General features: G+C 32.7%; 5 protein-coding genes and 2 pseudogenes across 7 annotated transcripts in view; 3 read left to right on the top strand and 4 right to left on the bottom strand.

Moving 5' to 3' along the window:
* Positions 1-4,886: 4,886 nt before the first annotated feature.
* On the top strand, positions 4,887-6,692 carry LOC129885566 (U-box domain-containing protein 26-like). Its single transcript, XM_055959889.1, has one exon. It carries the CDS (start codon positions 5,136-5,138, stop codon positions 6,381-6,383), a length of 1,248 nt encoding a protein of 415 aa, XP_055815864.1. The 5' UTR covers positions 4,887-5,135; the 3' UTR covers positions 6,384-6,692.
* A 4,925-nt stretch (positions 6,693-11,617) lies between these two features.
* On the bottom strand, positions 11,618-15,686 carry LOC129887983 (transcription factor bHLH95). Its single transcript, XM_055963248.1, is given in 6 exon segments — positions 11,618-11,725; positions 12,811-13,308; positions 14,592-14,959; positions 14,962-15,081; positions 15,084-15,233; positions 15,683-15,686. Coding segments are annotated over 6 exon segments (1,248 nt in total).
* An 8,986-nt stretch (positions 15,687-24,672) lies between these two features.
* Positions 24,673-33,052, bottom strand: LOC129885567 (E3 ubiquitin-protein ligase MBR2-like). Of its 3 annotated transcripts, XM_055959891.1 has the most exons (7): positions 32,871-33,052; positions 30,428-30,604; positions 27,879-29,710; positions 26,820-26,870; positions 25,690-25,785; positions 25,321-25,464; positions 24,673-25,223 (listed from the first exon to the last, which is right to left on the bottom strand). In XM_055959891.1, the coding sequence occupies exons 3-7, from the start codon at positions 29,658-29,660 to the stop codon at positions 25,092-25,094; spliced, it is 2,205 nt and encodes a 734-aa protein (XP_055815866.1). In that variant the 5' UTR covers positions 29,661-29,710; positions 30,428-30,604; positions 32,871-33,052; the 3' UTR covers positions 24,673-25,091. The 3 variants fall into 3 exon arrangements, with proteins under 3 accessions (XP_055815866.1, XP_055815865.1, XP_055815867.1); XM_055959890.1 differs by lacking the exon at positions 30,428-30,604; XM_055959892.1 differs by lacking the exons at positions 30,428-30,604; positions 32,871-33,052 and adding an exon at positions 31,068-31,256.
* A 7,167-nt stretch (positions 33,053-40,219) lies between these two features.
* LOC129885568 (E3 ubiquitin-protein ligase MBR2-like) lies at positions 40,220-47,537 on the bottom strand (annotated as a pseudogene).
* Positions 47,538-52,471: 4,934 nt separating this feature from the next.
* Positions 52,472-54,083, top strand: LOC129884522 (protein ALP1-like). Its single transcript, XM_055958817.1, has one exon. The coding sequence runs from the start codon at positions 52,574-52,576 to the stop codon at positions 53,834-53,836; it is 1,263 nt and encodes a 420-aa protein (XP_055814792.1). The 5' UTR covers positions 52,472-52,573; the 3' UTR covers positions 53,837-54,083.
* Positions 54,084-58,116: 4,033 nt separating this feature from the next.
* LOC129887984 (uncharacterized) lies at positions 58,117-61,028 on the bottom strand (annotated as a pseudogene).
* Positions 61,029-71,388: 10,360 nt separating this feature from the next.
* The window catches only part of LOC129885569 (caffeoyl-CoA O-methyltransferase 6), a 1,993-nt gene continuing 1,292 nt past the window's right edge, over positions 71,389-72,089 (top strand). The window contains exons 1-3 of the mRNA XM_055959893.1: positions 71,389-71,564; positions 71,784-71,863; positions 72,000-72,089. The exon at positions 72,000-72,089 is cut by the window's right edge and continues 55 nt beyond it. Of these exons, the coding sequence (XP_055815868.1) occupies positions 71,472-71,564; positions 71,784-71,863; positions 72,000-72,089 (263 nt within the window). The 5' untranslated portion in view covers positions 71,389-71,471. The remainder of the gene's footprint in view (positions 71,565-71,783; positions 71,864-71,999) is intronic.

Raw genomic sequence — 72,089 nt, forward strand, 5'->3', positions numbered from 1 at the left:
TCTTGCTCAACTAATATGGATAAGGATTTTTATTTGTTTACTGTACGACTGGATTCCTTAAGATTAAAAAGTTAAAAGGGATTTTTCTTAGCCATTGTTTCAAATTTCTTCCCATTTTTTCTAAATTAAAATAAAGAATTCTAAAAGTGAAGAAAGTTGATACCTTCACCTGCTTAGGAACTAGGTTCTCAAATTGGATATTTGCAAAACACAAATAAAGTTAACAACATAAGATTTTCTAGTGGAAAACCTCTTCTCACTCAAGGAGTAACAACCACACTTTCAATTAACTTCAAAATTTAAATTTTATGATTACAACTGTGAATCAAAGGAACTAATTCTAGTACCTAAAACACACGCAAACAATTCACTAGAACTGTTTTAACTATTCTCACTCTAAAAAAAAATCAAACTCGCTTCTTGCAACAAGACTCTCAAACAAAACTCAACTACGCTAACTCTACTTGCGTGACAAAGATTGCCTTTGACTGAATTGCTCCTATGCCTTTCACACGCACATAAGACAAAAAATGTCCATAGGATGACATATCACAAAAAGGATTTAAAAAATTGTGTTTCAATGAGTTTAAATATTTCGTTGACAAAGTAGTAAGTAGAAAGGTCTAACTTACTAACGGAGTCCAGTACAAGAATCTTCCCGATCATTCTTTAATAAATGTGGAAAAATCCAGGTATTTCCAATTTGTACTTCAGGTAACAAGAGTAAAGGAATTGAAACTTTTGGAAGCAATGAGCTATTACAATTTCATTTTACTACTAATATGTCAGAAATAAGTACAATATTTTTAGGTATAGCAGATAGGCAGCGTTTTTGACTGGCACAGTTTTTATTGGCACCATTGTTTTTTCTTCTGTTTCATAAATTACATGTGGTTGTTGCATGGACTAAAGCATTGAACATTGACCCAGGGGATGAATGTTGAGGCCCCCTTCTAGGAAACTTCAAGCTTTATTTGTACTTTTAATCAATAAATTGGCAGTAGGTTCCTTGCTATATCCCCTCTTCTTACACTCACGTGTGGACGTACCTTGTATTCGTATAATTTATGTTTATCCATAACTATAGTTATTAAAAAACAATGAAGATTTAATAATACCCTTCACTTCTGTAAGAACATATCATAAATTGACTAGTAGAGTATTATATAAGCAAAATTCACTTAGTTTTCAAGAAATATTCAATTCTATATTCACTAAGCACTTCAAACTTGAATTGTGGATCCTATCTTTTCATTTTATTAGGACTTGAGATCGACAACGTGAACAAATTCAGATGCAGGAATGGGTATTACTCTTAACCTATTAACTTAAAAATTTATAAAGGTAACAATATTGTGTGTTTAACTACAAAATTGAGGGGATAAGAAAAGTGGGGTATCAGATGTGTGCACTTAGCTGTGTGACACGTGCTCGGGAGAAGAAGCACGTGCATTGGGGAAGCAAAGGGGTGTAGCTGTTACCGGCAAGGTTGCCTGGTTGACCACAGACAAAATTTGGTCCTACTGTTGCCCTGACTCCGTGGACCGCACTGTCTGTCTCCACACGCGTGCCCCTCTTCACTGTCACTGCCGGAATATTTTATCCGACCCGGACAATGACCCAAATCCAATAATCTTACTAACATAATTAATCCCCTTTTTTCTTCTCTAATTTTAAAAATCCCCCAAATTAAAAGCGCATATATATATGATGGATAGTAAAGAAAAGATTCTCCTGTTCATCAACCTAGACTATGGTTGAGACTGTTTTATTTTTAATTCAAGATTTTGAATTTGAATTTTAAAAAAAAATAAAAAATTGTTAGAAGCTTTATTTTCAAATGGACTTTGCAATACACAGGACTTTGAATACCAGGTGAGAAATTAAAAAATAAATTAAAAAAATTCTTCTGTTCACCAATCACTTCTTACAGAGAGAATCTCAATTGGGTTTTTCCCCTAAGGACGTATAGTTGTCTGTCCTCAGTCCCCACTTGATCAACATCGTTTTGTTGATTTCTTGAAAGGTCCCACTTCTAAAATGGGGACCACGTTTAATGGAGCATCCCACAAAATTTTTTAGGACCAAAAAAAATAAAATTAGGAGAGAGAAAAAAGTGTTTTTTTATTTTTATTTTTTATATTGAAGTTGGACTATATATTTGTATCCTTTAGGACTTTGTTCGAAAAAAAGAACTCTCTATTTAAAACTTGAAGCCGAACTCTTTAATTAAGAAAGAAACAGTATGAACCATATTCGTCGGTGTAAAGTTAGTGCCCTTAAGAGTGTGGTGTCATCCAACAATCCAAGAGAGGAAATATATCTGGGTGTTTATGGAGCTTCTATATCTATGTACTCGAATAAAGAGCTGGTAAAGACAACCTGGCCTCCGCACATTCCTCTGTTCATCTTTGACCTTTGACCACGTAAAATACAAATCCAATGAACAGTACACCACCCCTGCCCCTTAGTCACCTTTTTAATTATTGATCTTCTGCAAAAGTTCTGAGTTTTATTCACTCTAATTTGACCCATTGCTCAACTCTTCATTTACCAACTCATGTTCAATGTTTAACACATTGGATTGTTTAAATATTTTTATCCTCATAGTTTTTTATAAAATTTTAGTTTAATAGAAATGCAATAACTAGTTTCAATTCAAGGTAAGTCGAGACCGTTCGTTAGAGGCTGATCCACGGAAGCTTATTATTCACTCAATCTACTTTTACTTATTCAATATTCAGTTGACACACAATAAATACGAACGAGAGAGTTACTATTTGAGTTTCTTGATTCTAAATTTAATATTTGAACTAATTCAATTATTTCTTTGAAACAAACATACAAAATTTTAGTCAAAACTAATGAACTCGATCAAATTCGTACTATTTTTCGCTGCTTAAATATTTAATTGGCAAATTACTAGCTAAAACTAAGATAATACTAACAAATTTCTCAGCAATGGCTTTGGATTGCTAGATATTACTAGTTCTTTGGTCTTGCCTCGAAACATCCTTTAGCTTATCCTTTCATTACTAAATTTAAAATCTCTCCGCCTTCAATGCTTTATTTGAAAACAATACTTGGAAATCTGCACCGGTGTCATGAATGTTCACAAATTCAAAATTCATTGGTATTAATGAGGACTTTCACCCAAGTAGATAAATCCTCCTCCCCCAATTCTACTCAATTTTGCACATTCAGTATCCAATTTCTCTAATATTTCTTTTGACTGCCCCAAGAAACTAGGAAATGACATATTTGAGATGCTATTTTACTAAATGACAGTCCTAGCAATTGGAATATGCTCCCAAAAAAATTCAAGGATAATCAATTGCTTTCATAATAACTGTCTACTTTGATGCCAATTTTTGGAAAGAGCTTTCAGAGGAAGCAAAAGGGTAATAATCCTTCCTATCATAATTATTCTTTTAAGCAACATATGGATAAATTTACTATTTTATGGCTCATCATGGAACAAGTAAAAAAAATTGAAAACTTAGAAATTCACAAATTCAAGTGACGCAACCACGATAATGGAAAGTAGTAGTAATTCGAAGTTTTTAGATTGAGAGGATTTGCATTTACTCCAATACATACCGAAAGTCACTTTAATCTCCATATCATAAGGGATTGACTAGTCAAACTTGAATTTGATTTTGAGTGAAAAAAAAGATTTGAATTTCTTACATGTCTTAAACCTAAATTCAAATGATTTTGTCTGGTTATTTAAGACATGTATTCAAATTGAATTTTAAGAGGATTCAATTATTATTTTTAACCTAAAGAAAAAGTAATGAATACGAAAAAAAAAGGATTTTTATACTACTACATCTTTCGAAAACAGCCGTCCTACCTTGGTAGGAGTCAGGTCTGCGTAGACTTTACCCTATCCAGACCTCACGCTATGGGGTTTCATTGGGTCGTTGTTGTCGTTGTTATACTACTACATATTATATACCAGCTATAGCTTTAATTTAATTATTGAACCTTACATTTTAGAACATGCAAGCTGCTTCGATTAGCTCTCGCCTCCAATTCTTTCAGAAATAAAAATTTATAAACATGTCATTTACACCGATTCCCTATACTTTAAACTGGCAATTTCTGATAATTCCCTATATTTTTTCTTAAATTTTATATATTACATACATAAATCTATAAATCTCTGATAAGTAGTAACTTTGCCATTTGGAGAATTATTCACTTTTTTGAAATCAAACTTTTATTTTCCAACTCCTAATAAAGTACTCTGTTCTCTCTTAATATATATAACAAACACATATCCAATTTTATAAATTTTAAATAAAGTAGAAAATATGTGCAAAATCTATAACCAAACACTCACTTATTTTAGTTCATCAAATTTTATGAAGGTACTCCTAGAAAAAAAGAGATTGAATATCTACCTATAACTAAAATTAATTTGTACAAATTTCATATAGACAACACAACCTAAAAGTAGAGGGAAAAATGCAATGACATAATTAGTAACAGAGCTAAAAAATTTATTAAAGAACTCAAATATAAAAACTCAAACATAAGAAGAACTTAAAAAATTTCATCATCTAATATATAATAAATAAAAATAATTTAAATAGTATAACCTCCTTTAACCCTTACCTGGCCCATAAGTTCAATAATAGATGAATGCATGATGTATTGTATTTGTGCTGAATCAAATTGGACCATTCAAATTTCATCAATAATGCCAATTGACGTAAACATAAGTTAGATTTGAGCATGAATGTGGGTCCCACTTATTTCCGTGGAGTCGCACAGTAGGTTTGACCAGAGACCAACGTAACCATGGTTAAATGAACAAAGTTTAAGATCAGCTGCGTAGTAAATAAATGAAAACCACACGTGTGGGAGTTGCGTGAGAAGGGGGTGGGGTGGATGGCAAATTTCGTCAGAATAAGAAGAGAGCAAAACAGAGAGAAGAGCCCTACAGCCTGTTGGGTATGTCCCTCTGTTTGCTCTCTCCGTATAAAACCCAGTAAATTCCCAAACAAACGTGAGAGAATTTGCAGACTCTCTTTCAGTTTTAGCTCTTTCTATATATATAAACATTTACTCAAAGACTCAATTCACTGCTACCCGATAAAGAAGAAAAAAAACAGAGTCAAGGAAACATGCCTGCAAGTTTAGACCCTTTGGATGTGGGTGTTCAGATTCCATACCATTTTCGTTGTCCAATCTCCTTAGAGCTTATGCGGGATCCAGTCACCGTCTGTACCGGTCAAACTTACGACCGCCAAAGCATTGAGTCTTGGGTAGCCACCGGCAATACTACTTGTCCGGTAACAAGGGCGCCGCTCAGTGATTTCACTCTAATTCCCAATCATACTCTTCGCCGACTTATACAGGAGTGGTGTGTTGCGAACCGGGCTTTCGGTGTTGAGCGGATTCCGACACCGAAACAACCGGCTGATCCGTCGTTGGTCCGGTCGTTGCTGAACCAGGCAGCGGCTCAGTCGAATCATATGAATTCTAGGGTTTCGGCGTTGAGGAGACTCAGAGGACTCGCTCGTGACTCGGATAAGAACCGGTCTGTAATTTCGGCGAACAACGCACGTGAAATTCTTCTGGCTATTGTATTCTCCCGTATGGATTCTGACTCGTCCGAATTGAATCACGAGTCTCTTGCGATTCTCTCCATGTTTCCGCTCTCTGAACCAGAATGCGTTTTTGTCGCTTCTGATGCGGAACGAGTTAGTTACCTGGTTGCTCTGCTTTTTCATCCTTCCATTGATGTACGAGTCAATTCAGCTGCTTTGATTGAGATTGTAGTTGCCGGAATGAGATCCCCGGAGCTCCGTGCTCAAATCAGCAATGCGGATGACGTCTTCGAAGGAGTCGTCGGAATTTTGAATTATCCGTTGGCGTATCCGAGAGCGTTGAAAGTCGGAATCAAGGCGTTGTTTGCTTTATGCCTAGTGAAGCAACACCGTCAAAGGGCGGTGAGCGCCGGAGCGGTGGAAGCGCTAATCAACAGGTTACAGGATTTCGAAAAATGCGATGCGGAAAGAGCACTCGCCACAATCGAACTCCTCTCCAGGATTCCATCAGGATGCGCAGCTTTAGCGTCTCACGCGCTAACGGTGCCTCTGTTGGTGAAAATTATCCTGAAGATATCGGAGCGTGCGACGGAATACGCCGCCGGAGCACTGCTATCGCTTTGCTCGGCGTCGGAACAAGCTCAGAAGGAGGCGGTTGCGGCCGGCGTGTTGATTCAGCTGCTGCTTTTAGTCCAAAGCGATTGTACAGAACGTGCGAAGCGAAAAGCACAAATTCTTTTGAAGCAGCTTCGCGATTGTTGGCCGGAGGACTCCATCGCCAATTCGGATGATTTCGCTTGCAGCGACGTCGTTCCATTTTGACAATTCACCATTCTTACCTTTCGTTTTCCAATCTCCCCCAATTTTTGTAATTCGAGGTAAAAAAAAGAAGAAAAAAAACAATTGTCTAGATTTGGTAAATAGGCCATTATTCCATGTATGTAAGTTTTGTACGTAAGATAAGAATTTTTTTGGGCTAGAAAGTTGTTTCTTTTTTTCCTTTTCTAATTAAAAAAAGGGAAATTTTTTCATATCGCCGCTAAAAAATATCTTAATTATGTTTTATAGTTATAATTTATTAATTACAATTTGTAGCTATAATTATAACAACGTTTGTATAATTCGCATTTATATACGTTTGTATAATTCACAGTTTTTGTATAACTTTTGTATATTTTACTATTCAATTCATGCACATCATTTGTATAATTCACTCACAATATCTGTATGAATTACACGAATTATATAAAATTAAACTGTATAATCGTGCGAATTATACAAAATTCAAACTATAATTACAGTCAGATATTTGCCGCGAGTCATAATTAATTCAAACTGTAGCTATGTTAACTAATTAAATAGTATATGTTTGCTTATCCCCATAATTTTCCCTTAAAAAAAATATACTCCTTAAGACTAATTAATCCATAATATGAACTCTTAATCTATAGTTTTCTCTTATTCTTTTTCTTTTAAACTACTAAAATTCAACAACAATAATATTGATAATCTTGCCCTTAAATAGAGATGGTAAAATTATTTTCAATTTTTGAATTGATAAAATTCAAACATTATTTTATTTTTCTTGTAATTTTTGATGAGTTGTAATGTGAGGTGGTGCTAGCATGTGTCATCACTAATTGGAAAGGGATAGTTCAGCTTTCTTTTGACCGGAGACTAACTTCATTAAACCAGATATGCGTGCATGCAAATAATTAAGGATCAATTAAAGGTGTCGCTAGTTTTGTTAACCAAAATAAATTTTTTTTCTTCCTATAAAACCCCTAGGTACGAGGAGTTATTGGGCTGGATCGGACCTTCTTTATTGCCTTGCCAAGCCCACTTGTCACTATACTTGAGTCAACAACTTTGGTCTACTAACAATAATTGAAGATATTAATTGTTTTGCGTATAGTGATGGCAATGGAGTGGAACCGGGGGGGGGGGGGGGGTTGTTGGAGCAAACTCACATAAATTTGCAAAGACATTAATTCGCTCTACCTTGCTTCGAATAGCAAATGCTTTTATTTTTAACTGTCTAGTCTTGCCCAATCCTATGTAGATCCGCCTCTGCCTTATTAACATCTCTATTTGCGTAAGAGAGCCTATTAATGTGTTTCTTATATGTATCTACATGGAATATAATACATGTATATTGTATTGAACTTAATTATTTTTTTAATAAAATATAATGATAATAATATATTCAATCTAATTTCACTATGTGAAAAAAGTGGCGTACTCTTAAAATATTTTTGATAAATTTTCGGCTCAAGTAACTCCTCGAATGAAATGTAAGGAAATATTGTTTAGTAAGTAGCATGGTAAAGTATGGAGGTAATGGAATGGAATGTGGCAGATGAATTGGAATCACATGGGATTTTGGACTTTTCTTGTTCAAGTGACAAATTAGTGGTCACATGCCAAACAATTTTCTCTTCTACTTTCCTTCTTCTTTTTCCCAATCGTATAGACATGGACAACATACAAATCTAGATCGTCTTTAGATGTGCACCACACTTCATGCTCTCACTACAACGCAAAGTATATTTTGGTGTACCACTCAAAATTGTGTGATACCAGTAGAATTCATTCGTTCTTAGTTAGAGGATTCAAGTTAGATTTGAGAAAAAAAAAGATTTATCATCGAGACTCTAAATCGTGCATCAAAAATTGGGTGGGTAAGTAAAAAAAGTGATGAGTGCGAGAAGATATCACTCCTATGCATGTGAATCATTTCTCCGCTTTCTTTAAAAATATTGTCATTATATAAGGAGTTGAATAACTTTTTGATTTACTACAATTTTATCAAACCTTTTACAAAGTTTTAACTATATATAGTTATAAGTTAGAGATAAATATTTAAATTTTGATTCGATGACATTAATCTGAAACAAACTCATTACCCCCAAAGTCCAAAGATAAGAGATAACATTGGGTACGTATGGAGTAGTTGTTGTTCTACATTTCATTAGACATGGAACGAAAAGGATTGCCGTTCTAATACTTTTGCAGCCCATATGTGATATTGCTGAGATTGACAATTCTAATCGTTGGGCCATGGCCCTATCTGAATCAATACTTAAAAAGTTGGAGGAATTACGCGAATAAACAAACATATATTAGTTAATTAGTTAATAGAGCTATAGTTTAGCTAATTTACAATTCGTCACTAGCATTTAGCGTTAATTATGATTTGAGTTTGTATAATTCACACATTTCTATAATTCAAAATTTGTATAACTTTTATATAATGTAATTTTTTATAATATAATTTGTATAACCGTTTAAAGTTCAGATGTTTGTGTTTGTATAAATTCGTTATTTCAAATTTATACAAAAATAGCTCAATTATCAGTGAATTACACAAACCCGCAAATTATACAAATGAGGCAACTTAAGCTATAGCTACAACCCGTAAATATGTAAACTATAGCTAAAGAGCCTAATTAAATTTATTATACTGGTTATTTGCGAAATTCCCTTTAATAAGTTTAGATAAAATTTAAGAATTTGCTGGGCAATGTGTGAAAACTTGGGAAGAATGTAAGCGAAGTGTAATTTTTATTTATTCGATGTCTTTCATCCCTTGACAACTTAGTAAAAGGGGAAAAAGAAAGAGTATAAACACAAGTCTTATAATGAAAAAAGAAAAAAAAAAGAATATAAATTTTAGAATGTAAATTAACCATTTGTCACCATCAATCGTACATTGGCTAAATAATTATCTTTTTCCTTTTAGTAAAGATTATTTAACCCTGAATATACATTTATAAGGAATATCACCATAGAATCAATGTATTATAATTTTAAAAAATAGGCCCCTAAAAATGACTTTACCATTGAATCGGAATTGGCAGGAGTGGGTAGTCATGGGGTTGGGGGCGGGGAGGAGACAATTATAAGCTTAAGCTTTCACTAGGAAACCATTTTTTTCCATTTGTAAGGAGTTTGTTTTCATAAATACAATATTTTAAAATAAAGTATGAAAAAATTGAAAATTATTTCCATCCCTACCAAACACACCCTTAGAGCAAATACATAAACATTTGCCAAAAACCAGGGATTTTGCTATTTATAAATATCATGGAAGAAAATTAAATGGACCAAATTCCACAGTTTTCATTCCTCCGATCTGGTCTGTAATGAAGTTTAAAAAGTAAATATGATGGCAAAGGGTGACAGACGTTCTCTACTGGATGAACTGCAAAAATAAATCTAATGACTTTTACGGTGACAGACGTCTATTTTCTATCGGATGAATTTTAAAAATAAATATGATGATTTTTACAACAACAGACGTCCATCCTCTACCGGATGAATTTTAAAAGTAAATATATTGGCCTTTACAATGATAGACGTCTATTCTCTATAGGATGAACTTTAAAAGCAAATATATTGGTCTTTACCGCGACATACGTCTATCCTTTACAACCCTTTTTAGATGAAAGAAAGGAGTCCTTCTCTTGTAGAAATCTTCTTTTTGTTTTCGCTCTCCCTCATTATAATTTAGTAAAGCTAAGTAACATGATATTAATCTTGCTTGTTTGGTAGGAATAAAAATGAGTGATTTTTAATTTCTTGATTATTATTTGCTATTTGGTAGGTAACAAATAAAAAATTTTGTTTCAATAATATTTATATATGTAATTTAGAAAATACTACAGAGTGGAGGTCGACTGGGGATCAGGATCGGCTTAAGAATATTAGGGGCCTAAAGCCAAACTAATTAAACTTTATTAGGAGGCCTTAAGTTTTAAGGAAAATCATAATTACAAACATGAAAATTCATGTTTGTAATCTTTGACATATTTGAATTCGAAGAAGTAAAACAAAAGTACTCGTATGAGGTAAAATTATAAATAAAAAAAACCTTTTATTTATTTAAAACAATGGATAGTTGAGAGTTATAGGAAATAAACTTGATTATTGAAATTGATAACTCGATAACATAGTAAAATTTCATTATTTTAATTTATTTGTTGCAATGTGTGAGAACTTGGGAAGAATGTAAAACAAATGTAATCAGACAACTTAGTAAACGGGGAAAAAGAAAGAATATAAATATAAGTTTTATTACTGTATGAGAAAGAAAAAAAAAGAACATAAATAAATATTAGAATGTAAATTAACCATCTGTCAGACTGTCACCATCAATCACATTGGCTAAATAATTTTCTTGTCGTCTTAGTAAAAATTGTGTACTTTTTCACCCTAAATATTCATATTAAGGGAATATTACCATAGAATTAATGTATTATTAATAACAAAAACAGGGTCTTAAAAATATGGGGGGTGGTGGTGGTTATGTCATTGCTTATGATTAAATGACTTTACAATTGAGTCGGAACTGGTGAGGATGGATTGTCACAGTGTTGGTGGAAATGAGACAATTATAAGCTTAAAATGTAACTTATGCAAGAAATTTATTTTCATAAAGACAATATTTTAAAACAAAATATGAAAAAAAGACATTTTCGAAAATATATTTTCATCCATACCAAACACATCCTTAGAACAGATACATAAACATTTGCCAAAACCAACATTTTTGCTATATATAAATATCATTGGAAGAAAATTAAATGGACCAAATTCCATAGTTTCCGTTCCTCCGATCCGGTTGGTAATGAAGTTTGAAAGTAAATATGATGACCTTTACCTACGATGCATGATAGACGTTCATCCTCCATTGGATGAAATGCAAAAGTAATTATGATAGACGTTTTTCCTTCACTGGATGAACTGCAATGCAAAAGTAAATATGATGGCCTTTATGAAGACAGACGTTTATCCTTTGCTGAATGAACTGAAAAGTAAATATAATGGCCTTTACGGCGACAAACATTTATCCTCTATCAGATGAACTACAAAGTAAATGATAAGCCTTTACGGCGACACACGTCCATCCTCTATCGAATGGACTTTAAAAGTAAATATGATGACCTTTACTGCAACAGACGTCCATCCTCTACGAGATGAACTTTGAAAAGTAAATATGATGAACCTCACAGTCCCTTTTAACCCTTGTCGGATATGGGTGATGAAATTAATATCTAACATTTGGGGGTTGCCAATGACATTATCTCATTTGCAGCTTGCTTGTACATTTCTTCCACTGTGAATGCTTCGGAGAATTGAGCTAAGCTACTTCCACCTTTTGCCTGAATATACATTAACATGTTTTCAGAGCCAAGCAATAATAATAATAATAATAATAATAATAATAATAATAATAATAATAATAATAATAATAATAATAATAATATATTCGGAAAAATTTTATAACTGGAGTTTGAGAAGGATGATGTCTACACAAGCGTATCAATATAATCTTATAAAAATAGAGAGACTCTTGACAGACAATCGGAACAAAAACCTCAGGGTGAGACAAGATGAGAGGAGGCATTTCTGAAAAAAGAAAGAAAGATAGATTTATACTTTTTTTTTTTACTTCCATTTCATGTGAAAATATTTAATTAGACGCGAAACTAATGAAAGAAAGAAAGACTATTGCTTAAACATACCACGATATTTTTATGATCATAAGGATTTTATTTAAGGTAAAATACAAAGGTTTAGTTAAAGAATTTTCAAATTTAAAAAAAATGTGTTTTTTTAAAAGAAATTAAAAAAGAAAAAGAGTATTGTATTGCAGGAAATCAAATGAACAGTAAAAAAACTTGTGTGTGTAGCATTTCATGTGTTTAAATTTATCTCTTTCAATATCCGTTTGAAAAAATAATATTCATCTTTCTATAAGTAGTAAGTTCTTAATTCTAAGATTCTCATTTACTATTAATAACACGGTTAGAGGAATGACATAGGACATTTAAGACCATCAAATTTAAGCGATAGTTTTTTTATGTTAATAACACCCCTTAACTTTAAGAACATACAATTCCCAAAAAAATTCTACGCATGTCATTCTTAAATTTTCTAATCAATCAAACAAAGATTAATAAAATGAACCGGAGAGTAGTATTTAAGCGATAGTATTGTATGTTAATAACACCTTAATTTTAAGAATATCCAATTCCAAAAAATTCTCTACGCGTGTCATTCTTAAATCTTCTAACCAATCAAACAAAGACAAGTAAAATGAATCGGAGAGTAGTATTTTGCTTTGCTAAACTAAAAACCCTAGTTCACAATCTTCAAAAGGACCAATATAACATAACACAACACATATTAATAGACAGGAATTAATAAATGTAATTCTAAATAGTTTGAAAATTAAAGGACTTACATGGGCTTGGATCATGAACATGCTTCTGAAATGATCAGATGAAACTTGGGCAGACACAATCTCAATTTTATGTTTCTCCAAAACATAACAAATGAAGCTAAATAGTCCAGGCTTCTTAGGACAACACACACTAATATGTGCCTCTTCACCACAAACATTTAGTATCACATTTGGTGAACTCCATGTCTGAAAAACTGTTGGAACATTATTATTATTCTTCATCAAATTAAGGGGAGTAGCACTTATGTTGTTGTTGTTATTAGGATTATTGGTTGGTGTTATAGCAGCTGAGTTGCTAGTAGATCCTTGATCACCCAAAAATTGCTCCCAACTATTGCCAACGCTTGGTAATTTCTGTGAACTCATCATGGCATTCTTCATTGCAGACAACCTTATGCTATAAAGCCTTTCTAGCTTTTGTGTTTCAAGCTTTCCAAGAGTATTCTGCATTTTTTTGATTTGGTTCACAGCTTCATCAACAATTGTGGACTTGTCAGCCTGCATATACAAAAAATATATATGAAATGAATTTAATTTCTACATCACAATGATCAGAGGCGAAGCCTGGATTTTTACTAATTAAGGGAATTCAAAATACGAAGAAGTAAAGACACGCGAAGAAGTTAAGAAAAATTCAGCATCTACTATATCTACAGAGGCAAAGGTAGAATGGAAAGTAGAGTTAATTAGTTTCAAATCATTTAGTGTCTAAAAAAGATTTATTTAATATGGTTAATGTATATAAGTTAAATTGATATAAAAATTAATCCATATTAAATGAGTACTTCATTTGGTAACAAAGATCTTATAATTATACGGATTAAGAAAATGTTCTTTTTTTTATAAATTTAGAATGGAATTAGAATAATGTTAAAAACTTCACATTCTTATGCTAGAAGGCTCATTTAGTCGAGAAGAGAAAAAAAAATGTGGAATTTTATAACTATATGCGAAAAAACCGGAAGTTCTATATTGTTTTTTTCCTTCCCTTTTTTGGTAAACAAAAAGCATCTTATTATTCTATTTTGGAATTAACATGTATATATGTACAAATTAATAATAATAATAATAATAATAATAATAATAATAATAATAATAATAATAATAAGGGGAATGTGTATATCACCAAATGAATTTATTGCGATTGAGTCAAGAGTCTATTAGAAATAGCCTTTCTATCACATAAAGATAAGGATAAAGATCTACGTATGTGTTATTATTTTCAGACTCCACGTATGAAATTACATCGAATATGTAATATATATATTTAATAAAAAGAAAATCAAGTTACATTTTCACATAGAATCATGTCTCCTTTAGTAAGCTTCCTACCAAGATTCTCCTAAGGTTTACTCAATTTAGAAAGGTTGGAACAATTAATGGAACTACCACATATGGAAAGAGTGATCATAATAAGCAATTGACAAAAAGAACCAAACAAAGAAGTAAAGTTTTTAATCATTTTACAAGTTTCTTTCGATCTAAAGGTTTTTTTTACATGTTCATTTTTCAAAATATTCTCGATAAATTGATTAGGATTATTAATTAAGGTTGCGGAAGACAATAAAAAGAAAAATAGCAAAAAAAGTGTGAGATAATCATAAATTCTATTTAGTCAGTTTGATCACGGTCAATGGGAATAATACAACATGAAGACGGGAACATGCCTAGAAGAGGATTTCATAATTCCAAAGGCGCCCAAGCCATCCTTACTTCATCTTCACTTACTTAATCGATAAAATATCGAATAATAAAAAATAAGGTATGGAACTTTTTTTTACCTTAGCAGGAAGTTGAGGAAGCAAAGCATGAAGAGTCTCAAACATGTTTCGCATCTTCTTTCTCCTTTCTCTCTCTGTCCATATGTGTATCTCATGCTCTGATTCTCCTCCTCTACCTCCACCTCCATCAGCATCACTTTTGTTACCGACCTTCTTTCGGCTGGATGGATTTCTCTTTTTGCCAACATCAGTACTCGCTTCGATCACCTCCTTAACAACTGTCAACGGCTGACAAGTATCAGACCTATTCGGATCTGGTAACTTGTCACCCTCCAACGTCTGGTCATTCAAATTCAAGAACAACCACGCTTCATTATTTTCCCATAGCAAACCATGATCATTCTCACCGCCTTCATTCATTCTTTTTCTTTTTCAGGTGATCTGACAGTTTATCCTAAGTTGCGCCTATATATAGAATTTTTTTCTTGGATGGAGGGTGTGTGTGTGTGGGGGGGGGGGGGGGAAAGTGTAAAAAGGAGAAATAAGGGATTGAATATGATGAATATTGAATATGAAAAAAAGTATAGACAAGGGTGGCAAAAAGAAAAAAGGAAAAAAAAAGTAGAGATATAAAAGGATGATTCACTTGTAATGAATTAAAAAAAAACAAAATACAATCATAAGCCAAAATGCCGTTACTGGCTTCAAAACAAAAAACGGTAGCTAAAGCACTTTTGTTACAGATTTTGTTCTCACTCAATTGGGCCCCAATTCACACTTACCTCTACTGAAATTAATTACTCTAACTACTAATACTAAATTACAAATTTAATCAAAGATATTCTTCTCATCTATACAAAATGCCTAAGTCCTTTTTTAAAAAAAATAAAAATAAAAATTAAAACTGATTTTATATAAATATAATGACTATTTAACAAATGATGTCCAAAGAGTTTTTTGCTTTTTTATCAAAAAATGCAAGTCTTAATTCTTAAGTTATATGAATTAGGTGTGTCTGAATTGTCGTTTTATAATTTAAGAGGTTATGTAACTAACCTTAATGAGATTTTATTAATCGCTTATTCACGTGATTATTAGTGTTAATGATATTTTATTAATAGCTGGCTCTGTCTGTGTATATTAAATTTTACGCATTTTTTACTCGTCCATTCAAGTTAATCACACTAGAATTAATAATTAAGCAAGTGTTTTTCCGTGAATTAAAGTTTTTATCATGCAATATCCGTTCCATATAAAAGAAAAAGATCATCATTTTATTTCATCTTTCTAGCCAGGATGTTACAATGCCTCTAATCATGACTTTCCCTTTGTTAGCAGAAAAAAAAAGGAATTAGTTAGGATATTAATTCATGCTAATATTCCACTAAATAGTTTGTAGCTAGCAAGTTTTTTTAATAATTCATTATTAACTATTATTATCGACAATTTTGTATTATTTATTAGCAAAAATTGTTTATTGCTAATTTTTTTAATGATGGCAATTAGGGGTATCAAATGGATGGATTGAGTCGAATTTGGGCATGTTAAATTGAGATGAATTAATAATTGGACGGGTCAAATTACTTGGGTTGACAGGGACTAAAATCCAAATCATATTCACTCAATCAAATTCTTATTAAATTTTAAATTATTTATTTGAGTACCTAATAAAAAAAATTCCTTATACTATGAACATATATAATATATCAAAAAATAATAGATAAAATTTTGAAGAAAAAATTACGCGGATAAGCAATATAATAGTTAATTAGTTAAGTTAGCTACAAATTACAATTTTATTAAATTATCATTCGCCACTAACTTACAATCATAATTACGTGGTCCACGTCTAGAATTTGTATAATTCGGCTCCCAATTGTATAAATGCAGAATTCATATAATTCGATTCCTAATTGTATAAATCAAGAATTTTCCTAATTGTATAAATTCAGAATTTGTATATGTTTACCAGTAGTTTGTATATAATTATCATATTGATACATTTGATTTATATAGGTTTTGAAAAAATTCTAAATATATAAGTACAAAATTTGTATATACTTACTCAATTGGCAACAAATTATAAAATGAAAATACTCGTACCCAACGAAATTATAGCTATGGAGTGTAATTAGACAAATTATAGCTGAGTATAATTAAGATACTTATAGTAGCTATTGGTGAAATTTCCTCAATTTCTAATGAGTCAATTTGAACTGCAATTAGCCCAACTTTAAAATAGGTTAAATTAAACGGGTTAAAATAAATTGAGTTAATAAAATAAATAAACCATTAACCCGTTTAAATCTAAACGAATTGAACAGATCGTGATTTTATGAGCTGATTTTACGGCCCAAATAAAAAATATCTCTATACTTGTTACTTTGTTTTTGATAGGTTGGAGCATTGTGTGTAAGGTTTATATTAGCATAATTTGTTGTTAGGAAACTTACATAAATATACAATATTAAGAAAATATTTACCATTTATAGCAATAAAAAATAATTCACTGAACACTTATAATACATTTATAATACAGTTTTAATACATATTGCAGAGAACTATTTATAAAACATATATAATATAAGTTTTATAGATGGATAATATATTTATCACATACTTTAATAGACTTATATTACATTATGTTAGTTTCTTACTACACAAATATAATATATATTTTAAAATACTTATAATATATTTATATTGTATGCATAATTCACTTTTAATACAAGTGTAGATTTATCATAGTATTGCTATATATTGCTATAAATGGTAATAAATAAAAAATATTGCTAAAATCAGTCATTAATTTTTAAAAAGTACTCAATCAAGTAATTTTTCCTTGTTGTTATCTAGTGAATAATGCTGACAAATTCTACACTTGTCAAAAGAATTGAAGAAGACCCATTTTGATCTGTGGGTGGGTCGGGCGTAAGATATAAACTTTTTAAATTTTGTTTAATTTATGGGGTTCGTATATATATGACATAAAAAATTATTTTAATTTTGCTATGTTAAACTTTTCATGATAAATTTAATTGAGTGATTTTATAAAGAATTTTTTAAAGTTGCATAATTATATTGATACAATACAAAATCAAATAATTTTGCTACATAATTACTTTCTTCTTTTCTTTTTCATTTCTTCTTATATCAATAGTACTTGCTAAAAAAAATAGCAACGTAGAAACACGTAGGAGATAAGTGAAATGACATTGCTTTTATTTATAGGAACAATTCATATTCTAAGACATTTAATATTATCTCGCTAATTAATAACGTCAATTTCTCACAATTTTAATGTACTTAAATTCGTTATCTATTGTACTAATATATATTTATATCTCAATATTTTCTACCCAATTATAAAAATATACAAGTCAAAATGTCAAATTTATAAACACCTAATAAAAAATTTCTTAAGGATTGTGTCAAATTAGCATGAGTCAAATAAATAAAGGGAGTATTTGATTCATATCTCGACAGAATTACTTGAAATGACATTTCATTAAAAAGGAAAATACCAATTGTAAAATTGGCTAAGACAAGATTATCAAAAAGAGATTACTGAATAAATTAAGAAGGTAACATAGAAATTACTTCGTTAAAAAAAACAATTGCATTGTAGAAACATTTAGGAGAGGTGTGAAATGACATTGTTTTCATTTATATGAAACAATTAATATTCTAAAATGTTTAATACCGTCTCACTAATAACATTAATTAGTAATAACTTTCACAATTTTGATACACTCAAATTCATTAATCTATTGTAATTGTACTAATAGTATTTTATTATTTTTTTAACCGATAGTAATAATATATACACACCATAATGTGGGGGGGGGGGGGGAATGAAACGATTTTATTTACTGTATATATTAAGATTTGTCTATAAACGTAAAAAAAAGGAACTGATCTATATATGAAACAGTTCTGTAAGCATCTATATTGAGAGCATAAGTTATAAAAAAAAAAAAAACTTCAAAAATATAATAATTGGCGCAGCTGTAGGAGTGTAGACCTGCAAGCAGGGGCGGAGCCACCTATTGCTCAGGGGTTCATTCGAATTCCCTTCAACGAAAAATTATACTATTTATATATAGTAAAAATATTTTTTATGTATATATAATAGATATCGAACTTCCTTCGGTAAGTTCATGTATCTACTTCTTTAAATTTTGAACACACTAAATTAAAATTCTAATTCCGTTACTGCCTGTTAGCAACATAAATGTGTGAGTATAACGTAGAATTGCCATGTGAGGAGGTTTTTTTTATTATTATTATTATTTTATTTTTTGCTTGCCATGTGAGGAGTTTAGTTATTGTAATTCTGCATGAAGAGAATTTACAACTTTTAAAAAAATTTAGGAAGAAATTATATTATTTGTTTATGATTAATTTTTTATATATATATAGTAAATGTTGAATCTGCTTTGACTTCTTTATATGTTTGCTTCTTCATATTTTGAATTTTCTTAATGAAATTTTGATTTCGCCACTGACAAAAATTCACGCTCGTAGGTGATGATAAGATAGTGATGAGGCAAATTTACAATTTACTTGAAATAAGTCATGATTTTAAAATTAATGAAAAGTTAATCACCCCTTTATGCGAAAGTAATATTTCAATTCAAGGAAGGATCTAGAAGGATGGGAGAGTTCACCCGAATCTATTTGGAAAAAAAAAATTAATACTTCATATATATATATATATTGTATGTATATAAATTTTGAATCTCCAAACAATCACATCAACAATTAGCTCAATTGTCCGAGCCATTCAAAATGTACCTTTAATAGCTAAGGTTCAATTCTCAGAAACTAATTCTTTTAACATTTTTAATTTCGAATTTTTTAAGTGAAAATTATGAATCTACCACTGTTTGAAAAGGAATATCCCAAACTGGAATCAGAATTATGGGGCTATCTTTTCTTTTCTTTTTAATCATTAAAGATACTTTGTATAAAACTAGAAACCATTACAAGTTACTAACTCATTTCAGTAATCATAAGTTGAGGTAGGAGCTACAATCATCGAATGCCTAATACTAGTAGTAGAAGCTAACACTATATTGTTATTTTATTAGTTGTAAGTGGAGATAGAATAAGTCGTTGCTTGACATCTCCTAGTTAATCAGCTTCAAGAGCAGTTGTTACAAAAAGTAGTGGTTCTCGCAAAACAAATATTTTGTTGAAAAAGTCAGTTATAAATGTAGTTTTTGCAAGTAGGTCTGCCACTCTGTATAGCCTCTCTATCTAGATGTAGTGGGAAAAATGTTAGTTGTAAAAAATTCCTGTCCAGATCTCTTGAAAATCACCAACTCACAACACTTTCAAGCTGAATACTGATGGGGCTGTCCCACACCAATCAGGAATAGGAGGGATAGGTGGAGTGATTCGAAACCATAACAAAGATTGGATAATTGATTTCATCAAATCTTGTGCTTACACTTGCGTGGCACAGGCTAAGCTTTTAGCCATCCTCTATGGCTTAAGAATAGCATTGGCAAGAAATCTCAGGCCGCTTAAGATCAACATCGACTCAATACAAGCCATACAAATGATAACCAATAATTCTCGATGTTTTAATAGTATAATCTCTAAATGCAGGTACTTAACAAGAAAATTGCAGGTCACATCTATTAAGCATATTTTTAAGGAGGAAAACAAGGTAGCAGACAGTTTAGCGAAGGAACGAGCATGGCGCCTATTTTTGGAAGAATTAAGCTTATTGAAAGTTCCTTCAGTGTGTGCTGTAGCAATTTTTGAAGCAGAAACTCTAAGAACTATTTCTACTAGACATACTAAATCTTGTAATGTTGACAATTTAGGCCAGTCAATGGCCCTTAACTATGTACTGGCACAGACCAAAAATATTTTACCTTACTTTCTGTAGAGTAATATAATTTTTCCTTATTACCAAAAAAAAAAAGTTCTCCCCTTCATCTATATATTTTGTCTTCTTCTCTTTTTATATATATATATATATTGTTCTAAGCTTAATTTTTAAACATGTTATCAGCACAAAATTTAAATGCGTTTTCAAGTTGAGTTTTCCACCTTAATATGCCAGTACACATATTAGATGCACCACTTCTAAATTTGAAGATAAAATCTGTCAGGTAAATTGAAAATAGTTAGATAGCACCATGTCGTAGTGCAATTAATGCACTTATGTATCTGTATCTTGTTATTTATATCCATGAAATAATATTTCTTTACAGAAAAGACATAAGTTTACCTTTATGTGGAATTTTTTTGAATGAAATGAAGCATTAATATGAATTTATTATCTCTAATTAATATTGCTAAAGAATTGTTGGTTATGCAAAATGAGGAAAAGATATTTGATCTACATAAAATTTTGTCACACTGAAGTTATATGAAGTTATTCTACAAGACAATCAATTACGAATGAAAGTGTCCATAAGAAGATTGTTGATATGAACAAGTTGAATGAGCAATTTACTTGCAACAACGAGGTCACGAATAGAGTGATTTTTAGGAATGTATTTGGCTAAGCTCAAAGCCTCATCTATCCATAAAACCAAAAAATGACATATCAGGATGGGTTCAAGGATACAACATCTTTGTGAATGTGATTTGATCACCAAGACATTGTCAATGTCAATATTTGAGAAGCTGGTATATAAGATTAAATGACATCATCACAAGAAATTAAGTGATGTTTTATAGTTAGGGAGAGTATAATATGTGTTGTATTCTTTTTTTCTTGACTGAGGTTTTGTCTTACTAGATTTTTCTGGCAAGATTTTTAATGAGGCAACAAATTATGCTTATTAAAAGATATGTGTACTCTTTTTTTCTTCACTAGAATTTCTTTCCATAGGATTTTTTTTAGTAAGATTTAACGAGTCACATTATCTATGAGCATTCAAGTAGTAGTGTTATTAAATCAATTAAACTAAGTGGATTGTCCATTTACTTTATTCACGAAATAGTTACATTAATGTATGTATATTCCCTAGGTGATATGAACATTTTTGGATAACAATGTATTTATTAATTTGGACATTCAACAAGGTAATCTTTAGAGTAATTTCTCAATCTATAAATAGAGATATCATTCACCATTATAAAATACATTTGACTAGAAAAAAAGTTTTCCCCTTCATTTACATATCTTGTCTTCTTTTCTTTTATAGTTATATCGTTCGGAGTTTAATTTTATAACACCTTTTTTGTATTTTAATATAACGTAAAAAAAATTCAATTTTTTTCTTTCACATTAAAAATAGCTATTAAACTCCGGCCTTTATGCAATTACAAGCCTTGAAAATGGCTAATTCACGTCATTATTATGAATGATGAATTAATAAGTATTCTTTTAATTTTAATTATATGATTTTAATTCAAACTTCAAAAAAAAAAATTAATATTAATTTATTAATTATTTTTTTACCTTTTAACCTAAAATATTTAAATATAAATCTAAATAAATTAAGCCTCAAAATAATATATGACGATGGAAAAGAGAGAAGGGAATAGTTGTCTATGACGTGACGTAATTAGGGAGAATATGAGCCGTTTTTGTTGTTTATTTTCTGAGTATTTTCTGGCCTCTCTCTATGCTTGCGTTTTGTTGTTAATTGTAATCATGATTTTTTGTCTCTTTGCTTCTTCTTTTTTCTTTTTGGCTCTTCCCCTTCATGCCAGATTTTACTTCTTTTTTCAAGAAAACCATTAGAATCCAGTGTCTATATGGAATACTTTTTCTTCTTCGTCTAAAGAACAATTTGGTGCACTCAAATTTTAGTTAGGTATAGAATTCAGAAAAAAGTTTGATCAAAATAACTTATTATATGTAGTTTTATTTTGTATTTTTATTAAAAATTGCTTTTAAAACTTGTATCAATGACCTTCTGAGCACATAACAATATTTTTTTCTTCTTCATCTAACTTTCCTTATTCTTTAATCTATTTTATTATTATCTATATTTTTCCTTTGCTTCAGTTAAATTATCTAGTATTGGTAGTTTGGTACCATTTTGTTTTTGATCATTATTATTATTTGTTTTTAAATTACTTTATCTGAATCAGGATCTTTTCAAAATAGCCTTCTTTATAAAATAAAAATAAAATTTGCATACATATATGACATCATTCTTTTTATACTCTACTTATAAAACTATATTGAAAATATTATTATCGTCTTCTTCATCTAACTCCAAATGTATTTATAAAAATAAAATTTGCATACATATATGACATCATTCTTTTTATACTTTACTTATAAAACTATATTGAAAATATTATTGTCGTCTTCTTCATCTAACTCCAATGTAAAGTTGTATATGAGGCTACTCTATTCTTGAAAGAAAAAAAAGTTCAAATATCCTCTCCTATATTCTAAATGACTTTTATTTGCCCTCCTTTTATATGTTGGATTCTAATTATTCTTAATTTTTGAACTAAAAAAACTCTTTCTTCACCTATTAAACCCCAAATCATAAATAACATAACAAATAACTAGAAATTATTTGTTTGTATTCAATTTCTTCAATGCTTCACGCATTTGTGACTAAATGAATTCAAAAGAAATAATGTCTTTCTTGTTTGAAGCAATGATTTTTTTTGGTCAAAATCAATGAAAACAAGCTATAGTTGATTCAAGATCTAGATTTAACTTTAGTTCTTCATGATCATCCTTTAATAATGGTGGATCTTTAGAAATTCAGCCCCAACCATTAATAAATTCAGATGGAATGGGTCTAATATTCACATGTACCAAAAAATCAATGTCACTTATTTAATTAAAGTCGTATATATAACATTTCATAATGCACCCTCCATTCATTTTTACTTGTCATTTATTTCTAAAATAGATTTTTTTGTTTACTTGTCACTTTTGACATATCAAAAAAAATATTTTTTTTTATTATTCTTAGCATTAAATATTATTCTTCAAATCATTTTTCAATACCTAATACTCCCTTCGTTCCTATTTACTTGTCAAATATTTTCTAATTTAATTTTCATTTTTATTTGTCAATTTTGACTAATCAAGAAATGACAATTTTTTCTTCATATAACCTCAATTTATTAATATTGAGTTAATGTCTTTGAAAAATATTGTGAGTAAATATGTTTAAAACTCTATCAATTAATAGGGATAAAATGGTAAACTCACTATATCAATCATTGTTTTCTTAATCAGTGTGCCGAATCAAAATTTGACAAGTAAAAAGAAACGCAAAGTACTAAACATCAATTAATAGGAATAATATAGTAAAATACTTATATTAATAATTGTTTTCTTGATGGGTGTGCCAAGTCAAATAGTGACAAGTAAAAATGAGCGAAAGAAGCATGTTTCATGGAGATATTTTTAACCACAAAAGACAATCAAGATCCTGTAAATGAAAAGAGACATATTTTTAATTCAAAAATTAACGTTAAAGACAATCATGATCCAATAAGTGGAAAAATGAAATATTCAAGTCATTTTCAATATGTTAAGAGAGTATTTTCGTTTTTAGAATACTCAATTTCTCTAACATCAAGTATGAGTCATGTATCCAATAATATAATTTTTCTTAAAGAATCACATTAATATAACTAAAAATATGTGTACGAGTTGTAAAACAAAAGATAAAGATTCATTAGGCAAAATATTTACTTGAATTAGACACAATCCAAATTATTTATCTGAATTAGACTAATGACCTAAACTATTTATCTGTCTACCCCTTGTTCTATTTACTGAACCACTACTTCTTCATGCTTGATATCATCGGAGTATATATATACTCTGATGGTATCAATTAGTAATTAAATAGTTTTTCACTGAAATACTGCATATATATATATACACGTACTCTAATGGTAACAAGAAATAATTAAGTAGTTTTTTCTTTGATACCATTAGCAGTGGCGAAGCCAGAATTCTGAATAAGAGGGTTCAAAATCTGAATAAGTAGATACACAGGCTAGTCGAAGGGGATTCGATATTTACTTTATATACATAAAAAAATTATTTTAACCATATATAAATAGTATAATTTTCTACCAAAAAAATTCAGATGAACTCCTCGGCACAAGGCCATCAGAGTATATATATACTCCGAAGGTATCAAACAATAAATGTAAATTAATGATTAAAAATAAGAGGGTATAAAAGTAAAAAAAATAACTGCTGGTAAATAATTTCTCGATACAAGTGTTCTTTTCCATTTTGAAAATGATGATTGATGGTTCTTGGGTCTATTACAAAAAAAAAGTTAATGTGACTTACCTATTGACATTAATTGTTTGAGGCTTTTTTTTGTCTCACAAAAAAGTGAACATATTAACTGGAAAGTGTAAGATTTGAACACTCTTTTTTGGTAAGATAGAGAAAAATCTCACACAATTTTTCCTTGAATTTTTTCCTTAACCGACACCCAATATCCTAAACACTTTCAAATGCAAGTATATAAATATATCATGTATTTGTAACATAGATTTTTTCCCCTTAATCAACACCCAACCCCTCTATTTTCCCTTTTTCCAGGGAATTTTTTGCTGGGGAAATTATCTTTGTTTGGTTGCATTTCATGTTTTTAAGGCTGTCATCTTACAAATAGGACACAGATTCTTCAGCATTAACCACTGGTTTATGCAGCTACTATGGAATTCATGTCCACAATCCAACATGCCCATGTCATCTCCAGTAGTGTATTCCTCCTGATAAAAGTAAAAGATAGACGACGAGATTTATTCAACAATAGTCCTCTGGTAATATCAACTAATTACAGTGTAAAACCATTGGAAAGAGTCTCACCCGACATATACAGCAAGGCTCCAAATTTGACGATAACCCTCCATATATTGGCTCATGCTTCCGCTGTTTCATACGTTCCAAAATGGTTTCTTCACCCAATCCGGTGTTCACATTTCCTATATGTTCTTCCAATGCCAATAATTCCTAAGGAATGCGAGTAGAAACAATGGATGAATGAACACGTTTACAATTTGAATAGAAAAAATTAAGCCTTCAAAGATCTCTGGTGTGTAATTTACAGATCTCTTATTTATAAAAATAACAATCTCCTGAAATCAAGATATAAAACTAAAAACAAATTTGTAAAGGGTTACAAATATGAGAAATATATTATGAAATTTAATGATATCAAAACACAACCATATGTACCTCATACGACATATTATCAACATCGAGCCTCATGCCTCTATGTCTATCATGCAACTCAGCCATGCCGTTGACAAATGGATCAAGCATCATATAATCCTGCCAAAAATAAAAAATAAAAAAATTGAACTGGTGTCTGCTAAGGACCCAAAATTCCATTACCATTAACAACCATATAATAAGGAGATATGTCTAGATTAAGTGAGCTTCCTGCTAACAAGGGATCAAGATGTGAATCCTTCATAATCCAGTCAGATGCAATTAGGTTTCATCATCTAAAAACAAATAACTGGCCACTAAGAACTTAAAATTCTGGGATAGGATGGAAAATAAGAAAATAAACATCTTAGTAGGGAGAATATTAGGTTAAAACTAAAAGAAAGGCTAAAAATAAGGATATTGCATCATTGAGAAACTGCTGAGAAATATTTTTCTTCGAAATCACCTATGCAAATTAACGAACGCCTACGAGTGTGGGAGAGATCCGGGTCAGGGAAGGCTAAGACGGCGCCTAAGGCTCGCACTAGGTGCAAACCTTTTTTGGCTGAGCTGCATCATACTTGCTGGTACTGGATTGATTCTTAAATCTTTGCTTGGTTTAGGCAGGTACGTGTTAATAGGCTCCTTAAGGCTTTTCATTATGTATACAAATTACTTAGGTAACCTTATATTTCACCTCATTGAAATGAAGAGAAGAAAGATAGGTAACCCGTTTTCCTTCTAGATTCAATGGCTGGCTAGATTACCATCTGGAGAAACATCTCTCTTAAGCCTATGGAGCACGACTTACAAGCATCATCAACCAAATTCTGACAAACATTTTTCACCCAAAAAACCTAATTGGCAGTCTAGTAAAAGTATCACTCGTCGAAAATAAGAATATATAGGCAATTTGTTGTCCTTCCAGATTCCTGTGGCTGGACAGGTCACTATTCTGGCCATATATCTACCCCTAAAGCTTATGGAGCAAAGATTACAAGTAAAAGTAATTATGTTTGACTTTTCACAACTCAGCAAATCCATAGATTTTTCAGCATCACAGTGTTCATATCATGAACTAATATTATTCAAACAAAGTATAAGTGTAAACTAGCTGAACATTCATTGGGATATCATAAGGATCAAAACAAAACCTCGGATCGCCTGTTCTCACCCCTCCGCATGGCATGCAGGACTTGACGAATCTGTTGAATGCAAGCAGCAACATGTAGTAAGTAATGAGACAACTAACGGTAGGTCAAAAGTATCTCAAAGGAAATGCAAGAAGCAACATAAAAACAGCTTGATTTATTTAAAAGGTGAACTTGACACAACAAAAATCCAGGACAAACTGAAGTCATGCTACACCCAATTACTGGAAAATGTGAAGCGATAAAGTATCAGCTTCTGTAAAGATTAAGGTAAAAATTGTAGGTGCTACGATTCACATTCATTGTGACGATAACATTCATTCTAATTTCCAAGCTGTGGGGAACACAGTTCTAGAAGTGCATAGGTATCTGTGAGAAGTGATCATGTAGTAGCTTTGTTATTATTTAATACAATGTTTGGTAGTGTTTTCAAGGTATGTATATATTAGGTATACATCCTATTCGGTATTATAGGGTAAATAACTAATACATAGAAACCCATGGTATAAGCAATACTGGGTTTATTAATACATGGATAAGCAAGGTTAACCTTGAATACACCAAACCAAACAGTGGATAAGAAATAATCCTCACATAAATAATCTCGGCATTACTAATACACCCTATTCAGTAGTACTATTCTTATACATCATACCAAACGACCCCTTAAGGAAATCGCAGTCCTTAATCCATCCAGAAGGTATACTCACCTGCTAATTGTCAAAAGAACTATAAGGAGGCTTTTGCTACTGTTCATGTGTGATACCAATACTAGCACTTAAAGGTTGGGCCAGCACATTATCCACTAATCCTAAACTAAACACTAATCAAATAAGCAACTAACGTAACCGTCTACATAGCATCACAAGATGAGCAAGTAAGAAAGAAGGTGAACACGAAAAAGTAGATGGAAAGGAAGAAATCTTCAGGAAGACAAAATAGTTATTTATACAAGAACAAATATTTATACTTTCAACAAGCCAGATACAAGATGAGAACAGTTGAAAAACATTGATGGCCAAACCAAAGTACAACAGTTTTGATACTATTTCATACACAAACCTCCTGAACCATTCTGTGGCGACCCTCGATATCAGAAGCTAAACCACGCCATCCATCCACATCATTATTTGGAAAATCGACCATCAAAGATGATATAAGGTGGTTTCGATGATTACGACGGCTACTAGATCCCCGGCCACTAGATCGCAATGATATCTCTGCCTCCTCCACAGGACAAGCAGCTGAAGATAGCAGTGGAAAATGACCTCTCTGACTTCCAGACTCGGACTCAACAGATGGGAGGAGAGTCCAAGGAGAAATTTCTGAAGAACTACGATTGCTACTGGTTGCTAAGTTTTGATAAGGTGTCCATGCAGTAGGAAAAGTTTGCATACTTGGCCCATGGCTGAGTGCAGAACTAGAAGGCGTGTTTCTGGAATAGATTCCATTTGAAGTAGCTAAACTCCAATTAGTGGGATCCTGTACCATATTTCCGGTCTCAGTAGCAGGAACAAATGGAAGAGGTTCCCCATTATTTCTTATTGAGCTCCGGAAGTTAGCTTCATCTTGTAGTGCAGTAGATCTATCAGCAGAAACTACATTTGAACTTGATGAACAACCACCTCGTGAATTAGGAGATACATTCCAAGGAACTGAATGAAAACCACTTGGATCACCAGAAATGTGCATTATGCCAGAATGGCTTCCTGAATTACCTGCATTCATTGGCTGTGAAATTGGTTGTCTGGAGCCTAAATAATTAGATACTGAAATAGGCTGAGGAGTCACAAGAGTAGAGCCAACACTAGAATGCCCTAAATCGGCCCCAGTTGGCAGTAAACCAAATGTAATTGTATCATGATTCCCAACATTTCGTCCACTCCCATAAATTCTGGCAGAGGTTTTTGCAACTCCACTAGCACTTAGAGGAAGAATTATGTCAGAAGCAGCCACTCTTGTACCAGCCCTATTTCTTGGATAAAGGTTTTCCAAGTGATAAGTATTCTGCACACTTGCAGAGACTGGTGATATGTTTAAGCTGCTGGAAGCATCATATTGAGTTGGAAAATTGTGGGGTATAATGTTCTCAGGTTGTGCATTGGAGCTTGAACTTCTACCAAGAGACTGCCCAGAACTGCCTTCAAGGACCTTGCGCTTGCAGGATAAACTCCAAGTACCCATGGAAGAACGTGATATATCAGGGGGCCCGGCACAATAACTAGAACTACCTGAAGAAGCACCAGCATTGTAAGAGACACCAAAAGCAGGACGCTCCACTTCCAATCTGCTGTTAGAAGTGTAGACAGTTGGAGATACACTTGGTCTCATTGCCAGCCGAGTGTCACCATTGTTGTAGATGCCACTTAAGTTAGCATTTACAGGACTGTGAGCCGAGGCAAGATTTGGTAAAACTGTAGGGTTGCCAATCAGATGGTTTCCACCATATCCACTTGATGAACTCTCAGGATGGAGGACATTGGATGGTCCAAATCGCGTTTCTTCTGACTTTGGATTAGTCAGGACATGATTAGTTGATGAAGAAGGCCAAGCATGTCCTATTCTAAAATGACTAGCATGTCCAATGCCATTCAAATTGGCACTGGAGCTCGACTCACCTTGATCCCGCGCACTGCAGTTCTGTGTGTTATAACTAATACCATTAGCACGTCTAAGACTTCCTTTAGCAGAAGAAAGCATGGAATTCGATAATCGATCCTCCACTGGATTTAGTAAGTTATCCCAAGGGGCTGTAGGATCTCCAGAAGCATTACTAGAAACAGATCCCTGATCAAGATCGATAGTTTCTGGAAAGGAATCTAGTATCCTTCTGTTCCGTTGCATCTTGGCCAATTACGACAAATCAAGGCCTTGAGTGCACTAGTGAGGAAATTCTGTCATAGAACAAAATTAACAATAGTTGATAATCTTGAAAAGGTTAAAGTATAATATCACTGGAGAAAAATGAAAATATAAGAAAACCTAAATTGGTTATATAACATCTGATGCACTAAGATATTAATTGCAGCAGCGGATAGAATCAGTTCACAGCAATTACAAGTCGAGCAAAAGCCAAATGACACAATTGGTAAAGCAACTGTTAGTTTCAAGCTTCGCTTTCGGCCTCCATCAGAATAACTAAGTCACCTCATGCAGGGCACAAGTACCACAAGGAAACTCTTTTTATAGGGTGAACATTTGAAGCATGTTTTAACAGTTCTGAGGTTTAATTTATGCTTAATTTCCAGCTCATCAGTTGATCAAGGTTTCAGCTTATTGTTTAAGTTTTTAGATTGACAAATAATTTGGTCTATTCTTGTAGTGGTTCCAGAGAGAACTTCTTTAATAGGTTTTTAGTTATGTTAACTGCTTCCTAGATTATTTTTGAGTCCTAATTGACTTAGTATGCAAGAGCAAGCTTATTTCAATGATGAAGTAGTTCTATAAGTAGGTCAGAACAAGTTTTTCAATCTACAAATTACTCTTTTAGTGTTCTTAATAAGTAGAGCATATCTATGAGAATTGTTTGTTAGTTTCAGAGCAAGCTTTATTGCCTTTTTGGTGCTTCTGCAGCCTTGCCTTAGGAGGTTTACCTATAAGGAATTATATACCTTATCCTTGATAAGTTTTACCCATAAATAATTCTAGGTGGGTCCAAGACTCCTTCCTTTCCTCTCCCTGTCTTCTTCTTCTTTTTTATCACTCTTCTCCTTGTAGCTACTGCCCACATGCTACTTCCAATCTGCATCTGAACCAGTCCAATATTTCTCCCAACATTTATCTTTTACCTTCACAAAAACAGCAGCAATACTCTGCTTGTTAAATCCTTAGAGAGAAACATGAAAATTCTCTAAACTCTAAACCACAACAACCAGTAATTTTAGTTCCAACGGTGCCATCCTTATGCCTCCCAGCTATAATTAACAGCCACTAGCAATAAGTTTCAATATGGCCTTGAATACAACTACTGGAAACTTTACAAGCAGAACCCATATTCATCAACTAATGATGAAATAAGTTATCCTTCAAAGATAAAATAAGGCTACAAAGAATGATGTGAAACCTTCTGATTAATAAGTAACAATCCAACTACGATTATCAGCAGCTTGAGAAAACATTTTTCCATAGACATATAGCTTACATGAGAAACTGTTCAGTTACTTCAAATTTTTACTTTGTTCATAAATGTAACAAAAATTTTTACTTTGTTCGCAAATGAACACAAGTTCTCACTTATCCAATGAAGATTACCTTTAGATACTCCACCAAAATATTAGCCTGTAAAATGTTGCTTCAGACTGTTTGAATTTTCTCATACATGATATTTACAACCATTTAATCGCTTGGTTCTGCAGCTTGATTGGTAAGCGTGGAGTTGTGACAATGATTCTACCTAAAAATTGTTTGAGCGCCTAAATAAAAACAATTTACACAGGAGCTACTCATAATGCTTACCATGCTACGTGAATAGTGCCAGAGATTGATGATGAAAGATAAAGTAAATCTTTTTTATCTTATCAGCATTGTGGGAAAAAAATGGTTCCAGACTTCCACCAAATACAAGCATATTTTCTAGAAGAGCCAAATTTTCCCAAGTCTGTCATGTGACCAGGAGGTCACGGATTTAAGCCTTGAAAACAGTCTCGGGTAGAAATACAAGGTAAGGCTACGTACAATAGGCCCTTGTGGTCGGGCCCTTCTCCGGACCCTGCGCATAGCGGGAGCTTTAGTGCACCGGACTACCCTTTTTTAGCCAAATTTTCCCAAGTATGAAAGACCAACTTAAAATTAGACAACTAAACAGACACAAATGGGAGAGTACGGTTAATTCCAAGAATAATAATCTATACCCCCAAGCTATGACTAAGAATCGTTGAATAGAATAGACTAAAAAGAGTAAAACATGTTTTAGACCTTCATTGGCAAAGGTGATAAGGAAAGGTTAACTTAGAGCCTATTTGGATTGGCTTATTTTAGGTGCTTTTAAGACAAAATAGTTTTTAAGCACTTTTGGAGTGTTTGGGTAAATTAAAAAAGTGCTTATAAGCACTTGATTTTAAGCTAAAATGTTAAAAATAAGCAAAAAGCCATAAGTTAGAAAGTCACAAAAAAAAAAAACAATCCAAACAGGCTCTTATTGTGCATGTTTAACACAAACTATTCTTTCCTTTCCCCACAAAAGAATACTTTTTCAATAAATACCACCAAATAGTAAGAATAGAGTTAACAATAACTAAATAATAGTAATGAGGCAGTGCCACTTCCTTACTATTTTTGGACAAAATCATTGTTCAAATTAAAGAAGTTCACTAGAAAATAAGACACTTGATTCACATCTTGATCCATGGCTGACCCATCCTCACCGAGCAAAAGTGGAACCACTTACATATAAAAAGTACTTAGGGGTTGTTTGGTATGAGAAATAAGCAATAATAATCCTTTGTTTGGTTAGGGTATGGGTATTAGTTAGTCTAGGGATTATTTATCCCGCCATTTGTATCACAGTGATGCGATAAGTTATCACATATATATGGTAGGATAACCCTCACCCGTTTAATTACATAAACAACTAAAAAGTTGATACCTCACGCCTTGTATAGAAAAAAAATTATTATGCAGATAAAAGTTTAATTTCAAAAAGTACGGACTGTAATAAACACATAAATTTTCACAATTTAGTAGATATCCTAATAGTAAGTTATACAACAACTACTCCTCAATCTCAAACAAGTTGACAAGAACAAATACGTATTGGTCCCAAACAAACTCGGATTAGCTTCATGAATCCTCGATGACCAATTAAATTCATTGCAAAAATCAAGTCGTAAATATCACGGAACAAAGTATAAGAAACTTGTATTGATACGCCTAGTATATGAACTCCATTAAATTGCAGATCCACAGTACAAAAAGAAAACTACCGAAAGAAAAAATCAACTAAAAAGGGTGTTATCGGTCAGTAACAATTATTCAAGAAAAATAGATGATAAAAGCTGAAATTTCATAGGAAACAGAGACATATATTCAAGAAAATTAATGGGTCAATAAAGATACCTGAGAATCAGATGATCGGTGAAGTGACGGAATTTTCTGGGTCCAAAATTGATTTATTTTATTTTTTCTTTGTTTTGGGGTTGTGGGCTTTGCTTTTTCTGTATAGAAAAAAAAAAAAAAAACTATGTCTTCATAGAAGATGAAGGCTTGGTTCTTGGTTCAGGAAAATAGAGAAGGAATGAAAAATGGGCAGAGAGACTTTCTCCTAAGGGCCAAGTTTTAATATTTGGGAAGTTTTAAAAATTTAAAAATTATTCTAAACTTTTATATTTTATAAAAATATTTATTATTTATTAATTTTAAATAATATTTATCTATCAATTTACTTTATTAATGTGACTAACTAATATTATTAAATAATATTTTTATATTTTTTTTTGAAAAAAATAATTTGAGTGACAAGATTGAGAAAAAAATAATTTATTTTTAATGCGATTAATGTATTATTCGTGCACATATTGTTATTTTGTTATTGATTGTTATCAATTACTATGTTATAAGATTTTTTTAATGGAATATGTTCATTATAAAATCATAATACAAACTTATAGTTTGAAATAATATTTTTGAAACAGTCAAATATTCTTAAAAAAATTTATGACCAAACGCATGATAAAACTTCACTCAAAAATAACTTACCAAGAATATTTGAAAATTTGGGGCCAAACACTAGCTAATTAGTTTGGCTAACCCGATGACTTAATTGATCGAATCGAATTGTACCAAATCGCTTTGAATTTCTTTAAATAAAAATGATGATTTTTATATGACTTTATAATCGTATCAAATAATTAGATTGATTTTTTATTTTATAAAATTAGGCAAAAAAGTAATTAATTATGCCTATAATATATGTATAAAATAGATTATATATAACAATTTTAAAAATAATAAAATATAAAAAAAATTACTTTAGACTCATGATAATGAAAATGACAACATAATTAACACTCAAAATCCTAACATTAAAGCTTCTAACATCTTGACTCTCGAGTAATAATTAGTAAGTTACAAGATATTTTAATAATCTTGGATCACAATCTACAAGTTATTATATATTTTTCCTCTTTTACAATTTAAGTTTCTCTTGTTGACACTTAAATTAAGTAAACTCAAATCTTGAGTTTATCTTGATTGATATTTTTCTGCTAATCTAAATTATATTGGTTGTTTTTACATAATATTGTCTTACATTGCAATCAAATTAAATATTGCTAAAAAAAAAGATACATGTTCGATGTGAAGAAATTGTCCGTATCATATGAAAGAATTATATAAAAGAATAGCTAGTTGAGTACTATTATTGACTAATTTATCTTTATAAATATATATATATTTAAAAATTTATGATCATTAATTTTTATTTATAAAAAAAAATAGCTATTAAACTTGTGCCACTATGCAATTACAAGCCTTGAAATGGCTAATTCACGTTATTATTATGAGTGATGAATTAATAAATATTCGTACTTGGAAAATATAATCTCCTGTACTAAAATATAATTTTACCTTTCAACATAAGATATTCAAATAAAAATTCAAAATAAATCGAGTGTCACCACAAGTATTAAATATCAAATGAAAATTAAAAAAAGAAGTATATGACGATGGACAAGAGAGAAGGGAATAGTTGTCTATGGAATGCGTCTAATGTTCACGTATATCAATAAATCAATGTCATCTGTTTACTTAAAATCCAAGATGTTACATTTCACAATATTTCTAAGGAGATGCATTTTTAAACATAAAAGACAAAAGTATATTTTTAATCCAAAAATTAACGTTAAAGGCATTATGATCTAATAGGTGAAAGAAAAAAAATATTTAAGTCAATTTCAATATGCTAGAAAACATTTTTTATTTTTATAATAATCAATTTTTTCTAAGCGTTGAGTATTAGTCATGAATCCAAGAACATAATTTTTCTTTAGAACCACATAAATATAACTAAAAATATGTGTACGAGTTGCAAAACAAAAGAAAAAGAATCAAATTTTTGAAACGATGATTGATGGTGAGTGGGCCAATTACGAAAAAGAAAAAAAAAGACTCAACAGTTATGACATTTATTGCAAGAAAAAAAAATTCATGTTATAAAATAAACTAACTTACCAAATTAATAAAAAAGATAAACAGTAAAAATGGAGAGAATTTCAATGTATGTATTACAATCTGTGTAAGGCTATTTATAGCCTGAAATGTTATGATGATATGAGAGAACAATATATATTTTTTAAGTGGGTTCCACGAAGTGGAACATCCACTACTTTACTTTACTTTCATAACACTCCTCCTTGGATGTCCACGTGTAATGTGTCTCATTAAAACTTTACAACAAACAATATACATAGTTATTCTGAACATCCATAGATGTTGTGCCTCGTTAAAACCTTACTAGAAAAAACCCAGTGGAAAAAAACATAGTAAAGGACAAAGAGTATACACTTCTAGTAATACGCCTTGAGTGTTGTCTCATTAAAAATCTTATCAAGAAAACCCACTGAGATAAAACATTGGTAAAGGGAAAAAGAGTACAACGCGTATTTTACTCCTCCTAATGAAAACTTCATTTGATATTTTGGAGACGACGCATTCCAATCATATATCTTAGTTTCTCAAAAGTTAATGTTGGTAATGCCTTTGTAAATAAATCTGCAAGATTATCACTCGTACGAACTTGTTGTACATCAATATCACCATTCTTCTAGAGATCATGTATGAAGAATAATTTTGGTGAAATATGTTTCGTTCTGTCTCCTTTTATGAAGCCACCTTTCAATTGAGCTATGCACGCAACATTGTCTTTGAATATAACTGTGCGTACTTTGACATCATTTTTCAGGCCGCATCTTTCTTTGATGAACTGTATCATCGATCTCAATCACACACATTCTCTACTTGCTTCATGAATTATTATTATTTTAGTATGATTTAAAGAAGTAGCAATAATAGACTACTTTGTGGATCGTCATGCTATAGCAGTTCCTCCGTGTGTAAATAGATAGCCTATTTGAGATCGAACTTTATGTGGGTCTGATAAATAATCTGCATCTGCATAACCAATAAGGTCTGCACAGTCTTTGTAAGTATAAAACAAACTCATATCAATGGTACCCTTTAGGTATCGCAAAATATGTTTGATATCGTTCCAATGTCTTCGCATTGGGGATGAACTATACCTTATCAGCAAATTAACAGAAAATGTTATATCAAGCCTGGTTGCGTTAGCAAGCTACATAAGTGCACCAATAGCACTGAGATATGGTACTTAGGATCAAGAAGTTCTTCATTCTTTTCTCGAAGTCGAAATGGATCTTTTTTCCACTTCAAGTGATCGAACAACCATTGGAGTACTTAGTGGATGTGCTTTGTTCATGTAAAATCGTTTTAATATTTTTTCAGTGTATGCAGATTGGTGAACAAAGACCCCTTCTGTTAAATATTCAATCTGTAAACCCAGACAAAGTTTGGTCTTTCTAAGGTCTTTCATCTCAAATTCTCTCTTTAGCTATTCAATCGCCTTTTGGAATTCTTCGTGGGTTCCAATGAGATTTATGTCATCAACATAAACAGCGAGTATGACAAACTTTGATTTTGGTTACTTAATAAAAACACATGGACAAATGACATTATTTTTATAACCTTCATTTATCAAGTAGTCACTAAGGCGATTATAACACATACACCCTGATTGTTTCAGACCATATAATGATCTTTGCAATTTGATTGAGTACATCTCCCGAGACTTAGTACATGCTTCAGGCAATTTTAATCCTTCTAGAATTTTCATTTAAATTTCATTATCAAGTGAACCATAAATGTAAGCTGTAACTACATCCATTAGATGTATTTCAAGATTTTTATGTATAGCTAAACTGATGAGATATCGAAAAGTTATTCCATCCATAACAGGTGAATATGTTTCTTCATAGTTGACCCCGGGTCTTTGAGAGAATTCTTGTGCAACAAGACGTGCCTTGTATCTTACAATTTCATTTCTCTCATTTCGTTTTCGCACAAAAATTCATTTATAGCCAACTGGTTTTACACTTTCAGGGGTTTGGACTACAAGTCCAAAAACCTCAAGTTTAGCAAGTGAGTCTAAATGTGATTGAATTGCCTTTTGCCATTCTGACCAATCACATCTACATCGGCATTCTTCGACGAATTTAGGCTCAAGACTTTCACTATCTTGCATGAAATTAAGTGCAACATTATATACAAAAATATTATCAATCGTAATTTTTGATCGATCTAAATTTATCTCATACCGGTAGAACTTATTGAAAGTTCTTCATTCACTTGAGTCTCGGGTTCACTGATTTCTTCAGGAATACCAAAATTACTCAAATCTTGACCTTCTTCAGAAGGTTCTCTTGTAGTATCATCTTTATTATTTCTCACGCTTCTCTTTCTAAGATTTTTATTCTTTGAACCCAATGGTCTACCACGCTTCAGGCGTGTTTGGGATTCAGAAGCTATGATACTAGTAGATGGTCCTTTTGGGACATCAATCCGAATAGACACATTCACTACAGGGACATGTGACTTAGCTATCCATTTCAAATCAGTAAATGCATCTGGCATTTGATTTGCTATTTTCTATAAGTGGATGATCTTCTGGACCTCCTACTCACATGTGCGGGGTACGTGGATCAAAATGAGATAGTGATAAAAAATTTCATGCAATTTCTCTTTTGGGTTCCTTTTTCTCTCCCCTAATTGCGAAAAAGTTGTTTCATCAAACTGACAATCTGCAAATCGAGCAGTAAATAAGTCTCTTGTCAACGGTTCAAGATAGCGAATTATGGAGGGTGAGTAAAACCCAACATACATGCCCAACCTTCGTTAAATGCCCATCTTTGTACGTTCTAGTGGTGCTATAGGTACATATACCGCACAACCAAAAATTTATATATGGATTATATTTGACTCATGACCAAATACTAATTATGACAGAGAGTATTTATTATAATTTATCGGTCTGAGACGTACAAGTGCTGCTGCATGTAAGATAGCATTATCCCAAACAGTAATTGGCGATTTTGTTTTCATAAGTAGAGGTCTTGCTATCAATTGTAAGCGCTTAATAAATGACTCTGCAAGGCCATTTTGAGTATGAACATGAGTAACAGGATGTTTAATTTTTATCTCAATTGATAACCAATAATCATCAAAAGCTTGGGATGTAAATTCTCTGGCATTATCAAGGCGAATAGCCTTAATTGGATAATCTAGAAATTGCGCCCTTAATTTTATTATTTGTGCTAAAAACTTCGCAAACGCCAGGTTGTGAGATGATAAGAGTCACATATGAGACCACCTTGATGATGCATTTATTAGGACCATGAAATATCTAAACAATTCACTAGGTGGATGAATAGGTCCACATATATCTCCATGTATACGCTCTAAAAAGCCAAGAGATTCGATGCCAACCTTCAGAGTTGATGGTTTGGCAATTAATTTGCCTTGATAACAAGCAGCACATGAAAATTCATCATTGGTAAAAATCTTCGGGTTCTTTAATGGATGTCTAGTTGATTTTTCAAGAATTTATCTCATCATTGTTGATCCAGGATGACCTATTCGATTATGTCATAGCACAAATATATTTAGATTAATAAACTTCTGGTTTACAATCAAATGTTCTTCAAGTGCACTAATTGTTACATAATATAGGCTAGACGACAAAGTTGATAATTTTTTCAAAATATATTTCTAGCTCGAGACACTCTTGATTATACCAAAGTATTCAATATTCATTTCATTTAGTGTCTCAACATGATATCCATTTCTGCGGATATCTTTAAAACTTAGCAAGTTTCTTGGGGGTTTAGAAGAGAACAATGCATCTTCTATAACAATCTTTGTCCTCTTAGGCAAAAATATAGTAGCTCTTTCGGAGCCTTCAATCATTTTTGAATTACCAGAAATTGTAGTAACATTTGCTTTTCTTCTAAGCAAGTAGGAAAAATATTTCTCGTCTTTAAAAATGGCATGAGTCGTTCCACTATCAATTATATAAATATCCTCGTGATTGATCATTAATCCAAACAAAAATTGAGCCATATCCATATTTTTCTTCAAAAAAAAAAAGATAAACGTTATAATTAAAACATGACTCATTGTACAAATTTTATTTATTTACATGAATTGGAAAAATATAAACATATTATTTAGTATAGACAAATAAAAAATTTTATTTGAATATTATTAGGCTTATCAATATTCATATTTTCTTCTGAAAAATTAAAGAAACCAGCTACATCTAGATGCATTGGATCAATATTATCTTCAGAGATAAGTTTGTCTCTGGATTATTTTCTGCCCTCTTCAAGGATGCCTGATATAGCTGGACTAGAATTTTCGATGACCGAAGGTCCGTGATCAGTGTCCCATATCTCCATATCTATTACATATACTTTTTGATTTTTGATTTGGTAAAGCTTCTGGCTTTTTACTCTTCTTTTTATATTGCCGATCATTTCTTGATGTCAGCCAAGCATCATGATTATAATTTCTTCTTCGACCACGACCACGACTGGGATCATGACTTCTTTCTCGTTGGTTATAGTTTGTCTGATTCACTTTAGAAAATGGAAAAGAACCAACGGACCGACTATCATGATTTTTCATTAACAGTTTGTTGTAGCGTTCAACAATAAAAAGGTGAGAAAGTAATTTCAAATATTTTTTTTAAACCCTTTTCACGATATTATTATTGCAGGAGCATATTTGCGAGAGAAAATGTGGAGTATGTTTTTTCAAGTTTGTCTTGTTCAGTGATTTCTTCTCCGCATAAATTTAAATGCGATATAATCTAAACAAAGCAGAATTATATTCAGTTATATTTTTAAAATCTATTAATCTCAGATTGAGCCAATCATGACGTCCCTGTGGAAGAATGACCAACTTCAGGTGGTCATATCTTTTTTTAGATTCTTCCACAATTTAAGGGGGTCTTTTAATGTGAGGTACTGTAATTTTAACCCCTCGTCAAGATGATGGTGGAGAAATATAATTGCTTTGGCACGGTCTTGACTAGATGTCATATTGTCATCTTTGATGGTGTTTATCAGACCCATCGATTCTAGATGTATTTCGACATCTAATATCTATGATGAACAGCCTTTTCCAGATATATCAAGAACAACAAATTAAGTTTAGAGATATTCGACATTTTAAGAAAATAAAATTCTTATTCTTTTGTTATCTTTTTAAAATAGCTTAAAGTGATGGAGACTCGTATTGATAATGTGTTATAAAATAAACTAACTTAGCAAATTAATAAAAAGGAAAAATAGTAAGAAATAGTAAGAATGAAGAGAATTTCAGTGTATGTATTAAATGTCACGAAGGGAGAACAATATATAATTTTTAAGTGGGTCCCACAAAGTGGGACATCCACTACTTTACTTGCATAACAATTCACACAATTTTTCCTTACTTGAAATATTTTCCTTGACCAACATCTAATATCTTAAACATTTTCAAATGCAAGTAAATAAATACATGATGTATTTGTAACATACAAATTTGTTCTTTAATTTTACCAAGCAGGATTAATGAGTTGTAAAGACCCTTCCACCCTTTCTTTTTTCCCTGTTTTCCAGGAAACTCTTTGTTGGGGTGAAGAGGGGAAATTATCTTTTGTTTGGTTGCATTTCATATTTTTAAGGCTGTCATCTTACAAATAGGACACAGATTCTTCAGCATTAACCACTGGTTTATGCAGCTACTATGGAATTCATGTCCACAATCCAACATGCCCATGTCATCTCCAGTTGTGTATTCCTCCTGATAAAAGTAAAAGATAGACGACGAGATTTATTCAACAATCGTCCTCTGGTAATATCAACTAATTACAGTGTAAAACCATTAGAAAGAGTCTCACCCGACATATACAGCAAGGCTCCATATTTGATGATGACCCTCCATATATTGGCTCATGCTTCCGCTGTTTCATACATCCCAAAATGGTTTCTTCACCCAATCCGGTGTTCACATTTCCTAAATGTTCTTCCAATGCCAATAATTCCTAAGGAATGCGAGTAGAAGAGATGGGTGAACAAACATCTTTACAAATTTAATAGAAAAAAATAACCCTTGATCTATGGTGTGTAATTTCCCCCTCTTATTTATAAGAATAAAGATCTCTTGAAATCACGAAATTTAGTGATAGCAAAACAAAACCACAATTACCACATACGACATGTTATCAACGTCGAGCCTCATGCCGCTATGTCTATCATGCAACTCCGCGACGCCACTGACAAATGAATCAAGCATCATATAATCCTGCCAAAAAAACAAAACAAATTGAACCACCGGTGTCTACTAAGGACCTGAAATTCCATTAGCATTAACAACCATGTAATGAGGAGATAAGTTTAGATTAAGTGAGCTTCCTGCTAACACAGGATCAAGATGTGAAACCTTCATAATCCAGTCAGATGCAATTAGGTTTCATCATCTAAAAACAAATAACTGGCCACTAAGAACTTAAAACTATGTAAAAATATAAACATCTTAACAAATGCCTACTAGTGTAAGAGCGATCCTGGTCAGAGAAGGCTAAGACGGCGCCTAAGGCTCGCGCTAGGCGCTCACCTTTTTTGCTGGTAATGGATTGATTCTTGAATCTTTGCTTGATTTAGGCAGGTAAGTGTTAATAGGCTCCTTAAGGCTTTCATTATATATACATACTACATAGGTAACCTTAAATTTCACCTCATTGAAAAGAAGAAAAGAGCAGAAAGCTAGGTAACTAGTTTTCCTTTCGATGCCATGGCTGACTGGATCACCATCTGGAGAAACATCTCTCTTACTTAAGCTTTATGGAGCACAGCTTACAAGCATCATCAACCAAATTCTAACAAATGTTTTTCACCCAAACAACCTAATTGGAAGTCTAGTAAAAATATCACTCGTCAACAATAAGAGAATGTAGGTAATTTGTTTTCCTTCCAGATTTCTGTGGATAGACAGGTCATTATTCTGGCCATATTTCTACTCCTAAAGCTTATGGAGCAAAAACAAGTAAAAGTAATTATGTTTATAACTTTTCACATCTCAGAAAATCAATAGATATTTCATGCATCACGGTGTTCAGATCATGAACTACATATTATTCATACAAAGAACACGTGTAAACTAGCTGAACATTCATTGGGGTATCATAAGGATCAAAACAAAACCTCAGATCGCCTGTTCTCGCCCCTCTGCATGGCATGCAGGACTTGACAAATCTGTAGAATGCAAGCAGCAACATTTAGTAAGTAATGAGAAAATTAACGGTAGGTCAAAAGTATCTCAGAAGAAAGGCATGGAGCAACAAAAAATACAACTGGATTTATTCAAAAGGTGAACTTGACACAACAAAATCCAGGACAAACCAAAGATTATGCCACACCCAATTACTGGAAAAAGTGAAACTATAAAGTATCAGTTTTTGTGAAGGTTAAGATAAAAATTGTAGGTGCTTCGATTCACATTCATTGAGACAATAACATTTATTCTAAGTTCCATGTTGTGGGCAACACAGCTCTAGAAGTACATAGAAATCTGTAAGAAGTGATCATGTATTAGACTTGTCATTATTTAATACTTTGTTTGGTAGTGTTTTTAACGCATATATATATATTAGTTATAGGGTGTATAACTAATACATAGCAACCAATAAGCATGGTTAACCTTAGATACACCAAATCAAACGGTGGATAAGAAATAATCCAAGTATAATTAATACACCCTATTCAATACTATTCGTGTACATCCTACCAAACGACCCCTTAAGCAAATTGCAATCCTTAACACATCCAGAAGGTATACTCACGTACTAATTGTCAAAAGAATGAACTATACGGAGGCATGTGCTTCTGTTCATGTGTGATACCAATACTTGCACTTAAATGTTGGACCAGTCCATGATCCACTAATCCTAAAGTAAATACTAATCAAATAAACAACTAATGTAACAGTCTACATAGCATCACAAGATGAGCAAGTAAGAAAAAAGGGAAACACTAATAAGTAGATGAAAGGAAGAAGCTTCAGAAGAGTAATACAACAACAAATATTTATACTTTCAACAGGACAGATACAAGATGAGAACAGTTGTGAGAAACTGACAAACCAAAGTACAACAGTTTTGATACTATTATCAAACAAAAAACTCCTGTACCAGTCTGTGGCGACCCTCGATATCAGAAGCTAAACCATGCCATCCATCCACATCATTACTTGGAAAATCAGCCATCAAAGATGATATAAGGTGGTTTCGATGATTATGACGGCTACTAGATCCCCGGCTACTAGATCGCACTGATATCTCTGCCTCCCCCACAAGAGAAGCAGCCAAAGATGGCAGGGGAAAATGACCTCTCTGACTACCAGACTCGGACTCAACAGGTGGGAGGACAGTCCAAGGAGAAATTTCACTACGACTGCTACTGGTTGCTAAGTTTTGATAAGGTGTCCATGCAGTAGGAAAAGTTTGCATACTTGGCCCGCGGCTTTGTGCAGAACTATAAGGCGTGTTTCTGGAATAGCTTGCATTTGAAGTAGCTAAACTCCAATTAGTGGAATCCTGAACCATATTTCCAGTCTCAAGAGCAGGAACAAATGGAAGAGGTTCCCTATTATTTCTTATTGAGCTCCAGAAGTTAGCTTCATCTGGTAATGCAGTATATCTATCAGCAGAAACCACATTTGGACTGGATGAACTACCACCTCGTGAATTAGGAGATGCATTCCAGGGAACTGGATGCAAAGCACTTGGAACACCAGAAATGTACATTATGCCAGAATGGCTTCCTGAGTTACCTGCATTCATTGACTGTGAAGTTGGTTGTCTGGAGCCTAAATAATTAGATACTGAAATAGGTTGAGGAGTCACAAGGGTAGAGGCAACACTTGAATTCCCTAAATCTGTCCCGGTTGGCAGTAAACCAAATGTAACTGCATCATGATTCCCTAGATTTCGTCCACTCCCAGAATTTCTGGCAGAGGTTTCCGCAACTCCACTAGCACTTAGAGGAGGAATTATGTCAGAAGCAGCCACTCTTGTACCAACCCTATTTCTTGGATAAAGGCTTTCCAAGTGATAAGTATTCTGCACGCTTGCTGAGGCTGGTGATATGTTTAAGCTGCTGGAAGCATCATACTGACTTGCAAAATTGTTTGGTATAATGTTCTCAGGTTGTGCATGGGAGCTTGAACTTCTGCCACAAGACTGCACAGAACTGCCTTCAAGGACCTTGCTCTTGTAGGATACACCCCAAGTACCCATGGAAGAACCTGATTTATCAGATACCCGGCACAATAACTAGAACTACCTGAAGAAGCACCAGCATTGCAAGATACACCAAAAGCAGGACGCTCCACTTCCAATCTGCTGCTAGAAGTGTAGACAGTTGGAGATACACTTGGTCTCATAACCAGCCGAGTGTCACCATTATTGTATATGCCACTTAAGTTAGCATTTACAGGACTGTGAGTCAAGGCAGGATTTGGTAAAACTGCCATTCAGATGATTTCCACCATATCCACTTGTTGAACTCTCAGGATGGAGGACATTGGATGGTCCAAATCCCCTTTCTTCTGACTTTGGATTAGTCAGGACATGACTACATGATGAAGAAGGCCAAGCGTGTCCTATTCTCAAATGACTAGCATGTTCAATGCCAATTGGCACTGGAGCTCGACTCACCTTGATCCCGCGCACTGCAGTTCTGTGTGTTATAACTAATACCATTAACATGTCTAAGACTTTCTCTAGCAGAAGAAAGCATGGAATTAGATAATCGATCCTCCACTGAATTTAGCAAGTTATCCCAAGGGGCTGTAGGATCTCCAGAAGCATTACTAGAAACAGATCCCTGATCAAGATTGATAGTTTCTGGAAAGAATCTAGTATGCTTCTGTTCCCTTGCATCTTGACCAATTATGAAAAATCAAGGCCTTGAGTGCAGTAGTGAGGAAATTCTGTCAAAGAACAAAATTAACAATAGTTGATATCTTTACAAAGGTTAAAGCATAATCTCACTGGAGAAAAGTGAAAATATAAGAAAACCTAAATTGGTTATAAAACTTCTGATGCATTAAGATAGTAATTTCAGCAGCGTATAGAATCCGTTCACAGCAATCACAAGTCAAGCAAAAGCTAAAAGACACAATTGGTAAAGCAACTGTTAATTTCAAGCTGAAGGCTTTCGTCCTCCATCAGAATAACTAAGGCACCTCATGCGGGGCACAAGTAACACAAGGAAACTCTTTTTATAGGGTGAACATTTGAAGCATGTTTTAACGGTTCTGAGGTTTAATTTATGCTTAATTTCCAGCTCATCAGTTGATCTAGGTTTCAGCTTATTTATTTAAGTTTTTAGGGTGACAGATAATTTGGCGTATTCTTGTAATGGTTCCGCGGAGAACTTCTTTAATAGGTTTTTAGGTACGTTAATTGCTTCCTAGATTACTTTGGAGTCCTAATTTTCTTAGGATGAAAGAACAAGCTTGTTTCAATGTTGAAGTAGTTCTACTAGTAAGTAAGAACAATTTTTTCAGTCCACAAGCATATCTATGAGAGCTGTTTGTTAGTTTCAGAGCAAGCTTTCTTGCCTTTTTGGTGCTTCTGCTGCCTTGAATTAGGAGGTTTAACCATAAGAGAATTATATATTTTATCCTTGATCAGTTTTACCCATAAATAATTCTAGGTGGGTCCAAAACTCCTTCCTTTCCTCTCCCCGTCTTCTGCTGCTTCTTTTTTATCATTCTTCTCCTTGTAGCTACTGTGCACATGCTACTTCCAATCAGCATCGGAACCAGTCCAATATTTTTCCAACATTTATCTTTTACCTACACAAAAACAGCGGCAATACTCTGCTTGTTAAATCACAACAACCAGTAATTTTAGTTCCAACGGTGCCACCCTTCTGCCCCCTAGCTATAATAAATAGCCATTAGCAATAAGTTTCAATATGGCCTTGAATACAACTACTAGAAACTTTACAATCAGAAACCATGTTCATCAACTAATGATGAAATAAGTTATCCTATAAGAGGAAATAACGCGACAAGGAATCGTGTGAAATCTTCTGATCAATTACGTAACATGCCAACTAAGATTATCAGCAGCTTGAGAAAACATTTGCTGTAGCCACATAGCTTACATGAGAAACTGTTCAGTGACTTCAAATTTTTAGTTTGTTCACAAATGAACACAAAATTTTACTTTGTTAGCAAATGAACACAAGTTCTCACTTATCCAATGAAGATTAGACACTCAACCAAAATATTAGCCTGAAAAAAATTGCTTCAGACAGTTGGAATTTTCTCAAACATGATATTTACAACCATTAGTGGGATTTTACGGGGTTTGTTGTTGTTGTTGATATTTACAACCATTTAATCACTTGGTTCTGCAGCTTAATTGGTTAGTGTGGAGTTGTGACAATGATTCTACCTAAAAATTGCTTGAGGGCCTAGACAAAAACAATTTACACAGGAGCTGCTCATAGTGCTTACCATGCTACATGACTAGTGCCAGGCAGAGATGATTAAAGGTAAAGTAAATCTTTTTTTATCCAATCAACGTTGTGGGGAAAAAATGGTTCCAGACTTCCACCAAATACAAGTACATTTTCTAGAAGAGACAAATTTCCTCATGTATGAAAGACCAACTTAAACATAGACAACTGAACAAACACAAATGAGAGAGTATGGCTACTTCCAAGAATAATAATCTTTACCCCCAAGCTACGACTTAGACTAAAAAGAGTAAAACATGCTTTAGACCTTCATTGGCAAATGTGATTAGGAAAGGTTAAGTTATTGCATGTTTAAAACAAACTTTTCTTTCCTTTCCCCGCAAAAGAATACATTTTCAATAAATACCACAAAACAGTAAGAATAAAGTTAACAATAACTAAATAACAGTAATGAGGCAATGCCACTTCCTTACTACTTTTTGGACAAAATCATTATTCAAATTAAAGCAGTTCACTAGAAAATAAGGCACTTGATTCACATCTTGATCCAGGGGTGACCCATCCTCACCGAGCAAAAGTGGAACCATTTACATATAAAAAGTACTTAGGGGTCGCTCGGTACAAGAGACAAGGAATAATAATCCCCAGAATAAAATGCATTTTAGAAATATCAGTAATACAAGAAAAGAAAAAATATGCCTTTGGATTAGCTATATGAATTCTCAATGACCATGTTTATCCAATTAAATTCATTGCAAAAATCAATTCATAGATGTCAAAGGAACAAAGTATTAGAAAGAAGTAAAAACTTGTATCTGAACTCCATTGAATTGGGGATCCACAGTACAAAAAGAAATATCAAGTAAAAAGGGTGTTATCGTCAGTAACAACTATTCAAGAAAAACAAGAAGAATAATTCAAGAAACAGAGACATATATTCAAGAAAATTAATGGATCGATAAAGATACCTCAGAATCGGATGACCGTTGAAGTGACGGAATTTTCTGGGTCCAAATTTGATTATTATTTTTTAAAATTTGGCGTTGTGTGGGCGAAAAAAAAAAAGCGCTATGTCTCCATAGAAGATGAAGGTTTGGTTCTTGAAGCAGGGAAAAGGAAATAGAGGCTCTGTGTGGGAACTGAGAGAGCAATTAAGCTGCCTGTAATAAATGCATTATTTATTTTTTCTGATTAGTTTGTTTTCTTTTTTGAAAATATTATATATAGATTTGTAACAATACTAAATAATAAGGTAGATTTTTTAATTTATAAAAATAATCAAAAAAATATTGAATCGTACCAGATAATATATGCTTACTCAAATCAATAAATAAGATGAATTTTTATTTATTTATTTTTATTCTTCACTTTTTAACCTATAAAAAAATATAGAGAGTTTTCATCAAAGTCATACACAAATATACATGATAGTGTGTTCTAATTTTTTTGTATGTTTTTCTTAAAAAAATTTACATGAGCCATATGGATACCGAAGAAAAGGAGGAGGAGATAACGGGCGGATATCGAAAAATCAATTTTTGGACATATAAAATAAAATAATCAAAAATAATATGGCATAAATTTTATGAGAAAAATATCCAACCGTACCATTGACATTATTATTTACAAGCCAAACTGAGTCATATGGTGGGAGTAGTGCATGTGCCTAATGATACATTTCACCTTGTATTTATTTACTTTAATCATGGGAGTAGTGCATGTGCCTAATGATACATTTCACCTTGTATTTAGTTACTTTAATCAAGTTTGCGCTATAACATTAGTAATTAGTAATGTGTACTTAATGCCTAAGTGTTCATACAAAAAATGCAAGCGCAACAAACTTGGTCTAGTGTGATGTGTCGCATCAATAATAATGAGCGAAATCAGTATTATCTTACAAGTAATATATGGAGAAAAAAGAGAATATATGTATATTTTATTTTTATTTTATAGAAGCAGAGAAGTTATTTTAATAGATCCTTAAATTAAATCAAACATTTTTAAACGGTAATTAATGTTAAGGATAAAGCATGGAGAAAAAAATTCTCTTTATATGCTAAAAGTGTGAAGTCAAAATAAAAAAAAAGTATTTAATTTTTAGTACAATGAACAAATAAAATTGAATGAAGAACGTATTTGACAAGTTTTTACTATTTTTCAATGGTAACATTTGTATTATCCACTCAAATTATCCTTTGGCTATAAAATTTTTGATTCACATTTTTTAGAATAAATTTAATTTATTTAAAAAATCATTGGTTGTGAAAAATTCACATTTAATTTAAAGTCGTGTTTCAAATTTGAAAACACAACTAACAATATGTTTATTAACCAACGTTTACAATAGTACTAATTCAAATATGAATATTGTTTTACATATTGTAAAAAATATAACCAAATACATACTCTTACTTCATAAATTCAAATAAAATAAAATAATTTAAATAAATTAGGGCCTTAAATGAAGTAAATTGGAGCATAGTTAATTATTATTTTTGTTATTATGTTGTCATTGGTAATGTATTGTATATTTTATAACTAAGTGTAAATCGTACTTACGACTTTAAAAATTATAGATGTAAAATTAATGTTACTGGGTTGTGCATAGCATAGGCTATCAAAAATAGTGGTGGCTCTCATTTATTCATCCACATTGCTACCCCATGTTCTTCCTATTCAGTACAAGAAAGAATCCAACCTATAGGGCTATGAATAGTGATAGCTTACATCATATTAGTAATAAGAAAAATATAGAGCGCATAAAATTTAATAAAAAGCTTGATTGTCGATAACTTAAAAAAAATTGGCAATACATATGATCCAACAATCAATATTATTTTGTTGTCTAATAGTAAGTGGGATGAGTACATAAAGGTTAGTATTATATTTAATAAATATTTTCTTCATTTTATTGTAAAAAAAAGGTTTAATTTCATGTGCACATTCAGATATTGAAAATAAACGGTCTTAATCATTCAGTGTTCAATCTAGAAATTATATCTTAATATTCAGATGTATATTCAATTTGACCTCTTTTTATGCTTTTATTGAGCTGAGGGTTTCTCGAAAACAACCGTCCTACCTTGGTAGGAGTAAGGTCTGCGTACACTTTACCCTCCCCAGACCCCACGTTGTGGGATTTCACTGGATTGTTGTTGTTGTTGTTGTATTCAGATGTATATTCAAACTTAGACATCTAGATCATAATATACATCTTTATATATATATAAAGAAGATAATATTTACACCTCAACTTGAAGATACTTTATTTTCTTTATTTTATTTTTCAATTATAATTATAATTTCACCTTCTAATATTCAATAAATTTAACTTTTGGACTTTGAGGAGGGTGATTAGTGATGACCGTCGAATAGTAGCTACATTTAATTATGTTGGAAAATAGAAGTGGGTACTGTACTAGAGCACCCAAAATTAAAATATTGAACTTATTTATGATAGGAAGAAGGAGATGCATTTCCATGTTTAGACAACTTTTTTGGTCTTTGACCTCTTTCATATAAAGTTTTTTTTTAATATGACTTATATCAAAATTGGAGATAGGGAGGAAATTAGAAAGAGAAAAATTAAAAAAACTCACCAACAAATAAAAGTTCAGATAGTAAATCAATTATGTTCCTCTCTTTCATAGTTTAATAACACCAACTTGGAATATTTGTTTTTGCAATCTACTTTTTGTGTCTTTAGTGCTAATTGATCTTCGGATAAGTTTGACTATATTAACAACCGAATCAATTGCTACATTATGTTGTATTTTATATTCTCAATCTTATGTTTCACTCTTTAATTTTAAGTATAAAAAGGAATGATACTTTATATATTTAGTATTTAATAATTTAATTTTTACATTTTTTATTTTATTCTTAATAAAATGATAAAGTAGTTGCAAAAAGGTCCAAATTAAAAGTAGTTTCAGAATAAAAAGGAATGATATCTTTTTATATTTAGTATTTAATAATTTAATTTTTAAATTTTCTATTTTATTCTTAAGATGATTAAAGTAGTTGGAAGAATGGTCCAAACTAAAAGTAGTTGCACAAGTGGAGATTTGGCTTTTAGTTAAATGTAATTCTTTTCACAAAAAATAATAAAAGATAACACAAGGGATTTGCAAATTATATAATTAAAGAGTTATTTTCTTTATTTCATATTATAAGTGAGAATAAAAATCTATTCTCTCATATTTATTGAGAAAGAAAACCAAAGGTCTACGTAGTAAAATTAAGATATAATCAACCAACGGTAAATTTGAACTTTTTCTCAATAAAAAATGGAAGGAAAATCTCAGGTATCCTCCTTTCTGGGGAAAATATTTATGAGTCCAAAAGAAATATATTTTCTTCCTTAATTTCCTTGTTTTGTCCAATTAACAAAGGAAAACTTCTATCTAAAATGGAATTTAAGTTTGAATTTGGTTGTGCTGAACGCTTGTTTGGATGGTTGTTACCTATTATATTGTATTGTTAATTTAGATATAATATTTGTTTTGATTGTTATTTAAAAATTTAGTTGTATCGTGTTATTAAATTCATCATTAGATAACCACAAAATTAATTTGTGTAACGACTTTTACCTTATATTGTTTTCTTACTCTCTCTTTACTCATTATTTAATACACATATTTTATCTTTTTTTAATCTCTTTTGTAGTAGCTCTGTATCTATTTTTTGTAGGTTAATTCTTTGAATTGTTGGTGGTCGATATTATCATTATGTAACAATAAAAATTAATACAAGATCTATTAAAATATTGAATTTATTAAAACAATATGATACATGATGTAATAATCACTACTAGAAATAAATATTTTTTTCACCACAAATCAATGGAAAAATTGTGTTATACAACATAATTTCCCACTGAACCAATTTACTGAAAAAATGCATGGTGAAAAGCAATTTCAAGTATCTTGGGTCTATCATGCAAGGCAACGGAAAGATTGACGATGATGTCATACATCGTATTGGGGTAAGGTGGATGAAATAGAGGCTCGCTTCCGAAGTGCTATGTAATAAGAAGGTGCCACCACAACTTAAGGGCAAGTTCTACAAAGTAGTGGTTAGACCGGCTATGTTGTATGTGGCGGAGTGTTGGTCAGTTAAGATCTTTCACGTTCAAAAGATGAAAGCTGTCGAGATGAGAATGTTGAGATGGATGTGTGGGCACACCAGGAGTGACAAGATTAGAAATGAGGCTATTCGGGATAATGTGGGAGTGGCTTCAGTGGAAGACAAGATGCAGAAAAATGCGACTGAGATGGTTTGGGCATGTGAAGAGGAGAGACATAGAGGCCTCAATGCGGAGATGTGAAAGGTTGGCCATGGTGGTTTCAGAAGAGGTAGGAGTAGGCCGAAGAAATATTGGGGAGAGGTGATTAGGCAGGATATGGCGCAGTTACAGCTTACTGAGGATATGACCTTAGATATGAGGGTGTGGAGGACCCACATTAGGGTAGAAGACTAGTACATAGTCTCACTAATCTTCCTTATTAGTAGGCACATTAGCGCATAGTAATTTCTTGTGCTCTCATTTTTGTTATTATCTATTACTTTTTGTACTTTGATTGCTCTATTTTATCTGTGATGCTTCCGTTATTTGTTTCTCATATTTCTTTGAATTTCTTAGCCTTATCTGACCTTTTTTTATGCTTTTATGCTTTTATTGAGCCGAGGGTCTTTCGTAAACAGTCGTCCTACCTTGGTAGGAGTAAGATCTGCGTACACTTTATCCTCCCTAGACCCCACATTGTGGGATTTTACTGGGTTGTTGTTGTATTAATTTAATCAAAATATCAATAAAAATAGTCATTGAACATTTAATAGTAAATCATCCAAACAGAGTGTAGATCATATTGATTATAGTATATTAAGATAATTGTTGGGATGGTAAGCCTATTTTGCGAAGGTGAATAAATTTACTCTACCCTTATAAGAAACTTTAGGAATTTGGGATATTTCTTGAATAATTTTTCCCCCAAAAAGAAAGAAAAGAATCAGTTTTGACTGTAAAAAGGCACGTGTATGTTTGTGATAACCTGCAAAGCCAATTTATTTGGTACTTTTGTCAACCATTTGAGATTAGATTCATCAGATTGTCAGAGCAAAACCTTTTTGATTTGCTCTGAAATCAAGAAAACCTCATTTGACGACAAAACAAAAAGCTGACTGACAGACAGACACACAGAAACAAATATGAATACTCGAAATTTGGCTGCTCTGCTTTCTTCTCTTGTTGCTCAACTACTTCTTCTTCTTGCAGTCATTTTCCCTTCTTCAAATCCTCTTTCTATAACAAATTCCTCTTTCGCCGATTTTCTTTCGCCTCTTCTTCTCCATTTTCTCTCCGTTTCCGAAACCGCCGCTACCCTTTCACTCATCCCTTTTTCCAGAAAACGAAAACGTACCCTCTTCTCAGAATCCGATGCCCCGGCTGGCGATGGTTTGACCCGGTTCAAACTCGGTCGACCCGACTCGTTCATCCGACGTAACCCGGATTGTTTCAAGAAATTCTTCAATATCAATTCTTCTACTTTTGATTGGCTTTGTGGTTTATTAGAGCCTCTGTTAGAGTGTCGTGACCCGGTTGACTCACCACTTAATCTCTCTGCCGAAACTCGACTCGGAATCGGGCTTTTCCGATTGGCTACCGGAGCTAATTTCTCTGATATTTGTCGAAGATTCAGCGTATCGGAATCTGTTGCTAAGTTTTGTTTCAAACAATTGTGTAGGGTACTCTGCACTAATTTCCGTTTCTGGGTCGGATTACTGAATTCGGGTGAGCTTGAATCAGTTTCGAATCAATTCGAGTGCATTTCGGGTATTCCTAATTGCTGTGGAGTCCTCTGTTGTGTAAGATTTAAGGTTAATGAAGAGAGTATAGCAGCTCAATTAGTGGTTGATTCAACATCAAGAATTATTAGTATTATAGCCGGTTTTCGCGGTGATAAGAGTGATTTCCAGGTCTTAAATTCATCAACTCTGTTCCAAGGTATTGAAAAAGGAACAATTTTTACGAATTCACAAGCTTTGGAGATAAATGGAGTGGCTGTGCCTCAGTTTTTAGTTGGTAATGGAGACTACCCTTTGTTAAATTGGTTAATGTTACCATTTGATGATCATGTTTCACAATCAAATGAAGAGAACTTCAACAATGCAATCAATTTGATGTGTTTGCCATCAGTTAAAGCCGTTAAGAGCTTGAGAAATTGGGGCGTTTTGAACGAACCGATTGAAGGGGAAATCAAGACTGCAGTGGCTTCTATTGGTGCTTGTTCAATACTTCATAATATGTTGTTATCAAGGGAGGATTATTCAGCATTTTGTGAGGATTTAAGTGATTATTCATTTCACAAATGCCAGAGTTCTTTGAATCCTGGTGAAAGTAACAGTGTAGCATGTGCTATTAGAAGTGCATTAGTCACAAAAGCAATAGAGTTTCAGTCACAAAAGCAGTGACATTTTTCTAGTACTTTAATTTAAAGACAGAGAACATAAAATTTATTCATCTAGATTGTCAATTTTTTGCTCAAAGTTTAAACCTTTTTGGGCTGTTTTGCATAATAGCAAGTTCCGAATAAGATGCCCCCCTCTTCTGTTCTTTAACATACACAGCTCTTTCTGGTTGGTTGTCAATTACCTCGAAAGAAATTCATCATGTATATAGTGTTATTGGGTATGCGAATAAAGTTCTCTTTCCACTTTATATCAACAACTTACTACTTGCATTTGACCATAATATGTAGTATATAGTATTGTTGGCTATGTGAATAAAATCCTACTCTGGTAGTTGAAAAGAAAAGGAAGTTACATATAAGGTGTAGTAATACTCTTAATGGGTGAAGTATTTTAGGACAAACGGTGCAAAATTGATTCAAAGCAGACAATATCACGTCATGTTAAGAATATCTTTGGCCTGATTTAGTCCAACAACTAGTATCAAAGCCAATAATTTGGTGAGACGAGTATGAAGATGGCGTAGTGATGCGTGGGGCCCAACTTAGTGCCTTTGCCCATCTATAGCTCGGTTTGCTAGTTTTACCCATAGCTTTGGAGACAAATACACACAAAAGAAAGCCAATGGACTTTGGTGGCCACAAATAATCAGTTGATTTGGTGTGGGGGAGGGGGATGCGCACACCGATAATCTCTAGATAATTCATGTGAAACTTATTTCGAGGAGGAGATTGTTTGGTGTGAGGACAAAACTCCACACTGGTACCTAAAAAAGGAAGGTATATATAAGATGTAATTATACTGGTGAGAGGTCCTTTGGGTAGAATTGTGTAGGATTGGCTCAAAATCGGATGTTTTATCCCAAAAACTGTATCATGAGCTCTTGGTAGATACAGAGTTGATCTTTACATTTTTGTGTTTCCTGGTGCTATATGCAAGATCATCTTCATCAGTTCTTTGTATGAGTAAGTTTCAGCACAAAACTAACTGTAATTGGCATATATTCAAACTCCAAACCGGGATATAGTAAGTTTTGAATCTCTAAAATGCACAGCGATATGGAAGAAACTGTAATTGGCAACCAGGTGCATAAAACTTCTAGCATTTACACAAGGTTACGCCCCAAAGAGGTGTGATTTAGGAAGTCTATAACCTATAAGTAATAGATTACACGGAAACAACTTTCCTGTTGCTCCAATTCTCCCTTCGGTATGGAGAAGTTGTCTAAGCAGTCAGTACATGGACACATTTTTTTCTGAATGGTTTGGGAGGTATCTCTCGCGTTGCAAATTTTATCTTGAAACAATACAGAATTTGAAAGAGGGTGGATCTAGATTGTAACTTTTGGTTCCACATGAATTTAGTAGCTTTTGCTTAGACTTTGTATCTATAAATATTTGGTGATGACCAAGTATTATTGCATATTACCTTGAGATCATTGATTCGTTGTAGAAATTTTATACTTTTAGCTCAAATTCTAAAGGGATAATTACAGTAGATGGTCATTCGGTCATTTTAATTGCTAAAAAAATGATCATTCAGTGTATGTTCATATATATTCACTGTATATTTCACTTATAACTCATGTATAAGTAATTTATATTGTACAGTTAGTGTATACTTTCTGAGTTTTACAAGCTATATTGTATAGTCACTATATATTTTCTATGATTTTTGACTATTTTTTATATAAGTAAAACATGACTATATTTGTTGTAAACTAATTAGTTTATTGTCTATATTTGAAATTGTCCCAATCCTTAATCGGTATTTATTCTTAATGTTCTTGTCTACTTCATGTACGAGGCAACTCTTTACCTCAAAATAGAAATGAGATTTTGCATTTCTTGACCCATAACATATTTTATTATTTTTGGAGCTGGTTTTCATAGAATTTTTTTATGGACGATTTACGCAAATGTCCCCCTTTTTAGGTTATCATTAAGATTTTATCTTTAGATTAAAAAATAGTTCAAATATAGCTTTTCGGAATTCACTCTTCCGTCATTATAATGTTGCTGATATATTGTTTAACCTTACCATCAAAACATTAGATTATTGTTTAACGTTGGCAATAAAAACTCTAAAATGTGGTCTAACATTTTCATAGGACTTTCAATTTGCACGGAATGTTAGGATCGTGATCTAATGATCTATAAATTGAAAGAGAAATAAAAAGAGTGTCATTTACTAAATAACTATCCAAATTCAAAAGGGGCAAAAATAGAAAATTTCACGTAACCCCACAGAGCCCACAACAAAAAATTAACTTTTATTTTTTATTCTATAAAATTTTAGCGAGTATATTTACTGGATAATTTGTGTATAATCAGCAATTCAGCACGCATATATTACATACCAATTCTATACTAATTAACTATTCCACTCGTTATACAGTGAATATACATCGATAACGATTACAAACTGTTAGCACATTTTTAACCACTTGGCTAATAATATTAAGATTTGGGAATGAAAAACTTGTTATTTCTGTGAACATCAGAACAATATTCTAGATTCAACCCAAACCATTTGTCATATTGAATTCTTATCAAGTCTGACTGTAATGTTGGAGTGTAACAAAGTGTTGGTTCTTTTTTAAATTGAAAGTATAATTGGGAAATGAAATTTGAAGTAAGTTTATTTTTCTCTTATTTAATAAGAATAGGAGAATTTTTGTGTGCATACATATAAGCATATCTTTTAGCTAATAATGAGTTGAGAAGAGAGTTTTTCTCACGTCGATGTCGTCGTTCATTTGATCAAATAATTTGAGTGATATTTTTTTATTCAAATATATTTTTCGCATGAAAATTTAATTTAAAATTTTCAAATTTTATTTTTTTCAAACAATAATAACCGTTCGAACAAACATTACCTTTAATTTGTCTCAGTTTTTGTACACTGACAACCACTTTCGAAAAACTCTTCCCTTTCTTCACTTTATTTTTCATCGCTAAAAGCAAAAACATGAGAATACAATTTGTGATCTGCTCTGCTATTTGAGTTTGTTGAAATTCAGTAAATTAAAATATCGTTTTTGCATAATAGAATTTCATTCTATCGTTAGAGAAACTAATCCATAAACATTAAATAACAGCGAGAAATTTAATTTTTTTTTAAAAAACGTACAAACAAATTGTAGGCTCAATATTTTTTTCCTGCCTTCATCTGTTTTAAAATTTTCTAATACATATAAATAACAAAAAGATGATATATGATAATGTTGGCTCCTGTCCGCACAAAAAAGTCACACTTCCAAAATTTTCATAAAATATTCATAATCTCCACCATCACACAAATTATTATACATCAATGTTTGTTTGTCATCATAAACAAGGTTAGTGGTAACAAATACAATTCCTCTAATATTCGTAGCATAAAAAAAATCTGCTCGAACTTCGAATCCTACCAACTCACGAACAACATCGTCACGTATTCATGCATCGCATTTTGGAGGTAACGCTTTCAATAGGATTTTTTTGTATCGGTCAAGATTCGAATTCGAGACCTCTAGTTAAAAATAGAGCAGTTTCACCACTGCACCACAAACCATGTTGGTGTATTCATGATAATTTACCACTATTATTTTTGTCTTGTGAAAATAAAGAGATTATTTTCGATAAATCTCCGCTCAAGTAATTCTACAAACGCACTGAACATATGTTAAAAAGTATTAAGGCTTCCATAATTATATTATATAACTATAGAATTTGATAGCGGAGATGTGAAAATATAAATAACAAGGAAGAACAACAATATTTAATGTGATTCAAATCAAAATGATCTTACGTCCACCAGAGAACAACCGCTTTTATATTAACAAAGAAAGGGGAGAGATCCCAATTACAACTAGAATATGAGAAGACAAGAGAGAAATGTTTTTGATGTGTATTTCAAATGAATCAAGAGCTACCTATTTATAGGAATAAATTCTAGCTCTTGATGTCATCCATGGCATCACATTTTGTCAAGATGTGAAAGTTTATCAAACTTTCACCTACCAAGTTGCTACATTAAAACTATCTAAAATCTTGTCGATTTTAACAAATCTCCACCTTGGTAAGATTCTCCATTTTCAACTTTCTTTCAGTAACTTTTGAATATGTCTTCAACCTCAACTCTTTCAATCTCCACCATGGTTTGCGTTCCGAGCATGCGTATGAACAACTCCGGCCAAAACTTCTAAGCTTACCGAGCAATTCCATTAGAAGAAACAAGAAGAATCAAACCTTTATTGAACACACTAGCTCCACCTAGCAGTTGTTCTCCCAGAGTTTGCATCAGTTGATGCATACTCTCGCCAAGTCTTTGTAGTGTGCAAACTTGGCAAGCGGAATTATCTTGGTCGGCATGTCTGCAGCGTTATCGTCCTTGATAACCTTTTCAATTTTGATAGCTCCTTCTTCAACGACATCTCGAATGAAATGAAATCTGACATCAATATGTTTGGTAATCTCATGAAATCTTTGGTTTTTAATCAAATGAATAACACTTTGACTATCACATCTTAGAGTTGATTCCAGCTGAACCAAACTCAATTCTGCCCCCAAACTTTTCAATCGGATAGCTTCTTTCACTGCCTCTGTTGCTGCCATATATTCTGCCTCTATTATTGACAAAATGACAATTGATTGTAAAGTCGAATTCCAACTAACGGCACTGCCAACGAGAGTAAAGATGTATTCAGTTGTGGACCTTCTTCTATCAAGATCCCCTGCATTATCAGAATTCACATAACCGAGAACTGAAATACCTTCACTTTTTTGAAAGGTTAGGCCAACATCAGAAGCTCATTTGAGATATCTCAATATTCAGTTGACAGCTTCTCAATGTCTTTTCCCTGGATTGGTCATGTACCTACTTATCACACTTACAGATTAAGCAATATCTGGACGTGTGCATACTATAGCATACATAATGCTACCAACTGCGCTAGCATAAGGAACTTTTGACATATGCTCCACCTCATCCCCAGACTAGAGCGTTTGTAACTCTGAAAGCTTAAAATGAGAAACTAACGGTATACTTACAGGCTTGCTCATCTGCATATTGAATCTCTCAAGAACCTTTCTGATGTACCTCTTCTAAGAAAGATGTACAACACCATCTTCTCTTGAAATCTCCATTCCAAGCATTTTCTTTGCAGCTCCCAAATCCTTCATGTCAAATTCCTTGCTCAACAGTTTCTTCAAAATATTTATCTCTATGATGTTGTTAGCAATAATAAGCATATCATCAACATACAATAGTAAATAAATTATAGAGTTACTAGACATTTTCTTGTGATACACACAGCGATCAAATGCACTCCTCAAGAATCCATGTGTAGTCATGAATGCATCAAACCTTTTGTACCACTATCTAAGGGGTTGCTTCAAACCATAAAAAGACTTCTTTAGTTGGCATACATGATCTTCTTTTTCCTCAACTAGAAAACCTTCAGGATGTTTCATATAGATTGTCTTTTCTAGATCACCGTGTAAGAAAGCAGTTTTAACATCAAGCTGTTGAATCTCCAAATCAAATTGTGCAACCAATGCTAGTAGATACAGAGCTACTACAAAAGAGATTAAAAAAGATAATGCTTAATTTTTCTCTCTATTTGGTTCTTAACCAAAAATTTTCATTCTTTAAATGCTTCAAAAGCATCACTTTTTGCCTTCAAGAAAGGCACCCAAACCTTTCGTGAAAAATCATCAGTGAATGTGAAAAGATACTTTTTTTCTCCCTTCGATGGAAGTTGAGAGGGACCCTATAAATTTGAATGGATGTAATCTAGCACTCCTCCCGTCTTGTGCTTGCCAGTGCTGAAACTGACCTTCTTCTACTTTCTTAGGATGCAATGCTCACAAAATTCAAGTGTGCTGATATTCTCACTGTTCAAAAGATTGTGTTTGCTCAACATCACCAGTCCTCATGCGCTCATATGGCCCAGTCTCATGTGCCATAATCTTGCCTTGTCATCATTTGATAACCGATGCACTGTAGATGCATTAACAGAGCCAATAATAGTGCTTCCTGCTAGTGTGTAGAGGCCATCCTCCACATTGGCCTTTAATATGACTAAAGAACCTTTAGCCACCTTCATTGTACCTCCCTCGCTCATGTACTTGTATCCTTGATTATCTAGAATACCCAGGGTTTTATCAAATTGTTCTTTAGATCAGGAACATGACGGACTTCTGTAATAGTCCTCACAATTTCATCATGGCAGCGAACCTGAATTGAACCAATGCCAACTATTTTACAAGTTGCATTATTGCCCATTACTACTGTCCTCCACTTTTTATCACAACTGCTAAACTAAACTCTTCGGAATGTCATATGTAGAGTACAATCAGAGTCTAACACCCATTTATTGTCATAGACTCCACTATTGCATGATGTTGTTAGTACATATTCATCAGCAGAATTATATACCTGCTCAAGAATGGATGCACTCGCCTTTTCTTTGGACTTTGAAATAGGACAATCTCATTCAAAGTGTTCCTTCTCGTGACAGTCCCAACACTCCAATTTTTTTTTTGTTCACACGAGATTTTGATTTGTGTTTTGATTTGCTCCTTTCCTGTTGGCTAGTACGACCTCTTACAAAGAGCCCACTAGCTTCATCATCTTTGTCTCCTTCAAAATGCCTCTGCACATTACTAGAGTTAAGTGTCTGCCGCACTTGCTCAAGAGTGATACGTGCCTTGCTATACATCATTGAATTCTCACTATCACGATATTTTGAGGTCAATGAAAATAGCAAAGCACATGCAAGCGTCTTCTCATCCTTCTTAATTCTGGCAATCTGTAAGTCTATCACAAGTTTATTGAATGTATCTAGATGATCTTGCAACAAAGTACCTGACTCCATCTTAAATATGTGAAGACGCCATTGTAATAGCATCCTTGTTGTAACCGATCGGGCCTGGTAAAGCCCTTCTGGCCTATCCCATAATTGTTTGCCCTTCTCCTCGGTACTTATACTCACTTCATAAAGCACGTTAGGTGCAAGGGATAGTTGGATTACATTTAATGCATCTCCTTCAATCTTTATCTTGTCGCAAACCGATGTGTTATTGGGGTACTTTCCGTCAATAGCGTGGATTGAACCTTTCCTCTGCAGTAACGCCATCATCTGGATTTTTTAGATATTGAAGTTGTTGCGCCCACTAAATCTATCAATTTCAAATTTTATAGAACTCATTTTTACTTGTTCTTGCTCATTTACTACAAAGTATTTGGAAATACAGAAAATCAAAGTAATTATTTTTTGATGTGGAAGTTTAGACTGTGTTGCAACCACAGAGCATACTCAGACAAAACCTTGGCTCTGATACCAATTGTAAGCGAAAACGTGAAAATATAAAGAACAAAGAAGAACAACAATATTTAACGTGGTTTGGATCAGAATGATCCTACATCCACCAGTGAATAACTATTTTTATATTAACAAAGAAAAAAGAGAAATTCCAAATACAACTAAGAGAATTGTTTTATCAATTCTCTACTCTATTGCCTTAGAATACGAGAAGGCAAGAGAGAAATGTTTTTGAGGTCTATTTCAAATGAATCAAGAGCTACTTATTTATTGGAATAAATTCTTGCTCTTGATGTTATCCATGACATCACATTTTGTCAAGATGTCAAAGTTTATCAAACTTTCACCTATCAAATTGCTATATTAAGACTATCTAGAATTTGTTCAATTTTAACAGTATTAGAACTCTAATTTTGGTTGATCAGCGCCTTTAATTTAATATAACCACCGGTAAGCAATTATCCAACCTCACCAGCAACTACCTCGACTTAGCCATACGAAATATATTATTCTTCTATAAGGACAACAACTCAGGGAATATTATATCCATTCAAAGGGGGGAAATGTCAAAAGGCTCTTTCAATTTTAGTATTACTCATCTTTTCACTTCACACCTTTTATATTTTGGATTTTTATATAAATATCGGTGATTCACCGTTTAATTTTCCTAATAAAAATCCTTGAATTATATATTAATTATACATGTATTATATATGAGATGAATATTTTTAGTTTAAACGTTGTATGAATAATGACTATTTAAATTAATTCTTTTTAATCAAATTTATCACCGTTCAAATTTCAGAAGTTTACCAATTTCCGTCTATGACTTAGACATCATTCCATCTGTCCAAAATTAGTTGTCATGTTTCATCTCTTGAGAGTCGAACAATAAAAAATTTAATCGATATTTTAAAATATATTTTTAAATCTAATTGATATGGAAAAACTTGCATAGTTTTTAATTACAAAAATTGTATAGTTTTTGAATAATATATAAATTTTAGTTGTAAAATATTGAGGTAATTTAATTTAATTTAGATTAAAAAAATTAATCAAATTAATGTTTGAAAAATAAATCTAACAACTAATATAAAACGGAGAGATCCTACCGACTAAAACTAACCTCAATTGAAGAATCGAAGTAAAAATTAGTGGACAAATTTATAATGTATGGAAATGTTTTGAAGGGAAATTTGATCATTTTACTCGAAGGTCCTTTCTCGGTGGCGCCGAGTGTCCCCCTGATTTTTGTCATTTTATTAAAAAAAAAAAACTATCTTGATTTGATTGCCTTCTTATCTCTTAATACTGTATATTAGGGTTGCGTCTAACATTATTAGACTTGATAGTAATATCATTTTATCAGATTTTCACATTTTAGTTTACCTGGAGTCTTTTTCAAATAAATAAAATAAAAATGGTTGAAGGGATATTATCCTCATCTAACTAATTAACTTTACAACTATACTCTAGTTCTTTTTTAAAAAATTATTACAATATAACCATCAAGTCAAAGAAAATAGAAAATATTACACAAATATTTATTTTTTTACCCAAAATGATCTAATTACAATACATGCGACCATTTTAATTGAGTTTGTTTTTGCTGGTTGTATATTTTCGTAAGAAGCCCAACAAATAAGCATATCTTGTGCCTAACAATGTCATTATATTTTAAAGCGATTGAAGATGTACTATAATTAATCCTCTAAAAAAAGAAAAAAGAATGATCACAAATGAAAAAGAACTTCATTTATTTAATTTTTCTTTTGTTGAAAGTATTGAAACAGAGAACAAAGTTGACTAAAGAAGTCCCTTTTCAAACTTACTGGAGCTCGGGGCTTCCCTTCGAGAAAAAAAAGTACGTTATAAAATTCTATCAATTTTGTTAAAATAAATAAGTAAAATAAAATATTTATTTTTAATATATGGACAAAATAAAAAGAAATGGAGGAAAGAGGTGGAGCAAGTCATTTTGAATACTTCTATCACCTCTTTTTATGTTTTTTACTAATATTGAGTAGAATCTTTTAGACATAAAGTGTTTGGCTGTCACAATTTATTAAAATTTAATGATTTGTCGCTTCAATTCCTAAAAAGTCTGGCAAAACAACAACCAATTCGTACGAGAAAAAAACTTGTTAGAAAAAAAAATATGAATATATAATTGCTTTCATTCTTTTAAAAGTCTACTTAACATACAAAACTTGGCTATTGTTTAGCCACAAATATATTTGAAAAAAAATTGGAAAAATTTTGAAATTTAATGTTTGATCGTATAATTTTCTATTACTTAATAAATATATTTGTCAAACACCCCGAGTTTTTCAGTTTTAGATAAGAATTTGGGCCAAATTCTAGTAGTTGGGAATTTTGAAAATTTTAAAAATTACCCAAAACTTTATATTTTATAAAAACACTCATCATCTATTAATCCTAATTAATATCTATCTACAATCAACTCCATTAAAAAGAACAACTTATTTTAATGGGTTATAATGTTGAAAAAAAGCATAATAACAGAGAAATCAAAAAAAATAAAAACAACACAAGATATAATGTAGAAAGTTAATGCGGGAAAAATCATGAACCACTCAAAAAATTATTCACTATATGAAAATTATTACATCATATAATAAACAATATTTTTTTTACACACCCCAATTTTTAAAATACTATTTTTAAGAAGATATTTAAGAGAAATATATTTAAAACTCTCCTCTAGTATACAAAAAATTAATTTTTTGGTAATTTTTTAAACTAAGGAGCTAAGCTCCTTATATAAGGCAAAAAAGCAACAACCCGGTTTTCATTTTCCGATGTGGGATAAATTGATTCAACTTTTCTTTGGCCTTTCTTCTTTTCAAAACCAACGTCAACATATAATTTATCCTGAATCAATGACAAGTTTGAGTATGCAATTATTGTACTGCTCTTGTCCATATTGTTGTTTTTGTTGTTATTGATTGTCATTAATTACATTATAATGTTATTTTTTAACGGAACATATTCATTATAAAATGATAATACAAACTTATGAGTAATTTTAATATTTTTTTTAGAACTTATGATATAAATTATTTTTCTTAAAAAAGTCAAATTATTTCTCTCAAAATCTATGATCAAACACATGATAAACTTCACTCAAAAATAATTTAACAAAAATATTTAAAAATTTATGATCAAACGTTAGTTTAATATTATTTGCTAGACTTGGAAATTTTTTTTAAAAATAGTAACATGGCCATTATAATTGATATCGTTGAATTCACTATCGTAGAACTTAACAAGTTATATTTGTTCAATAATATATTTCGATTCCGCCACACTAAAAGAAATATCATTTTAAGAAGTATAGTAATTATTGCTTTAGATTCTAAATTACAGGGTGGTAATATGAGAAAAGAAAGTCATAGTGGAGTTGCTATTTGACGTTATTTTACCTTATTTTACTTCACCAAAAAGGATTTAAAAAGTCTAAAGAGGACGGTGGTCACTGGTCACGAATCACCGTTTACCAACTCTTGCCATGATTGTTTTGTTATTCTAATCAAAATTTTAGTGACTTTAAAGTTTTCTTTTTCACCAATAAAAAGAAAACGTTTTTTCACCAACCACTGACCAAGCACTTGCATTGTGTTAATTCAAAATACGTTAATTTAAGATTTTAAGGAGATGAGTATACCGTGACTGACCACATTGAAGTTGTCTAAGCTTCTTACTGAGCTTCTTACATCTAAGCTCAGTATAGAGAAGAAGATGAAGATTGAGAGAAGTTAGAGTAGAGAGAGTAGAGCGAGTAGAGAGAGTAGAGAGAGGAAGATATTTTCATTATTGGGGCTTCTGTGAAAGAATGCCCTAATCCTTATTGCTTTGATTACATATACATGTCTATATATACACAGTTACTTAGACTAACAAACTAACTAATTGGTAGTTAGTTTGTTTAATCAAGACAGATGGAATTGACCATAATACCCCTACTTCTAACTAATTTCCTAACTAGTCTTTACATCTCAACACTCCCCTTCAAGCTAGGAGGTGCAAAGATGTTCAAAGCTCCTAGCTTGGACAAAAGATGCTCATGCTGAACCCTTGACAGCCCTTTAGTTAACAAATCTGCAGGTTGTTCTTGAGTTGGTAAGTAACTTACCTTTATCAGGCCTTGCTGCAGTTTTTCTCTGATAAAATGGCAATCTATCTCTATGTGCTTTGTTCTTTCGTGATATACTGGATTTGCTGCAATCTGAATTGCAGCTTTGCTATCACTATACATTTGAACAGGCAGCTCAACATCTGCATCCACTTCTTTCAACATACCCAGCAGCCATACAAGTTCTGATACAGTCGAGGCCATACTTCTATATTCAGCTTCAGCTGAGCTCCTTGATACTGTGGTTTGTTTCTTTGCCTTCCATGAGACCAGAGACTTTCCCATCTTGATCATGAACCCTGTGACTGACTTCCTGGTTAGTGGGCAAGCAGCCCAATCTGCATCACAAAATGCAGTGACCTGCCTATCTGACTGACTGGACAATAATATACCTTGTCCAGGTTGTTTCTTCAAGTATTTGACAATCCTTAGTGCAGCCTCCATATGTGACCTTTTTGGTTGATTTAGAAACTGACTCAGTGTCTGAGTACTGAAGGAGATGTCTGGCCTTGTCATATTGAGGTACAGTAGCTTACCTATAAGTTTCTGATATGCAGCTTGATCTACCAAAGTATCTTCTGATTCTTCCAGCTTCTTGTTCACATGATCATCATACTGCCTTGATGTGAGCTTGATGTTGGTGTCTATGGGAGTTCCTGCTGGTTTGGCTGCAGATAGTCCTACCTCAGATATAAGTTCAAGGGTATACTTCCTTTGATGCATGAGTACACCTTCTGTGGTTCTTGCAAACTCAATTCCTAGGAAGTATTTGAGCTCCCCCAAGTCTTTCATTTTGAAGGCTCTTTGTAGAGCCTGCTTTGTGTCTTCTATCAGTTTAAGGCTGCTACCAGTTATTAACATGTCATCTACATATACAAGGACAATTACAATACCTTCTGCTGACTTGTTAATGAACAAGGAGTAATCATATTGACTTTGTTTGAACTCAAGAGAGGTTAGAGCTTCAGTGAGTTTGTGATTCTACTGCCTTGGAGCCTGCTTGAGCCCATAGAGGGACTTTGTTAGTCTACACACCTTCTCCCCTTGACTGACAAATCCCTGAGGAAGCTGCATATATATTTCATCCTCAAGGTCCCCATGGAGGAAGGCATTGAAGACATCCATTTGATGGATGTGCCAATTCTTAGAGACAACAATAGAGAGAATGGCTCTGACAGTGACCATTTTCACAACAGGAGAGAAGGTCTCCTTGTAATCAATTCCTTCCTGTTGGCTGTAACCTTTTGCAACTAACCTTGCTTTGAACCTCTCTATTTCTCCTGTGGATTTGTACTTGACCTTGTATATCCATCTACAGCCAATAGGTCTTTTTCCTGCAGGTAATGAAGTGATCTCCCAGGTGTTGTTGCTTTCTAAGGCCTGGATCTCAGCCTGCATAGCTTCAACCCATCTGGGATCTTTGATTGCTTCAGCATAGCTTGTGGGTTCTATCACAGAGGATGTAGCTACAATAAAACACTGATGAGATAGTGAAAGATGTGAATAGGCTACATAGTTGGACAGGGGATATTGGACATCCTGTTTGGCAGTCAGAGAAACAAAATCTTTCAGCCAAATGGGAGGCTGTTTGGATCTGACAGATCTTCTAGTGATAGTTGGTTCAGCTACCTCAGAGCCACTTGCATCAGTGGGTGGTTGTGTAGGCACCCAGTGTTGCTCATCACCTCTTGGATGCACACATGTATCCTCTGCTGATAGAACAGGTGGAGCAGTACCTGAAACTATGAATGGAGGCATTTGATGGGGTTGTGGAGCTATATTACCTAGACTTTGTAGGTTGTCCACAAACAACTGTGGAGATGTAGAATTATCATTCTTGGAGAATGGAAATATGTCTTCTCTAAATTGAACATCCCTGCTGACAAAAAATGAGCTATTGTGTAAATCAAACAAAATATAGCCTTTTTGTACTTCAGAATATCCCATGTGAACTGCTGATTTTGATCTGGGCATAAACTTGTCATGTTCAGTGAGGTTCTTGGCTAGAGCTAGACAACCAAGTGTTCTCAAATGAGATAAACCTGGTTTTCTACCATACAACCTTTCATAGGGAGTGTGAAACTCAAGCACAGTACTAGGAGTTCTGTTTATTAGATAAGCAGCAGCCAGCACACAGTGACCCCAAAATTTGATAGGTATTTTAGCTTGAAATCTGAGGGCTCTGGTTACTTCTAGTAGGTGTCTATATTTCCTCTCAGCCACACCATTTTGTTGAGGAGTGTATGGACATGACCTTTGATGTATAATGCCCAGTGATTTAAACATACTATCACATACTGAGTTAACAAACTCAGTACCATTATCAGATCTTAGAACTTTAACCACCTTCCCAAACTGATTCTTAGTATACTTTAGAAAGAGGTTAAGAGACACACACACATCTGACTTGTGCTTAAGTAAGAATAGCCAAGTCATTCTTGAAAAATCATCAACAATTGTAAGGAAATACTTGTTACCATCAAAGGTAGGTGTATTATAAGGACCCCAAAGATCAACATGAATCAACTCAAAACAGCTACTGCTTTTGATGATGCTGGAAGAAAATACAGGTCTAGTTTGCTTGGCAAATGGACACACTAAGCACTCAGACACCTTACACATACTAACTTTATTCATATTGAATATCTTGGCAAGTACAGCTGAAGATACATGTCCTAGCCTTTTATGCCATAGCTCCATATTGGATTCCTTGCTTATTGACTGACCAGCATCTACAGAGTTGGCAGAAACTTGAGTCTTACTTGCAATATCTTGATTTAATTAGCTCCATAGCAGATATAAGCCACCCTCTTCTCTACCAACTTCCTTCACCTTCCCAGTGTAGAGCTCCTGGAAAACACAGAAATCAGGGAAGAAAGAGACTGAACACCCTAACTCCTTGGTTATTTTGCTAACAGACATTAAGTTGTACTTGAATCCCGGAACATGGAACACATTAGTGATCAGACTTCTAGATGGTAGACTACAAGATCCAATGTGAGTTACTTGAGTTGTATCACCATTTGGTAAACACACATCCTTCGAAGAGTCAAGTTTAAGTACAGACTCTTTTAGCAGCATCTCCATCTTAGACACCATATGGTTTGTTGCACCTGTATCCACAATCCACACATCACTATTTTCAGTTACAAACAAGGCCTTACCTGCATTATTTGCCTTATTGCAATCAGGTACATTGGCTCTTGATCCTGACTGTTGATTCATCATCATAAGAATCTGCTCATACTGATCTTTTGTGAATGTACACCCCTGCAGTAGTTGCTTGACCTCTTTCTGAGCTGTCTTGTTAGAGGTAGATGCTGATAGTTTGTTTTCATTGTGCTGTCCTGTGCTGTTTCTATCCCATATTGCTTCACTATTCACATTTGTGTTCAAACCATAAGAAAAACTAGCCTGACCTGACTGCTGTAGTTGGTTAGTGTCTGCATGAACCATGTTTGCACTCTGAACCTTCCTTTTGGACTTGAAATCTGGGGGGTATCCCACCACCTTATAGCAGGACTCTTTTGTGTGGCCTCTACACTTACAGAACTCACAGATTAAGAATGTATTTTTCTTAAACCTGTTATTAACACCTGAACCATTTCCAACTCTAGAGTATATGGCTATTGAATCAGAATTTGATGAATAAAGCCCCAAATTGTTGATGCCTGTCACCACAGCCTTCTGACTTTCATCTCCTACTATCATAGCATATGCTTGATTGATAGTAGGTAAAGGATCTATCATGAGAATCTGACTCCTAGCTTGATGATATGTGTCGTTCAACCCCATTAGAAACTGATACAACTTTTGTCTATTCATGTGGACTAGAAATCCTCTGGATTTCTCACAATTACAACATGGTGAAGGCACTAACACTTCAAACTCATCCCACAGTGCCTTCAGCCTCGTATAATATGTTGAAACAGACGTTGTTCCTTGTTGTAAAGTAGCTATTTCTTTGTGTAAACTGTAGGTTCTAGATCCATCAACCCTGTCAAACCTCTCTTGCAAGTCAGACCACACACTTGAAGCATTTGACGCAAATGCAATTCCACTAAGTAGGCTCTTTGTTACTGAGTTCATAAGCCATGATAACACAATCGCATTTACCCTTTCCCATTGGCCCCATAACTCTTCACTATACATTTCTTTTCTGCATGTACCATCCACAAGACCTAACTTGTTTCTTCCTAGCAAGGCTAGTTTTATTGATCGATTCCACAAGGTATAGTTTTCAATGCCTTGCAACTGGAACGATATGATACTGACACCACTTACATCCGTGGGACTAAGGAATAATGGATGATTATAGTCAATACTTTGTCCATTATTACCTGCCGAGTTTGATGAACCTGATGCAGCCACTCGTTGAGCTGAATCTGTGGCTTCGCCTGTCATCCTTTTGTCCTTTTAGCTCTTTGTTGCGGAAATTAGTTTGAGCTTCGATGAAGCTTCAATGAAGCTCAGATCTGTAAAAAAAAACTTAGCTAGAACCTTGATTTTTCGATTGAATCCTTGACTCTGATTTTTCCGAGTCTTTGACTCAACTTTCTGAACTCAACTTTCTGAGCTTCTTACTGCGATCGAGCTCTGATACCATGAAGTTGTCTAAGCTTCTTACTGAGCTTCTTACATCTAAGCTCAGTATAGAGAAGAAGATGAAGATTGAGAGAAGTTAGAGTAGAGAGAGTAGAGCGAGTAGAGAGAGGAAGATATTTTCATTATTGGGGCTTCTGTGAAAGAATGCCCTAATCCTTATTGCTTTGATTACATATACATGTCTATATATACACAGTTACTTAGACTAACAAACTAACTAATTGGTAGTTAGTTTGTTTAAGCAAGACAGATGGAATTGACCATAATACCCCTACTTCTAACTAATTTCCTAACTAGTCTTTACATCTCAACACACACGAAGAGACTTTTCCATCCGTATATGTTCTTTACTTAATTAATGCCAAGGTGTGTACCAAAAAGAAGAATAACATATTGCGAAAAAAAAGAAAAATTAAAGGGCCACAAATGTTATCGTGTTACGCACAATTGATTGCATCTTATGATATGTTACCATTTCTAACCAAATTCAGGTCCCCCTTCAAGCGAATCTTCTTCTTCTTTTTTTAAAGAAAATTATAATAAAATATATAAAAAAAATATTTAATATGTTTGTTTACCTAATATTGTCATATTATTTATTCGTTTGAAAACGAATAAAATATTTTTATGTTTTTATAAAATATATTTTAAACCTCCAAATATTATGGAGCTACAAAACGAATTTGATTCCTTTCCATTTTTCCACATTCCTATTTATATAATCATACAATGGTCTTAATCATGGTTAGGAAAAAAAGATACTCTCTCTAACTTCCTTATGAAATCATAATCTAAATATAATAGTATATTTTTAGAGAAATGATAAACACCCTATAGTATAAATCTTATACCAAGATAATTACATACAACAATATAGAAGGTATATATGTAGCTAATTTTGTTACACAAACAGAAACCGAAATGAAGTTCTGAACTAACATAGGATAAACTAAAACATATAAATTTATCAACCATCAAAATCAATATTCGTTGAATTTTTTAGGCAAGTAATTAATTATATTTGGAAATGAATACCTCTTTTTTAAAAAGAGTAATCTCCTTTTTTTTAATCTGTTTAAAAAAATGACTATTTTTTTTTTGTAAAACTTTAATTTCAATTTTTCACGTGATATATTTAAGACTATTTTGTTACATTTAACATAAATTTAATTTTAGATCACAAGATGAAAAAGCCATTTTTATTTTCTTAAACTTTTGTGAAGTCAAAATAAGTTAGGACATGTGTCAAAAATCTAAATAGGTAATCATGACGTCATCAGACGTATTACGTGTTCCAGTGGTTGAGACTTCGTTGCAACAACTTTGCGTGGGTCCCACATGTGAGCTCATTTACGTTTTCTCTTAAATAAAATAAAAAACACATCAAGAAGGAATCTCACCAACTTTTTTGCTAGTTGGTGGGGCCAATCTGTTCATGCAAGCTTTACCTGGTGAACCAAATTCATTATATAATATTTCCATTCCCTTCCTTTCAAAATCACTAACTAAAAGAAGGGAAAAAAAAAACAAAGAGGAAAGGGAAAGAAAGTTTAATTCAAGAAAATAACATGGCTGAAAATGGTGTAGCACAGGAAAATCAAGTCTCTAAACACCAAGAGGTTGGCCATAAGAGTCTTTTGCAAAGTGATGCTCTTTATCAGGTAAATCAAATTTCCTAATACGATATAAAGACGGATTCAAAATTTTAAACAGTATAAAATAGATGATGTTTCAACATCCTATCCTTATTCGTTGTGATCACCCAAGGTGATCAAATGCAATTCTCTTCAATATAGTAAATTTGAACGAGCTAAAATTTAAATTTTGAATCTGCTTGTGACATCATCTGAAGTTATTTGTGGCTGATGATCATGTTACAGTACATACTTGAGACGAGCGTATACCCAAGAGAGCCAGAACCCATGAAAGAGCTTAGAGAATTGACTGCTAAGCATCCATGGTGAGTTTATTAATTAATTGTATGTCATATATAGTACCTCTAACTAAAAGATTAATTGCTAAAGAAAGATCATTACAGTTTTAAATTTTTTCCTTTTTAACTAAATAAGTAATATGGATACATTTGTTGGAAACAGGAATCTTATGACAACTTCTGCTGATGAGGGACAATTCTTGAACATGTTGTTGAAATTGATCAATGCTAAAAACACCATGGAGATTGGTGT

The sequence above is a fragment of the Solanum dulcamara genome, chromosome 4, assembly GCF_947179165.1.
Source record: "Solanum dulcamara chromosome 4, daSolDulc1.2, whole genome shotgun sequence".
Classification (NCBI taxonomy): Eukaryota; Viridiplantae; Streptophyta; class Magnoliopsida; order Solanales; family Solanaceae; genus Solanum; species Solanum dulcamara.

Excerpts from the sequence above, each read along its gene's own strand:
- LOC129884522 (XM_055958817.1), top strand. The coding sequence starts at position 52,574 with ATGAATACTCGAAATTTGGCTGCTCTGCTTTCTTCTCTTGTTGCTCAA.
- LOC129885567 (XM_055959890.1), bottom strand. The coding sequence starts at position 29,660 with ATGCAACGGAACAGAAGGATACTAGATTCCTTTCCAGAAACTATCGAT. Across the intron at positions 25,786-26,819 it reads GTGAGAACAGGCGATCCGAG|GATTATATGATGCTTGATCC; the intron begins GTTTTGTTTTGA and ends TATTTTTGGCAG. Across the intron at positions 25,465-25,689 it reads TTGATAATATGTCGTATGAG|GAATTATTGGCATTGGAAGA; the intron begins GTACATATGGTT and ends CGCATTCCTTAG.
- LOC129885566 (XM_055959889.1), top strand. The coding sequence starts at position 5,136 with ATGCCTGCAAGTTTAGACCCTTTGGATGTGGGTGTTCAGATTCCATAC.